General features: G+C 39.3%; 1 protein-coding gene across 1 annotated transcript; it reads right to left on the bottom strand.

Moving 5' to 3' along the window:
• Window positions 1-11,383: 11,383 nt before the first annotated feature.
• LOC118800627 (deleted in malignant brain tumors 1 protein-like) lies at window positions 11,384-59,928 on the bottom strand. The gene is made up of 18 exons (XM_036560891.1): window positions 59,718-59,928; window positions 56,966-57,031; window positions 56,356-56,670; window positions 51,213-51,530; window positions 49,483-49,788; window positions 49,015-49,323; window positions 41,016-41,086; window positions 40,171-40,468; window positions 25,355-25,661; window positions 24,888-25,196; window positions 21,922-22,247; window positions 20,768-21,082; window positions 20,592-20,656; window positions 17,592-17,682; window positions 17,032-17,337; window positions 14,810-15,124; window positions 11,608-11,766; window positions 11,384-11,481 (listed from the first exon to the last, which is right to left on the bottom strand). Exons 1-18 carry the CDS (start codon window positions 59,926-59,928, stop codon window positions 11,384-11,386), a joined length of 4,185 nt encoding a protein of 1,394 aa, XP_036416784.1.
• Window positions 59,929-61,917: the final 1,989 nt, after the last annotated feature.

Here is a 61,917-nt window from a genome sequence, read left to right as displayed (position 1 = left end):
TTTTCCTTCTTTTACCCCGATCTGACTGTATTTAGCATTGCTACCAGTACTACGCTCACATTTATCAAACAGTGATTTTAAAGTTGGATCCTGCCTTTGTAAGTGACCTATGGCTGCTGGAAGTTCTGGTACTTGATCTGCTGGAGTTTGTACACATTCAACTATTTTAGTGCCTTTAACCTTCTCTTGTCTTTTCTCTGTCCTTGTTTTCTTCCTCTTAGTTTTGTCGGAATAAGGTAGTTCCTTTAAGAGGTCAACTACCTCATCAGAACTTTGCTTAAATTTATACTGTTACGTAGTCACGACTATAGCCTTGGCTGCTGCTGGCTCGACATCATGAAGATCTATTAAAATTGGAATGTCTCTGCCGAAAATCACAGCGTAGGGACAATTCTGAATTAAACCTACCTTAAGTAAGTAAGCTTGACCTTTAATTTCTATATTACCTTCACCTGTAGGGTAGACTTGCTCGTCACTGTGTATACATTTGACTCACAGCCTGGCCATATGACTGAGTTGCTGAACTGGCAAACAGTGCTCAGTTACAAGTGTTTGGTTAGCCCCAGTATCAACAAGAGCCTTGTAAGTTCTGTTGGCTATTTTTACAGTGATTACCGTCTCACAGTTTCCTTAAATTATTTATTCAGGTTTGATTTTTTATATAATGTTTTTGGCTGAAATGCTGATTATGTAAAATAGTCTCTGTGGAAGTGACAAGGGAAAGGCTGTTTAACTGCAACATCTAAAAACAATGATGGAAAAACAGCAAAAGAACAGAACTTTAAAATATTTTTTGCATACAAAAGACCCATATGTGCTTTTTTAAGGTGAAGTTTGTCTCCTCTGAAAGTGTTGGAATGACAAGGTAAATTTTTTTTTGTTTTTGGTATACACTGAAGACATTTGGGTTTGAGGTGAAATGATGAATATGAGATGATAGAGCTGTGTTTAACAACTTAGGACATGGCACCTTTGTTGGCAGACCACCAAATTTTTAGGTGACCAAAAGTATAGAAACATGACATTAGCTGTTTTCCAGTTTAAAACAGTTTTTCATCAAAGACAGGTTTTGCCAATACTTTTTCTCAAATATATAGATTAAAACAGGAAACACAGGAAATATTTTAATGACAAAAATCACACTTTGTTATCAGACTTGCTATATTCTGTTCTGCACATTATACCACTGCTTGTGATAGTCATGTTAAACAAGAGGATCCCACCTCACAATAAGTACAACACCTTGGTTTAGAATCACATTTACTGTTTATCAACATGTGCTCAGAAAATTCAGAATTTAGTCCCAGTAATAACCAAATCCTGTATTAATTTTACATAAAAATACATTATTTTTATGTAAAATTAATTTATTTTATTTTTAATCCTACTCTGTTCAATTACTATACAAATATGTTATTACACCACACAAACCAAGCAGAGCTGCTTTGTTGCTGTATGACTGACTGATTTTGCATGGCAAATATTACACAATAGAAACACACTTATTAATTTTTCTGAAGTTTGTCCAGCAGAAATGACATCATTATAGTCCTCTGTAGTGTCCTCTGTTCCCACCTCACCTAAATCAAATAGAAAACAGTTTTACAATGAATTCAGAGAATTTTCCTAAAATCTTTCAGTGAAGTGATCTCTATAAAGGCACCCACTTTTCAGGCCACTGGTGGTGACATCATTATAATATTCAGCTTTTTCCTCATTCACAGCCTTTTCTGGAAAAGAAAGAAGAAGGTTCATTTCTCCATCACTCTTTTAAAATAAAGGTTAATTCCAAAGGAAGCTTCTGGTTAAAAATAATCTCAGAAGTCTGATGGTGGTGCAGAAGCTAATTTCCAGAGTACTAAAGAACTGAATCTTTTAAACTGTAAAAAACAAAAATATTTCACACTGGTAAGTCCAAGACCAACATGGTGGCCAGGAAGTACTGACTAATTAATTAATTTGAATATTGGAGTATTTCTATAATTTTACTTCTAATATTTCTCTGTTGAATGGATTTTTACACACACACACACACACACAAACACAGATGAACTACACACACAGTGTATAATGTACTAACATATACACATGCACACACCCTGATAAATTACTTTCTCATTATTATCATTTCATTATTATTTAAGAATTTCACTCCAAACTGCTGTATATTTAAAGAGTTTTTGAATAGAATAATTCAAACTGGTCTATAATGAGTTTTGCTATGAAATTCTTCATTTCTGTATATTTAATATTTATGTACTTACTGTTTATTACTGTTGTGTATTTATGGTGCTGTGCAGGTGTGTAGTTCTGTGTAATGTGCTGCTGTTTGTGTTGTAAAATGGACCTGAAGGCCGACATTTGTTCCAATGTACAAACATGCAGCAATACATAAAGATAAGTAAAGACCACTCAACTTGATTCTCTTCTCTACCCCCTTCTACTCCCTCACCACATCCCCAGCTCTCTCTCTCTCCTGCTCCCCTACACACACCTGTTGTTATGCAGCTTCCTGTTCCTCCACTAAACCAAAAACTTCATCGGATAAACAGCTTCAGCTGCCAAACAGATTCTTATCAGCAGATCACATATTTACCACATCAGATACAGAATTACCACAGTGATATAAATATGCTGTGATATAGGACAGAGTTTAGCTTCACGCTATTACAGTAAAGTGTATTTCACTGTTGATGCCGAGGAGAGAGAAGGACCATGGTTTAAAAAAAGGAGATTAAAGGAAGAAGGAGACTCTAGTGGGGGACAGAATAGAGTTTTGTAGGGACGTGTGAGTCATTTAAGGCAGGGCTTCTCATATCTGGTTCTGGAGACCCACTGCCCTAAATATTTTAGTACTTTTCGTAACGTTGCCACTTTAAGTCTATAATGAGCTGTAAATGAGCTGATTAGTTGGATCAGGTGTGTTGGGTGCAGGGTAAACACTAAACATGCAGACCAGTAGGCCTCCAGGACCAGGACAGAGAAACACTGATTTAAGTCATTACTGTGGTTTGGGGATACAGTGGGTGTGCTCTGCTCTGAGGGATGTATTTCAGGAGGATGTTGATTTTTGGGAATTTTGAGTGGAAAAATTCTCAAAATGACTGCATCAGTGAGATGTTGTTTGTTATCAGGTGACAGTGATGAGAAGACAGATTCAACATCATTTCTTCACAGATGCATTGCAGACAGTCAGTCTGTGGTAGTTTTACATTTAGATCATTTTCGTATGCAGGGGTACACAGAGAGGGGCAGCCTATTAATAACTGACTGAGTAGTGGGTTTTGGGTTTGATGGTTAAGCACAGCATGTTAAATGTGGTGTGTCCACTCTTACCTGCAAAGGTTGATGTGGTTGAACATTTTATTTACTACAAAGCAGGAGATCACATGATCAATTGACTGAGACTAACTGACTAATCCACTGAAATCATGTGTGGTTCTGCTCGCTTGTAATGAAAACCTTCAGCTACAGCAGCCCTTTGTGAATAAAATTGAACATCCCTGTTTTTTTTTTGGTTTTTTTTTTGAGATTTTAGTGGCAGTAAATTAATAATAAATACATTTTAAAAATGAGCATAAAAAAAGACATTGATGTTTTTCTTTCCTTCTTGTCACTTTCACTGACTCACATGGTCTTGGAAGGCCTTTGGCTTAAATTGTAATCAAACCTATGTCACCATGACATTCACTCACTGGTTAAACTGTATGACACAGTGTTGGCTTTTTCAGTAGACCTCAAATCACTTAACGTTTGACAAGTGTATCTGCCATCAAATAGCACACATACAAAGAAACATGACATACATTATAAACCTCCTGCCAAAAATGTCAGTGTTATTAATAAAATATTACTTTGCAACAATACTTTGGAAATCATACATACACGTACAGTTGTATGCTGAGGTTTGGTGAAACATGTTGATTTTTGAAAGGAAAATAAGTCAATTATATAAACTATTTTAAAAATCAGCACATTTTTATGCACAGCTACTTTATGTTTGACTGATTTCAAAAAAAGAAAAAAATCAACAATCCTGGACACTCGTCCAGTTATAAAGTCCTACACTTGCTGTCTGTACAAAACTGAAAGCTCTACTGAATAATACGGTTTAGCTTGATCTGCCTAATGACTGATACACGTATTATCAGCAGTGCTGGCTCTGCCTATTAAGTCCATGAGCCCCATTTTAACTTTGAGCACCTGCCCCTCTAAGGGTCTCTGCATGGCCTTGCATAATGAAGCTTATAATTACATTCAACATTCTGCTTGGGTAATAAATGAGAGGCCCGGCCGTAAGTGTCAGTCCTTCTTTGATTCTCCTGGGTATCGCAGAAAGGATCAGTGCACTTTTCCAATCCAGAAAGTCTGCAGATTCTTATCTCTGGACAAGCTCAGGCTAAGTTTGATGTGGGATCAGATGAACCTCACCTAACCCTCCCTCACAGGCTTGTCCAGTGAGAACTGGACATAAAGGTCATTTTATGACCTTATCAAATATATAAGTCTTTAACATAAAACAAGTAGGTAAAGGGCTGAAAACTGAAACAGAAACAGTTTATCTTTAGGATACCTTGGAAAATCCTAAGGCTGAATCTGAAATGGCTCACGCTCCCTGTGTAGTGCGCTGAGTGAGTTGTGCACACATGGCTGAATCCAAAGTGGTTCTTTGTTAGACAGACTCTGCACTGTTCAGATGCAGTAGTCATTTTTTAAGACCTACGTTCTGCACTTTGTAGGGAGAAGGAAGAGATTTGAGATTCTGCCTAAAATAGTTTGCAGTAGTGTTGCGTCACCTGACTCGAATACTGCACACTGATTTGCTGAACTGATTTATCGGGTTCTCCTTGAGAACATCACTGACATTTGATTTTTTCTGCTGTGAAACATGAATTTGCAATGCCTTTATACTGGGCAATAACAGCTTTTGTAACAAAATATATTTAAGGTTCAGAACTCATTATGTGTTAAGGATGACTAAGGATAGCTTGTTTTTTAAACTATGCCGTTAATCATTTTTTGCAAATGAATTCTTCATGAGCTGTCCAGTATTTTGTATGTCCAGCTTTTGCCTTTAAAACCTCCTCCAACCACTTTGGGTATCCTCTGAACAACTTTTGTGTCCTCTCAGGTGTAATTTTAGTCCATTCTTGCTGGCATATTTTCTGAAAAGGCCATGGCAAAACTTTCACATTCTTCTTTTTAAACCACATCTCAGTTAACTTTGCTTTATGCTTTCGATCAGTATCTTAATGCAGGATCCATCTGCACCTCTTTTTTTTACTTTTTGACTGATGGTAGGAGGCTTTGCTCTAAAATCTATTGGCATTGACCCACATTCATTCTTCCTTCCACCTTCTGACTCTCTCTCTCTCTCTCTCTCTCTCTCTCTCTCTCTCTCTCTATATATATATATATATATATATAGTTAAAAGGTTAAAGAATTTGAAAATCCTTTCTTTGCTATCAATACTTTTTAATTATGTGAAGAGCTTGTCAGTGTAGGATTTTAGCTGTATTTCCTCTCTAAAAGTCTCCATATTTTTCCAGTTTATTAAAAAAATAATTTTTCTTACTTTTTTTTCTACAGAGATAAAACAAAAAAGACAAACATTTTATGACAAAAAAAAAAATCATACTTTATTATCAGACTTGCTATAATGTTCTGCATATTATACCACTGTTTGTGACAGTCATGGTGAACAAGAGGATTCCACCCTGGCGTATGTGTTCACTTTGTAGAACACTTTGTAGTTCAAGATCACTTTTACTGTTTCATTAAAAACATTCACTAATTCTGTTCAGCTATAATAAATTCAACTGTTTAACACAATTCAGTCTCAGCAATGACCATATTTTGTATTAATTTACAATAAAAATAATTTTCAATAATTAAATTACATATTTAGATTAAAAAGATTCTTAATAGTTTAAGCCTTTCATGACAGCTGACAAAATTTTTTTTTGACTAAACATTAATAAAATCTAATTCCAGTAAGATGCAGTTGTCATAAACTGACAGGTTTTTGCTGACATTAGGTGTCACAACACTTTCTGGGGTGAAAGGACATTAAACAAATTGACTCTGTAGCTCAGTGTATTTTTGGTATGTCAAACACTTGATGGTGATTATATTACACAGCTTCACAAGTGAGACTGCTTGCAAAATCAAACAAACCTGAGCACTGTTATAAAGATGCTTTGACACTTTGTGGTAACACTGAATGAAAATCTATTGTATTATGTTTATAATGTGAGGGTTTTGACACTGATACTCTGTAATGATGGAGTTCTGTATATTTTCTCTGCCCTTTAAGTAAAGTGAGCTTCATTGTGCTGATATAAGATGTTATGAATAGTAATTGTGGAAATCTAGCATGAGTTATGTAGATTTTATTCTATTTGGCTCTTAAGTAAATGAGCAGTTTGTGATCTATTTTTTTGTTGAACATTCTGTCACTCAAACTGCAGCTTCATGGAGTCATGTTTTTCCTTTCTCTCCAGGTGGTGGTGCTGTAGGACATACACAATATTCAATAATCATTGAAGATCTACCATGATGTAGAATAGTTTCAGGCCATTTTGTGTCATTTCTGGCAACAAAATGGGTTTGAAGTGTTGTCAGGATTAAAATGTCCAGAATATTATTTTATTTTGCATGTGAAGTGGACACTATTAGAAACAGGAAACAAACTGTGAAATGGACAAAATGCTACTAAAAAATCAGCTGTTATAACATCTGTCATTTCATGCCTCACAAAGGCATCATGTCAATTTGATAATGAATCTGACAAAAGCAGCCTTTATGCCAATAACTGCTTATTGGAATAAGCCTTTATAAATGTGTTTGTAGGTTTATGTCAGCTATCATGAAAGGCTTATGTGATTGTCATGTCTCCTTATGAACATGATGAGCAAAGTATTAGCTTTTATTTTTAATTTCATATCAATCACTGAAATGCTAATCATGCTAAATGTGCTCTGAAGCAAGGATGTGGGAAGGAGGAGTGCTGAGTGGGATCCAGCACCTCCAGATTTCAGGAGAAATAAAATAACAAAAGAACACTTTAAAATATTTTGTGCTCATAAAATATAAGCAAGAGAAGCAAAATAATATTGTTTTAAAAACTTCACATTTTCAGCTAACATAATTATCTCCCATCCAAACATTGTAATAATCTCTCTGTAGATGTTGATATGTAGTTTGACTACAGCTGCATTGCTCTTTAAATCAACAATCTGATTGGTCAGTGCACAGCAAAGTGAGAATCACCTGTGAGTGCTGCTCTGGCTTTATGAGTACAGCTGCATCTTGTATCTTCTCAATACAATTCAAATGGAAAAAGAAAAAAAAAACACTATTTAGCATGACATCATGATATTTATCACTTATGTGCTGCTAAAAATGTCAGCACCTCTAACTTAAAACACCTTCCTATGTCTCTGCTCTGTAGAGTGAAATGTGGAGAGCTGTTCATTCACTTATTACTCCATACAGTTAAGACTGAACTGAATAAACATTTGCATAATACAGAATGTGTAGCCTGACTGATGAGCAGCTACAAAAAGCAACAAAGCAAATGAATAAAGCAAGAAATTAAATGTGAATAAATTTCTCAGGCCATGAAATTAAAGCGAATGTATGTAAAGTAAGCAGTTTTTCTTTATAATTTTTAATGAAAAAGAAAGCAAAGTGGTTAAGAATGCAATTAGTTAAAGAGAACATTGTGCACTTCACTATTAAAAAGTAGCACATGTAACAAAGAATACAAACTTTCATCTTCAAAAACAATATAAAAGCATCTGGTGTTGTTTAATCTTCAGCTGAGTTTAAGAAGCTCAAATTTCATTTCCTGAGTAGATGGATTATTTGGGTCTCTGTCAGATGATCTGTCCCTCTTTCTCAGACACCTCTACCACATCAACATAGCCTGAAAGTAAAAGTTGTGGAATAAGTGACAAATATCTTAAAAACAGGCATGATATCACTCCACATATACATCATTATCATTGCAGTGTAGTTCATCATGTATGTAACGTTACAGTGATGCAAATCCATGTTTAACTAACAGCACTCTGCAATGAAGTGTGTAAGAAAAAAAGCAAGAAAAAATAAAGTAGAAAGGAGACTCACCTGCTGAATCTCCAAAATCCTGTCCAGGAGTGATGACATCATCATAGTTCTCTGGTGTGTACACTGTACAAACATATGTGGAAAAATTATGATACCATGAAGAATAAATATGGTTTTGTTATTGAACTGATGCTGGTTCACGATATGTTCAAATTAATTTTCAATTTTTAGAGAAACAAACCTGCTGTAATGTGTAGATTTTCTCCAGCAGGAATGGCGTCATCATAAATCTCCACCTTGTTCTCTGTAAAAATGTGGAAATAAATGTTTTAGTGCCACTTAGCTTGATTTTTTAGCTTAATTTTTACAGTTTCGTCACATGATAAGGTGTAACTGTCACAGTGTCTGAGTTCAGTATACAGTAAACAATGGTGAATTGAAGTCATCTAAATCCAAACTACTCTACAATATCCACAATATAGAGAAGGGAAGGAGTAGCTTCCACTGCAACTCACTGTTAACACAATATTTTAGGACATGCATGGAGGAGAGCGTTAACTGCTTTATTGTGTATGTGACTTAACAGATGTCTCCAACTGGCTATCACTGTTTTGTAATAGCAGAGAGAGATTAATCCTGATTTATCCTGGTTTCTGATCATTTTCTCTATGTGTAAATCCTACTCTATCAGTCGTAATACCAGCATTTGTTTATTCTACTCAAACCAAACCAAAGCTGCTTTGCTGCAGTACAGACGAGTGACTTTTCAATGCAAGAATTATAAAACAGGAACACACTTGCTCCTCTAGCCGTTGTCTGTCCAGCAGAAATGACATCATCATAGTTCTCTGGAGTGTCTCTAGTTCCCACCTCACCTAAATCAAATACAAAACATGTTTCACAAAGAGTTAATTAATCTCGTCATAAAGTCTTTGAATGAAGTGATCTCTATAAAGGCACCCAGTAATGCAATGACTAATGCGAGAGTGTCAGATTTAATCAGCTACAGAAGAGAAATCAACAATCTATACAAGCCTGGAAGTCCTGGCTAAAGAATTCATTTGATTATTTGAGCATTTTTACAATTAATTACAGTTCTAATATTTATCAGTTGAATGGAGTTTAACACACATGTGTTCTGGTCCTCTTACCTGAGAGAAGCTCCTCATCTCCTGAATGCTGTTCTTCAGAGAGGATACTTCCTGTTAGAAATGCGCTCAGAATGTCAATGTCAAACAAAAGCACATAAAAGCTCCTATTAATCACAGTGAACTGTGCCGTAGCCAAAGTACAAGCTATATATAGAGAGAGCAATAAGAAAACAAGCTTTAGGTGAGCCGTTAGCCATTAAAACTCAGGAAAGAGTGACCTCTACAGACGGGGAGGGGAATCTCCAGCCAAGAATGTGAGGCTCTCTCTCTGTCCAGTCACTTATTTCTGAAAACTAGCTAATAGCTAATGTATTGCTAACTAACAGCAAAGATGGCAAGTTAACTGCTGTGTTAAAGTCTCACCATTTTCATCATCTTTGTTGACATTGTTATCTTCTCTTGTAGCAACTAAGCTGGTCAGCTATTACAAAATAATACCAGTTATTATGCTTCATACTAATGCAAAATAAAGTTTCTGCGAGTATTTGGCACAGCCCTCCTCATCATATATATATATATATATATATATATATATATATATATATATATATATATATATATGATGAGGTGGAGGAGTTTAAGTATCTCGGGGTCTTGTTCACGAATGATGGGAAGAGGGATCGTGAGATCGACCGCAGGCTGGTACAGGTGGCAGCAGTAATGCGGTCGCTGTACCGGACTGTAGTGGTGAAAAGGGAGCTGAGCTGTAAGGCGAAGCTCTCTGTTTACCGGTCGGTCTACATCCCGACCCTCACCTATGGTCATGAGCTATGGGTAATGACCGAAAGAATGAGGTCGCGAATACAAGCGGCGGAAATGAGCTTTCTTCGCAGGGTGGCAGGCTACACTCTATTGGATGGGGTGAGAAGCTCGGCCATCCGGGAGGAGCTCAGAGTAGAGTCGCTACTCCTCCGCATTGAGAGGAGCCAGCTGAGGTGGTTCGGGCATCTGATCCGGATGCCCCCTGGACGCCTCCCGGTGGGGGTGTACCAGGCACGACCTACCGGGACAAGACCCCACGGTCGTCCTAGGACGCACTGGAGGGATATTATATCTCCAGGTTGGCCTGGGAGCGGCTTGGGGTCCCCGGTTATGAGCTGGAGGAAGCTGCGGGGGACAGGGTTGTCTGGGATTCTCTGCTCTCCCACCTGCTACCGTGACCCTAGCTGGACTAAGCGGTTAAAGACAATGATGATGATATATATATATATATTTACTGATCAGGCATAACATTATGAGCACCTCCTTGTTTCTGCGCTCATTGTCCAATTTATCAGCTCCACTTACTATACAGGTGCACTTTGTTGTTCTACAATTACAGACTGTAGTCCATCTGTTTCTCTGCATACTTTGTTAGCCCCCTTTTACCCTGTTCTTCAGTGGTCAGGACCCCCATGGATCCTCACACAGCAGGTACTATTTGGGTGGTGGATCATTCTCAGCACTGCAGTAACACTGACGTGGTGGTGGTGTGTTAGTGTATGTTGTGCTGGTACGAGTGGATCAGACACAGCAGGGCTGCTGGAGTTTTTAAACACTGTGCCCACTCACTGTCCACTCTATTAGACACCCCTACCTTGTCAGTCCACCTTGTAGATGTAAAGTCAGAGATGATAGCTCATCTGCTGCTGCACAGTTTGTGTTGGTCATCCACTAGTCCTTCTGCAGTGGTCACAGGACGCCGCCCACAGGACGCTGTTGGCTAGATATTTTTGGTTGGTGGACTATTCTCAGTCCAGCAGTGACACTGAGGTGTTTAAAAACTACAGCAGCACTGCTGTGTCTGATCCACTCAGACCAGCGCAACACACACTAACACACCACCACCACGTCAGTGTTACTGCAGTGCTGAGAATGATCCACCATCTTACATGTTTCCAGGAACTGCATATTATCAGCTAATTGTACTGACAATGATGTTTATTCATGTTATCTATGTAGGAACTTTAGGAAGCTCTTAACCTTCAACATTCTTGCTACTTGTTACATAAAATCATCCCAGCCTGCAGCAACCAGCTCAACCAATGTTAGGCAGGAATTCTCACAACCTTCATGATTACAAACTCCAGTATTTTTAAGGAGACATAAAAAGGAACAAATAAACGTTTCTCTAATCATTGGGAGCTCATTAGGATTGCCTCCAGTAGAATACTTTACATCATTTACCCTTTTTAGTCATTCTCTTAGCAATGAGTCTCTGATCAATCTCTTCATAGACTGCCTCAGTCAGAGTCTTACACTTCCTCTTAGAGAGCACTGTGAGGGAGACAGAGAGAAACATGGAGCCAGTTCAGTAGAAGAGAAGACTGATGACAGATTGAAGGAGTAATGATTAGAGAATGTACAGAAAGTGGATTGTAGATGATCTCTGAATCTCTCTACCTCTCCTGAGCACTCTGTTCTGGTAAAACAGCACAACCAGAAGCACTAAGGCCAGGAAGAGCAGCACTCCCAGAACCAGGAGAGACACTGCATAGATGGATGAAACAGCTGGTGATGGAGTTTGTGGAGGAGTAACTGCTTCATTCTCTGTCTGACCAGCTGGAAATAAAAATACAGCATGGAAACTTCATGAAACATTAAACTTAGAAAAGGTTAAAAAATTCACAGAAAAGTATAAAAATAGTACCTGTGATGGTAATGGTAGTTACTCTGGATGTAACAGTGGGGGATACAGATAAGTCTGGAAAAAAAAAGGTAAAATTCACTTTCTATTATTTGAAATTTCACTTTCAACATTACCATTGTGGTCACTCATGGGAGAGTTAATCTCACTTCAGCCACTCTGGCCAGAGACCTTTTTAGACAGAGAGATGCATTTTGCTGAATGGAAATAATTGCAGTTTCAGTGGTCCCGTTGTCTTGCAGCCTGTGGCCGCTGAGCTCAGTACTACAACCAGAATGACACACTGTACCAGCTGAGAAGCTGAGTAACAGCACGCTGAGCTGCTTCCAGGATGGTCCTCCTCAGGTTAGGATGGGCTTGCAGCCTGAAAAGACCCTAAATCTCCAGCCCCACTCTCTATAGCTCGTCCAGGACTGAGCTCAACTCAGCCTGTATGTTGCCCTCACCTCTGCTTATCATGATAAGAAACACAAAGACAACTAAACAAACATAAAAGAACATTAAAACTATTATGGTGATCAATAAAGATACAGTTGTAGTTTGTAATTAGCCTTTAGATATACAACTCATAAACTCTTTAGACGTTATACAGGTTACCTATAAGAGCTGTATTGGAACAAGAGGGTTACAACCTCAGACTCTCTTACAATGACATACAGCATGGGAACATTCACAACTGCAGCACCATGATGGCAGCATTCTAAGCACAGTATGGCATGTTACCATTATAACACACTGAGACAAAGTAATAGCAAAATTATTCACACATTAACGTGAGCACAGTTTAACAAAAACAATGTAACTCTTCTCTTTAAAGCATATTTCCCCACTTGGCAAGAAAAGTGTTCAGCTCAATAAATATGACAAAAATGAAAATCAGACTGTTGAAATATACATAATAAAGGCAGAAAAAACAGAAAACTTAAAAATTAAAACCACTTAAAATACCCAAACCATCAAACCGCCTAAGCTAAAGTATACTGAAAATGCAGGCATCTATTTTTTTCTTTTCTTTTTTTTTTTTTTTACATCTGATGACTTTATATGTGGAAGCAGACAGTTTACAGATCACCACCTAAAAGGATGATGCAACTTTTATCTTTAACTTGGGTGGCTTTGGAAATTGGCACATTTTACTCTGTCTCAGTATCAGGTTTCGCTTTACTAGTGGCTCAAGCCCTCTACTGGCTCAGGGCCCTGGGCTTGTATCCATAATACCCATAGAATTATCCAGGTCTGACTCCACATTTCCTTAATTTCAAACAAATAGCAGAAATATTGACAAATACACTTAAACACACTTCTTAACTCATATTATCCATTAATTTATCTTTACTTCTGTCACATTATCTGGCCCAGTACTTTCCAAAGCAACATCAGCTGTTTACATGTTGCTCAGAATGTTCTGTTTGAATGGTCACTTCAGCTAATTATTACATAAGCTCTTGTCTACTCTTTCAAAACCCTCAAATACTCAAAGTGTATGAAGTTAACCACTTTCAAATATATCACTGTTGTCATCAAAATGATAACTTTACAGGAAAAGGAAAAACCTACTTTACTTTTAATGTAAGCCAGACCTTTTTCCAAGTCATTTTACGTCATTTATTTTGGTCCATTCATCACAAAATTTACAAACAATGTAAAGAGCAGCAGGCATTTTAAAATTATTTCAAAAACTGAAAAATGCCAAAATGGAGATACAAGGTTTTCTTGATATGCTGGTTTATATATATTTTTTCCTTTGGACTCCTTTCTAACTGCTTTCAAAACAACTTTCAATGTGCATTTCAAGTCCAATATTATTCCATGGGATCTTTTAATAACCTCCACCTAGATGTTTAAGGACATCACACTAGTTCACAAGACAGTTCACACCAGAGGTGCCCAATCCTAGTCCTAGAGATCTACCACCCTGCAGAGTTTAGCTCCAACTCTAATTCATCACACCTGATCCTGGTATGTTGAATGTGAACTCTGAAGGGAGGCAGATCTCCAGGACTGAGCCCCTCTGGTTAACACTCTTTCATCACAGACCTTCAATGTGGAGCTGCCTAATACCTCGTGTAAAAAACTGCAACTCTCTTAACTTCAAAAATGAGTTAAAACTCATTTGTTTTTACACCAACAAACTTTTTGTCTCTCTAATATGTATGTATTTACATTAACAATACATGCAACAACAATGTAATTAATGATGTATTCACTGTTAAAGAAACGATTGCAGATTGTGTAATTACACAAGGGAGTCTTAATAGTTGTAACAGTACATTTTCTTTTATGTAATTACACATGCATAATAGGGTCAACTTTTTTGTCTGTACCAGCAATTGTGTAATAACCTATACTATGAGAGTACTGACACTGCATCTGCACAGGAAATGACAACTTTACTAACATTTATGCTTGTGTCATCATTCGGTAATGTAACCAAGCAAGAACACATGACAGAAGTAAAATTGTTGTTGCATGTATTGTTAATGTGTAACTACACAGTAATTAGAAACGGCGTATGCAAAACATGCATATCACTGTTGTCAGAAGAAAACCTTGTATCTCCAAAATGATAACTTTACAGAAAAGGAAAAAACATACTTTACTTTTAACGTAAGTCAATGGAACCAGACTTTTTTCCAAGTTATTTAGGGTCATTTCTTTTGGTACTTTCATTATGAAATTTACATACAATGTAAAGGGTAACAAGTATTTTCAAATTATGTCAAAAAGTGAAATATGATACTTAATAATGTGATACGCCTACCACTGTGTTTTTTTATGTTTGTTTTGTCTGGGGTTTTTTTTAAATCATTTTGATTTTAACTTCCTTTGTTTTGCTTTGTACATGCCCTTTCTAGGCTTTTTAACATTATTTGAACATTATTTTCTATAGATAATAAATTGCAGTAGAAAAAATGTTAATGAGATAAACAATACTGAAAGTTAACAGACTCCTCTGACCTGCACAGGTGACTCCAGCGTCCTGACTGTGGGAGCAGTCAGTGTGGTTCTTCAGGGAATGAGGACAGTCCCACAGGTGAATCTCATTCCCTCTACACTTCACCCTGTTCAGCCAGATAGGCCCTTCACCAGCACCAAAGACAGCACTCCCATCAGCACTCAGCGCCGGACCACAGTCCAGCTGCCTGCAGACCACCTGAGCTTCCCTGATGTCCCACTCATTATCACAGACAGACCCCCACTCAGCATTATGATACACCTCCAGCCTCCCAGAGCAGCTTCCATTTCCTCCTCTCAGCCTGAGAGGCAGGTGCTCTACATCACACAAATCACAAATGAAGAGACACAGTAACAGTGATAAATACTGCATTTTCAAAATTCACAACAATATATGGTACAGAAAACTTCAGTATGTATGTATTGCTACTGTGGGAAAAAATATTTGGGGTCAACAATCACAAAATTGAAGCTTTGATGAATTTGAAAAACAGTTAAGAATGTACAGTCACATCTATAAATATTTGGATATCAGCATTATTTTAAGCTGTCTATCACAGCATATTGGAGTTGAAATAAATTAATGAAATAATTTGACAGACGTTCAGCTTTAATTTGAGGGTATTTAACTCACATCAGGTGAACTGTGTAGGAATTACAACCATTCTCATACATCACTCTTATATTTTGGGGCTCAAAAATATAAAAAAAAAAAATTATACCTGGTTGCTAATCCTTATGCAGTAAATGACTGTCTGAAACCTCAAACCGTAGACATCACCAGGTGCTAAATTTCTTCCCTGGGATACTCTGCCAGGCCTTAACTGCAGCTGTCATTATTTTCTATGTGTTCTTGGAATGTTGTATCTTTAGTTCTGTCTCCAGTAGGTGAAATGCATGCTCAATTGGACTGAATTCAGATGGCTGACTTAGCCACTGCAGAACTTTCCACTTTTTGCCTAAAAAAGTCTTGGGTTGCTTTTCGCAGTATGCTTTGGGTCATTGTCCATCTGCACTGTGAAGTACTGTCCAATGAGTTTTGAAGCATTTGGCTAAACCTGAGCTGATATTATAGCCCCATACTCTTCAGAATGCTGCATTTCTAAGTAGTCAAATCTGCAATAAATACAAATAAACCAATTCCATCAGCAGTCATACATGCCCACGTCATAACACTACCTCCACCAGGCTTGACAGATAAGGTAATATGCTTTGGATCATTTGCAGTTCTCTCCTTTCTCCATATGTATCTCTTCCCATCTGTCCATAAGATGTACAAGGTACTGTACTGTACCTAAACTAAGTCTTCTGTTTTTTGAGTCTTACCAGTGGTTTACATCTTGTGGTAATCCTCTGCATCCTCTCTTGATTGTGGACATAGAAATGCCTACCACTTGGATGGTGCTCTTAATATGGTCATCTGTTGTGAAAGAATTCTTCGGTCATCCTCCACAGTTATTTTCAATGGTCTTTCAGGCCCTTTGGTATTTTTTGAGCTCACCAGTGTGTTTTTTTTCTTTTTAAGAATATACTAAATTGTTAATTTTGCCACAAATCAGATGGCACACTTGAAATAAACTCTATATATTTTCTCTGCTTACATGTGTGAAATATTGTGGTATAACATACATCTGGCCACTGATCAGAAGAACAGCCTTTTGTTTAGGTTTTGTTTTTGTTTTTTAGGCCCTAAAAATGAGGGGTATGTATGAAAATGGTTGTAATTCCTACATCGTTTACTGGACTTGAATATAAGTATGCTCAAATTAAAGTTAAATATCTAATTTCAACTCCAATTCAATGTATTAAAAAGCTAAAATAACAATAACTTTGTTGGTGTTCAAATATTAGGGACCTGACTGCACTGAGCATTAGACTGCAGGAACACTTGTCCTTAGCACATCATCTCATTTTTCAAACTCTGAACTCTGTTGTGTTTGAGTGTTCTTACTTGAGCATTGACTCTGGTTAGGAAATGAGGAGCATTTCTGACGGTTTTGCAGCAAAGAATGTTTTTTCTTTCCTGTTAGTACAGAAAACAATGTATTTACTAACCAACACAAAGTTCTCACATATAACTTTAAAGAGCACAAAATCATACAGATTACCTACCAATTTCATTTCACAAATCTCAGATCTTCACTTCTGCTGTAGTTTTTATGTCTACAGTCAGACACAAATAATTCTACTAATGGTAATATCAACTAGAGAGAGAAACTGCCTACCTGAGCAGGTAATGCGGGCCACCTCATTTAGATTATCACAGTTGTTCTCTCCCCAGGATGAAGATGGACACTGCCACAGAGTGGAGTCATGTTTCCTACATTTCAGATCATCCAGCCAGTTAGGAGCTGATTCCACTCTTGCTTTAGTTTGGCTCAAACTGCCAGATCTTCCACAGTTCAGCTCTTGACAGATCAAACTTATTGTTTCTTCATCTATATCATTAACACACACATTACCCCAGGTTCCATTGTAGAACACTTCCAGATTCCCCTCACAGCCCTCAGTGAGTCTGATCTCTTTATACTCTGGTGGGAGAAGGATGCTTACTATTAAGTCTTGGAGGTATTTCAGAATCAACTTTGTGTTACATATTATATACGAACTAAGCTGAACAGAATCTTTTTAGCGATAAGTCAAAAAATAAATTCATCTTTGCTTTTATGAACTTTCTTCGTCAGTTTACACATTGTGAGCAATCCTGTTTTTTCTTTTCTTTTAATGACAGCTGCGATAAGCTACGTCTTTACACTATCTATAAGAATGTCAGTCAGCATTTTACCAGAACACACAACTCCTACATCCTCCATGTGTCCACATTCATCCTCTCCACACAGCTGAAATCTGCAGTTCCACAGTGACGTCTCGTTCACCTCACACTCCACCTCATTCAGCCATATGGGTCCAATTCCAGGTCCAAACCGGGCTGGTACCGGGGCACTGAGGGCCACTCCACACTGCAGCTGTCTGCACACCACCTGCGCATCCTCAATATCCCACAAGTCATCACACACTGTCCCCCATGAGCCGCTGTGGAAAACCTCCAGCCTTCCTGCACAGTCTCCCCCAGAACCAACCAGCCTGATGGAGCTGTGAGCTAAAATTACACATATAGAAAAGTGATAAATAAAAGTCATAAAGAGAAGAGACTTTCAGGTTCTGTCCTAAGAGTAACTTGTTTGTTCCAGTTTCATAATGCATTTATTCCACATGATAATTTCCTGCATTGAGAAAATAATGGAGAATTTTCTTTGAAATGTAGGAGCCAATAACTTGACTTTTTCTCAGAAACTTGACTTTCCTTTGCATCAGGATACACCCTTTACATTAGGTTACATAATGGAACTTTCACTGCAACTACTGAATAGGTTTTTCATCAAATGTTGTCAAACTAACCTGAATTTCAACATTACATATTGCCCATACAATATACATTTTGCTCATATATGATGTGATCTAATCAGCCTGAATTTCAAAAATGCTGGCCTAGCCAAAAAGAACAGCACAGGCAGAAAACAAACAGTGGCTATGGTGTGGTGAACATCTATATCAGACTTCTGCCACATTGAACGAGATCCATGAACTGCTTTGGTGGACATGGGGTCAACAGTCACAGTGGCCCAGCCAGAAGTGGTACCTGCTAGATACCCAGGTAGGCTGTCTGGATAGCTGAAGTCCAAGGCATATGAATTCTGGGTCTAGACTTTTTTAGAAATCATGAGTGCCCAATGGACCTTGAGCCTGCCATGCAGTACAGATGTATGGATGATTCCCCAGCCTAAGTAGTCCCCCACCCCAATGCACCCCAGGAGGAGGGGGAAACTCCCAGTTTGGTTCAAAGACTTTGTAGTCCTTAGGGAGTTTTGTAATGGGGTAGTGTAGCATGTTCAAGAAATGTATGTCATTTTACTTCCTGGTTATTTTTCTAAGGACTCTTATTATGAAGAGTGAAGAGCCACCCACAGCATTGTGGTGTTTGTAGGTACAGGATCTCTGGTGTGAATGGACATCTCCACCACATCCCATAATTGCTGGACTGGGGCAAACATGCAGGCCACATCATTCGTCAAATGCTCCAGAATGCTCCTCAAAACAATTGTGGACAACTTGGGCCTGATGGCACGGTGCATTATCATGCTGAAATATCCCGTCATTGCGGGGGGTACATGAAGTCCATGAAGGGCTGCAAATGATCACCAAGGAGTGAAACAATCAATGACGTGTTCAGGCGGACCAGTGGACCCAACCCATGTCATGAGAACACACCCCACACCAGTATGGAACCACCACCAGCCTGCACAGTTCCTTTTTGACAACAGGGGTTCATAGCTTCATGGGGTCTGCGCCCCACACAAACCCTACCCATCCGAAACAGAAAACAGTTAGTACCATGACACATCGGACTACGCCACATGTTGCCAGTCCTCTAGTGTCCAGTTAGCAACCTCACAAGCCCAGGTGAGGTGCTGTGTCCAGTGTTAACAGAGGCACTCTGGTGGATCGTCTGCTCCAATAACCCATGGAAGTTAAAGAATGCTTTACTGACCTATAGGATATGCATGTGGGGCCTCCTGAAGTGAATGTGGAGGTGATTTCTAAGTTGTTTGTCTGTTCGCCTGGACAATTCTAGCTAGATGCTGCCCGTACTCATGGGTGGCCACTGCGCTGTCCATTGTGGGTGGTAATGCCTTCTATGATGTATTCCTGGTACACACGTGGCACTGTGGATCGAGGAATGTTAAATGCCCGTGCAAAACTTTGAAAATGCAACTTTCCATCCGTCTGGCACCCACTATGATGCCTCCTTCAACGTCAATAATCACGTCGCCTTGCCATGAGCACGCTAGCCAGTGTTCAACCTCACTCACAAGATAACACTTCACAACTTAAACCAGTGTGGGTGTTTCCAAGCCACCCCCTGAGGTAACACCACTACATAATCAATTTAAATACTGCTATCCTATGACTTTTCGCCTGTCAGTGTAGTTACTTATTACACACAGTGAATTGCTAACATTAGTAGGCTAATTAGTGCAGTATCAATCATTACTTTCCCTTCAGGTTGTGCTTATTTAATGTGGCTGTCTTAAAATGAGCTTACCTAAATGTTCAAGAAACATATGAATCATCAAAAATGTTAATTACATACAGTAAACTAGACATTAAAATAATAAGCTAAAGGTTTTAGGATACTAGAAAGCAAACAACTTTTATTAATGATTGTGGAGTTTTCTTAGCTGCTTTTACCATACTTTCTAAACATGCAGACACTGCTGCACAGAGACAGGATGGATGCCCCCCCCACTGTACCTCAACCTTTCATTAGCTGAACGGGCTGGACTGGGGGCGTGTTTAATACCATTTCATTTCAGAATCAGTGTAACACAACTATATGTGGTTTTCACTGTGAAGACAATTGCACAAATTTTGAAATCTGAGCTAGAACACTTTAGTTTTAATCCAAAATGCCAATTTCTACACCTGGTTTTATTAATGTGTTCCAAATAATTCCAAAATACATACTTGAGCAGGTGATGTACAGCTGCTCTCTGGAGCTGCAGTTGACTGCTTGTGTGCTGCTGCAGTTCCCCAGATGAGCTTCAGTCCCAGAACAATTGAAACCTGTCACACACATGTGTCTGTGTTCAGAACTGGGTGTAGAGGAGCTGGAGAAACTGAACACAGAGCCACAGCCCAGCTGTCTGCAGACCACAGAGGCCTCAGACTCACTCCAGGAGTCCAGCAGAACTCTCCTCCAGTCCTGCCTGAAGTACACTTCCACCTCCCCCTCACACTCCATCCCTCCAGACAACCGCACTCGCCCCTCATTAAACGCCAGAGAGGAACCTGAAAGGATTTTTAATTTTACTAATTTCATGAGATGCTTTGCTTTTTAGATTCCCACATGAAAAACTCTGTATATGCACTTATACTTTTGACATGACTCAACAAACTCACCACTGCAGATGACTCCAGCATCCTGTTTATGAGAGCATGCAGTTCGACTCCATGATGAAATGGGACATTTTGACAGGTGTTTTTCGTTCCCCTGACAATCAAACACTTCAGCCCAGATCTGGCCACTGCCCTCCCCAAACCAGTCTGACCCCAACACAGCCACAGCACTCCCACACTTCAGCTGACCACAGAGGACACTGGCAGCTCTCATATCCCAGTTTACATCACACACTGTGCCCCACTCACTGAGGTACTGAAGCTCCACTCGACCAGAACAGGAGTCAGAGCCGTTCACCAGCTGAGCCCCAGTTTGACCTGAAAACGCAAAGAGTTTATTAAAACAGCAAGTAAACAGAAATGCAGGTACAGTAATAACCATGGCAAAACATGACGTAAGTAATTAACAGGGCCAGGTACATAAAACTGTTGATCATGTAGTGATGGTGTTATGAAAGTATTGACGTACAAACAAAAATTTTATTTAGATAAAAAACTACATAAAATAATATAAGTATAAATGATAACAAATATAGAACAGTTGTCATTTTAACTGTGAGTAAAACAGATCATACTCTAAAATTTTGTATTTTTATTTATTTATTAATTTACTTTTTTGTTTTGTATTTTTAATTTTTGTATTTGATTCCAGAGACCTTTTTTCAGCAGGGAAACTGAAAATCCTAAATTGTTACTGTCTCTAAGTATAACATTAAAACCCCACACTAAATTACTTCTACATCACAAGCCCCCTTGTTTACAAACATCTGCATATGTTTTCTATGGTTTGATTTATCTGATGGACTACAACTACCATAAACATTAAACCCCTACCTGCATTACAGCTTTTGCAACTACACTGAGCAGATCACTCAGGCAGTCAGAAAATGTTGCTCAATATTGATCAAATCACAAAGTTAAAATAGCTCATGAATAACTGACCTAGTAAATGACTACAATTTCCATGAGCGCTTTGACACAACAAAACATGATCAAAGATATACACACATGTACACATGAAGGTCTAACACACGTGTGACTGTTATCTTGTTTACATTCACACAGGATTAATTTTTCCTAGCATGTGTGACAATATTGCTGCGTTGTACAGCCCTGATTAATATCCAACATTGAAAAGCTCAAAAATTATACTTAACCAGAACATATTAGTCCCACATCACTGTCATGGGTGCAGTTGAGTCTAAGAGAAGATGATATTGGACAAAAGGTAATCTCAAATTCATTTCCTCTGCACTGAAGCTCCTCTGACCACACCTGACCCTCCCCTCTGCCAAAAGCAGCTGCTCCCAGCACCTCCACAGGAAGCCCACAGCCCAGCTCTCGACACACAACCTCTGCATCCTGCTGGTCAAAGTTAGCATCACACACCGTGGACCAGGTCTCTCCATGAAGCACCTCCACTCTCCCAGAGCACTGATGAGGACCACCTGTAAGCCTGGACTTTCTGTGACCTGTGTGTGATGTAACCACAAAACAAATGTGCATAACACACACAAAAGTTAGAAGTTCACAAGGAGATAGTTGCTTACACAGTTTTTGTTCCACACAAATCTACTTAAAGTTTACAGGTTGTGCCCAGTAGATTTTGAAATAGTGGATATTCAGATTCTAAATAGGCATTGACTTCATGTGCCAAAAAACAAGGGCAGTAATGAACAATTATTTCATTTATTTTTAGGAAAAACTGTTCCTAGCAATAGTTATACATTGTAATTGTCATGTGACTCATATCTGTGTAACTTGAGGTTTTGATTTTATGTTGTCAGTCAGTTTGATCAGAAGTTATCAGGAGGGAGGGAAATTTTCATTTCCATGTTTGTTCAAAATTGGGCTTGAATGTTACCATTTTTGTCAATTGCACTTCCCAAAAGTCTGAACTCAGTTTCAAAATACTGCCTCAAAACCCTACATTAATGTGTCTGGAAAGAGTTGATAGAGCACAATTAGCAAAACATTGGACACACAACATCGCATAGACGCAGTCCTTATTCAACTATGAAATGCAAATCATAGGTTATATTTTTGTCAGTCGGCAATGTTCATTCCACATTCACACTGGCACAGTTGTTCATTATGTAAATGTTTGCATGAAAAATATTACATATAACAAGAATTATGTTTGTATTAATAGAAATCTGAGTAGTAGTGAAAGTATGGGGTAGTGATATGGTAAGGGGGAGAGGAGTGTGCAGAGAATAGGGAAGAGGCAGGGGACAGAGATTTTCCCCTAAATTCAGGGAAATTATTTAGACTTCTTACTTGTCTATGTTGAGTTTATTTCAGTTTGTATTTTTAAAATCAAAGCAATATTCCAATTTTGCAGTTGGGTCATTCAGTATCAACTCATCTAGTACATAGCAGGTCATATCATGTGTTTCCATTAAACACTTCAACCAAAACATTTTAAGAAAATTTCACAGCTGCTAGGCTTGTTTAATTTAATGTTTCTTTAATTTGCTCAATTTAGTTCTAAATCACATTTTAAATATTGAATATAACTGCTTACAGAATGACTGAAGTGAACTGAAATATTCAATGGGTATAAACGTCACAATAATAATATTGCAATAAGAATAATAATTTACTAGATTCATGATACTAAACTCCCACAGCAGGTTAATGGATTCATATCAGAGCATATTTCCTCTGTTAAGTGTAATCTTATAATGTGAACATTTTTGATGAATTTGTGCACTATTTATTTTGTATTTCCTCATTTCTGAGTCTTCTGAATTGTTAAATTGTGCATGCAGCATTTGTTCAGAAACTAAAATCCATTTCACCCATTTACTGCATATTTTCTTAAAAGTGACAAATCCTATTTCATTCAAACATTTTTTTCTAAATTAAGAAAATTATGTCTCAATGACAAATAAATTAAAAAAGTAGCTATGACTTCTTTAAGGTTAATTTTTAGCGTTTGAGTAAGACACATCATTCCATGGCAACTTTTGAGAAAAGGAAAGTACTCAGGAGAGACTACTGTAAATATTACTTTTCTATCTTTTATGTATGATACCATAATTGTCATTATTATAAGTTTACTAATAGTCTCATTATAATGACAATTATTATACTAAAAATACACTATACACTATTGTTAGTTATTTGCTTTATTGTATTTATTGTATTTAGGGGCCTGATGTTTAAATGAATTTCATTTTTATAGATTATGGAAAAAAAATATGTATAAAAATGTGTTAATGGGTTTTATGCGTGTCATTACTCATGCCTGCACATAATGACTTTGATAAACATTATATAAAATACTTGTGTAATTCTGTGTAAATAATTTTTAAAATTGGTAATAAATGCATTTATTCTGTTTTAAATGAGACTTTATGCTTCATGCTACTTTAAGCTACTTTTAAATGTTCATTTGAATTTCTATTCATTCCTATTTCTGTTTTGCATAGTTAATCATCATATAAGTAATATCAGCATTATATTTTATCTGCTTTTAGAAGGAAGTAGCAAGACACAGATGGAAATTTACTGCATGAAAAGCTCTACACAGGAAGTAGGCAGTAGGTTGAATAAGGATGGCTGGGATGCATAAGAGGGTATTGGGATATTGGGGAAGGGGCAAGATAAAGAAAGAGTGGAGGGATGAAAGTTCACTGAGGATGAGATAGGAGAAAAGGGAAATGGGAGATGTGAGGAGAATAGTGATGCAACACATTTTCCACAATTCAATACAATCTGTGTCAGTATTTCTATTGGAAATATTACCAGGTTAACAACAAGTTAGGTGTGTCTAATAGAGTGGACAGTGAGTGGACACAGTGCAGTTTACAGAGAAACAGATGGACTACAGTCTATAATTGTAGAACCTATATGGTAAGTGGAGCTGATAAAAGGAATAATGAGGGTAGATACAAGGAGGTGCACTTGATGAAGTGGCCAGTCAGTGTATGTCAAATGTTCCAAACTACTGAATATTAGTCAGTTAATTCCCTTCATTTGCATTATCTTACATTTACTTCTAGGGACTAAATAATTTCTTCCTATGTTTGTGCATTATTAATTATTTGGTAAGATATTTAGTTGTTTAAGCTTCTGTGTAGCTTTTCTTCAAGCAGTAGGATTTTGTATTAAAAATGATTGAAACATACCTGAACAGTGAATTCCAATATCTATAAGATGAACACAGCTATGTTTGCCCCAACCCAGTGATCCACAGTTTTTCAGTGTAGACTCTGATCCACTGCAGTCCACATGACTCATCCAGATTGGTCCAGATCCTGGTGCAGCAATTTCCACACTCAGTGGCTCCCCACAGTCTAACTGTCTACACACCACTGCAGCGTTAATTACGTGCCAGATAAAAGCACACACTGTTCCCCACTGTCCTCTATGAAAAACTTCCACTCTCCCAGCACAGCGACTGCCACCATCCACCAACCTCACACTGTCTGTGACAGAAAGAGTTAGAGAGAATATAGGAGTATATTCATGACAAGACCAAATCAGAGTCATAATACAACTTGGTTTCAACATGAAATGTGTTTAATGTGTTTAAATCTGATACCACTCTACATGCATTAAATAAATTAATTAATAAATCACATACCAGAACAAACTAGTGCCACATCACTGTCATGGGAGCAGCTGAGTTTGAGTGAAGATGATGTTGGGCAAAAGTGAATCTGAGATTCGTTGCCTCTACACTGAAGCTCCTTTGACCACACCTGACCCTCCCCTCTGCCAAAAGCAGCTGCTCCCCGCACCTCCACAGGAAGCCCACAGCCCAGCTCTCGACACACAACCTCTGCATCCTGCTGGTCAAAGTCAGCATCACACACTGTGGACCAGGTCTCTCCATGAAGCACCTCCACTCTCCCAGAGCAGCGAGAACCACCAACCAGCCTGACTCCTGAAATATTGCAAGAAAAGATAATTCAAGGAGGTCTAAAAGTACAAAAGTTTAAATTTTAGGAATTATACTAATGTTTTTAGGAGAACATTGTCACTGTCTGATTTAATGTAATTAATACTGTACAACACAGCAAGTGTACACAGCAAGTAGTGCACAAGATCCATAAATGCATTTCTAGAGCAGTTTATAAAGACAGCACTTAAACTAGTGCAATGACTCCTTTCTCTGTTTGTAAATGGATATAGTTTTTCTTAGACCTCTACTTAGACCTCCACTACATAAACCCCCTTAGCTTGTTTACACTTTGCGAGGTATTGCCTTTGCTTACAGAGGCTTACTGAGCCTTCCAGTCTGTAAGTTTGCTTCTCCATGTATGACCATTGCTTTGTTTGTTTTTTGACCTTGTCTTTTGCCTAGCCCTCTTAGTATTGTTGGTATTTCTGGTTTGACCTTCTTTTCTGGATTTTGCTTTTGACTTTGGACTGGTTTACCTTGATTTTGGATACACCTTTTTCCAATAAACCCATTTTATTTCAGTTTGGTCTGCAAGCATCTGAATTCTGTCTGAACCTGACAATTAGCATTATCATGGTATTAGTGATAAATGTGAGGTCTGGCCATATTGAACGTGTAAATGTAAAAATACACATACACTTCCAAACAGCTTTAAAATATATTCCTTGTGCTAATTTGATGTTAATAGTATGACAGAATTTTTATATCAAATGTAGATCTAACAGTAAAAAAAACTCATGTCAACAGGATGTCAGAATACTTAAATTAAAGAGAATTCCTCTGTAATGTGTTGTTATTCAAGGTAATAGATTTTACACTACATGAAAAATTATAACATGACTTTCCTTTGTGATAAAAGGATACTTAAGTAGTGCTTAATTGATTATATACTGAAGTTAAGTTATTTTTAAATCACTAATTTGTATTAAATCACTACTAATGAGTACTTGATACATATTCATAGATTATCTATTCTAGGTATATTAGTTATGTTATTTTTGCCAATCTTATGATATAATTTATATAGTATACTACTCTGTGCTGCTAAACTGAACTCTAAAAATACATTAAAATTGTTCTAAAATTATTCCTGTAGTACTGCCTAAGTGCTCTTTAATCACATAATTAGTATATCAGTTTATATAGTCCTGGTACATAATTAGTATATTTACAAATACTGTACAATTTTTGCAGGACCATGTTTGTCTGTACTCGTACTACAGTGTACTCAAATACATGCTTATAGAATACCTACTAATCATACACTGTACTACACTCAGCCTTTTAATAAATGCACATTAATGACTATGACATTAATGACCAATAACATGATTGGATTAACTTAGTGGTTCCCAGCCTTAGTCCTGGAGAACACCTGCCCTGCACATTTTAGTGCTTTCCTGCTCCCAACTCATCAAAACAATAATCTCTGTATTCTCTATAAGGAATTCCAATACATTTGTGTTGGCTCAACAAGTGTCACTCATCAAAATCAGCAGCTCCTACTGGAACTGTTTTAGCTTTTCATAAACTTTAGTGGTGTGTGCAACACAATAAAAGCACAATGGAAAAAATGCATAAAAGGAAAGAATAATCATGATTGATGCCAACATTCACTTAAATGTAAGTGAAGTCCCTACACAATATTCAGAGTGTCTGTGGTGATCACATGATCTAACATTGCAGGAATTCAAAGGACACTGTGAGGGAGTTTCTGTTTTCTGACCACTGAAGACGAAAGACTTTAATGATAATCTTAAAATGAAGTACATGTGTAATGTGACAGCTGTTTTGTGATGATAAATCTCTAAAATTGCTGTATTGTGATTCATTTAAAATTGTTCTAAAATTATTTCTGTTCCCACCCAACCGTTCCCAACATCCTAACACCATCTCCACCCCATCCCTACATGCTTCAACACAGCAGATCAAATGACACAGGTCTGGTGTCTGTATTGAGCTGTTAACATTTACCACAGACAAATCCAACATTGGGTCTTTGAAATGGTAAGAAAACAACATCCATTCTGTCAGGTGCTCCCTATATATACGTTAAAAAGATTATGGTTATGTTGAAATCAGCAAACCAATGTAGCCCCATAATTTTTAAAAGAATACATACTCAAATCATAAATAATGATAGAAACATGTATGTGATTAATGAATCCAGGATCTAGGCTAAGTTATGTAAGAGTTATGTAAATGTACTGGAGAAAGTAAATAGTTAAACTAGCTAAAGGCCAAATGGAAAGTAATTGATTTTGTCACTAAGATAATGGAATCCTCAGAAGCAGAATATGCATGTAACTGATAGTTAATAGCCAGAGGTGAATACAATAATTGGGAGGGGCGAGGTGTTTAGCTCCTCCCCACCACTCCCCCTCCTGGGACACAACTGTATTGGATGCAAGCTGTTTTTCCATGACCCTTTATGTTTACATTATACATATATAAACACTATGGCCGAAATGATGCTGACATCAGTTCAGGGTTTCTGCCACACCCATTGCTGAAAGATATAAAAATTATTTTAAAAAGTATAAAACCATATAACAATGCATTCTTCTCCATAGACAAATATTGGCAATAGAATAGGTTATACTGAAGAGACCAGTGACTTTAAATGTGGCACTGTCATAAGATGTACTTATTACCCTTCAGTCCTTGAAATTTCTGCCCTGGTCAAATGTAAGTGCTATTATTATGAAGTGGTAGACCACACAAATTCACAGAATGGAGCTGAAGCATGTAGGACTCACTATAGAGCGGTGCATCACTACAGAGATAAAAACTGCCTCTGAAAGCAACATTAGTACAAGAACTGTGCATCAGAACTTCATGAAATGCGCTTCCATGGCCACACCAGCCTAAGATCACTACACACAATGCCAAGCATCAGCTGGAGTGGTGTAAAACACCTGAACTTGTACCAAACACCTTTGGGATTAATTGGACTGTTAATTGTAAGCCAGGCCTTTTTGTCCAACAACAGTGCCTGATCCACAAATTCTCTTTTTACTGAATGAGCACAGATTCTTAGAGACAGACCCCAAAATCTTGTGGAAAACATTCCCAGATCAGTAAAGGCAGTTATAGCTTTAAAGAGGAGGTCAACTTTACATTAATTCACATGGTTTTGGAATAGGATGTCCAACAAGCTCAAGATAGTCAGGTGTCTACATACTTTTGGCCACATGGTGTATAATGCAGGAAAATACTGCTTTAAAAATAATTGCCGTATTGCTTAGAAGGTGCATGAAATCACTGTGGTTCGTGCCATTGAGCCCTCCTGTAGCCAGTGGGCAGTCCTACCAGTCCTTGTCAAAAAGAAGAATGGCAGCTGTGATTCTGTGTGGACTACAGGTGGCTCACTGTGGTCAGCAAAACATATACATACCCTCTGCCTCGCACTGATAAAACCGTCAACACCACTGCTGGCTCACAGTGTTTCAGGTCCCTGGACCTGTGCAGTGGTCACTGTCAGTTTGGGCTCCAGAGGCCAAGGTGAGAGTGGTTGGCTACAGTGGTTCACTGACTAGCTATGAAGGCCTACCATTCCCAAATGGATAGCTTAACATTGTGAGGGAGTCTTCTCTATCAGCGCTAAGCGATGTCTTTTACCAAGGTTTGGTAGCATCTGGTAACCAAACCGTTACAATAGACTTGTAATGGACTTGTATGACTTCATATGATCATCGTTGTGTTTTGCCTTTGTCTTTTGGATTTGACCCATGGCTGTTTTTTGACCAAGCCTTTGCCTAACTCTATTAAAACAACTTTAGCCCTTTTTCTCCGCAAGCGTCTGGATTCTATTGATGTGTCACCTTGCCTATCATGCAGATGGCGGAACAGGAAGCCTTGCATAAGGCTCTGACAGAACAAGGGCAACTTCTGGTCGACACCAGCAGGTACTGTCCGGCGTGACGCACTCTCTAGAGTCACTGGCTCAACAGCAGGTAGAACAACAAAAACAGTTGGCCCAACTGGTCGTTAGTGTTAAAGGATTAACTGGACAACTACCGAGTATGAGCTTCACAGACCCATCAATAAGTCCAGTGCAGTCCAACACGGCAGCTGAAAATTCCGGAGCGGTTTTCCTGGTTAGTAAACCCGATAAGTTCGAGGGAGACCCGGAAAAATGTAGAGGATTTCTGCTACAATGCTCAGTCTTTTTGGAAAATTCCCCCCATAGCTCCGATCAAGCCAAGATATCTTTTGTTGTCTCCAGATTAGCTGGGAAAGCATTAGAATGGGCTACTGCTAGCTGGAATATGATTCATCGCTTGACCTATGCTCAATTCATTACGCAGTTTAAGACTGTTTTTGATCATCCTTATGAAGGGAAAGCCAGCGGGGAATTGTTGTGTAAGCTGCGCCAGGGAACGCGCTCTGTGGTCAAGTACTCGCTGGAATTTCGAACTCTCACTGCGAGCAGCGGGTGGAATGAGGCAGCGCTCTTGGTGATCTTTCGACAAGGTTTAAATACTGAAATCCTTAACGAACTAGCTAGTAAAGATGACGATTTGTCATTAGACCAACTCATCACTCTAGCTATTAAATTGGATCATCTATTGCATTCTCGTCCGAGATCTAAGATCGCTTGAGATCAGAGAAGGGGAAATCCTCGGGGGCGGGTTCTGCTGGAGAACACAGAGACCACAGAACCTATGCAGTGTGACTCTTCGCGATTATCTCCAGAAGAAAGGCAGCACAGATTGTAGAACCATCTTTGTTTATATTGTGGCAAGGCGGGACATCAAGTTTGCAAGTGCCGAACCCGGCCACAAAAAAGCAAAGCCCCGACCCCTGGACAGCACGTGGAGTTCACTTCACGTGCTAGTGTGGTGAGTGTGCCCACATGGGGGTTGGTTTCTAAGTCTTTAATGTTGCCAGCAACTATATACTGTCATCCACATTCTCTTGTAATTTCAGCTCGGACTGACTTGGGCGCCGAAGGAAACTTCATTCACTCCAGCCACGTAGAACAGCTGCAGATACCTGTGAAGCCGCTCAAGATGCATCTGAAAGTGGCCGCATTGGATGGAGGACCAGTGGGTTTGGGCACCATCGCCAAAGTCACGACGCCTCTGGGGTTACAAATCAGTGCACTCCATAAGGAGACTTTGGCCCTTCTAGTCTTAGAGCAATCTGAATTCGAAATAATTTTAGGACTTCCATGGTTAGAGAAACATAACCCTGTCATCTCATGGCCCGAACATACTATTACCAAATGGTCAGATTTTTGTATCCATTCTTGTATCACCACTCCTTCCATCGCCATTATGTCCACATCAATAGAAAGCCCCAACGCTGACACTATGGTTGAGATTCCCTCTGAGTATAATGATTTAAAGGACGTTTTCAACAAGAAAAATGCCACCAAATTGCCCCCTCATAGATCATATGACTGTGCAATAGAACTGGTAGAGAATCCCGTGTTCCCCAAAGCCCGAATTTACCCCTTAACACAGGAGGAACAAAAGGCCCTTGACATCTACATTCAGGAAGCCCTTGACCAGGGTTTCATCAGGCCCTCGACGTCCCCCATCGCCTCTAGTTTCTTTTTCATTAAAAAGAAAGATGGAGGACTCCGTCCCTGTATAGATTATCAGGCCCTCAAGCAGATTTCAAAAGCCTACCCCTATCCTCTTCCCTTGGTCCCTGTAGCATTGGAACAACTTAAGGGGGCCAAGTTCTTCACTTGATCCGAGTGCGGGAAGGTGATGAGTGGAAAATGGCCTTTTTGACCACCAGGGGGCACTACCAATACCAGGTGATGCCTTTCGGACTCTCTATCGCCCCCTCAGTGTTCCAAGCGTTCATTAACGACGTTCCCAGAGATATGTTAGGACATTTTGTTATAGCATACTTGGATGACATTCTCGTTTACTCACCTGACAAAGAGACCTATGTGACACATGTTCGTTTAGTCCTTCAGAAACTCCTAGAGAATAATTTATTTTTGAAAGCAGAGAAGTGTGAATTTCATCTGCAGTCAGTCTCTTTCCTAGGGTACTTCATTAGCCCCCAAGGAGTTACAATGGATGACCACAAGGTGGATGCGGTGGTTTAGTGGCCTACTCTCACCTCAGTGAAGGAAATTCAGAGGTTTTTAGGGTTTGCGAACTTCTATCGTTGTTTTATAAGAAACTTTAGCACCATTGCTTCCCTGCTCACATCCCTCTTAAAGGGTAGTCCCAAAAAGATCACTTGGACAGACTCCGCAGAATGTGCGTTCCAGAAACTCAAAGAAGCGTTCACCACAGCCCCCATACTAAAACACCCTGATCCTGAACAGCCCTTTATCGTAGAAGTAGATGCATCAGAGACTGGAGTAGGGGCTGTACTGTCTCAAAGAACTGGCTTACCTCAAAAACTACACCCTGTAGCCTTTTATTCGCATAAGTTGTCTGCCGCAGAGAGAGAAACTATGGCATAGGAGATTGTGAACTCTTAGCAGTTAAACTAGCCTTGGAAGAATGGCGTCATTGGCTAGAGGGGGCCAATTTTCCGATCACTGTTTTAACAGACCACAAGAATCTAGAATATCTCCATCCAGCGAAAAGAATCAATGCAGAACAAGCCAGATGGTCCCTTTTTTTGCCATATTCCATTTCAACATTACTTATAGACCCGGTTCTCATAACACCAAGGCGGATGCGTTATCATGAATTCACGAAGGACAGAAGTTCACCCTAGAAAAAGACACCTATAAGACCATTCTCCCGCCAGAAATCACCATCTCCTCCATTAGATGGCAGATTGATGAAGACATTGAAAAAGCTCTCTGGAACCATGAAATCCCCAGTCAGTGCCCTCCTGATAAACTGCATGTTCCTCAGGCCTTCCGCACACAGCTCATCACCTGGGCTCACTTGTCTCTCACATCTGGACACCCAGGACAAACCCGAACCCATAAACTTTTAGCGCAGCGGTATTGGTGGGAATCAATGCTTAAAGACATTCATTTCTTTGTTTCATCCTGTTCGACATGTTCCCATTGCAAAACCCCAAAGACACTCCCTGCCGGAAAGCTAATGCCTCTACCAGTGCCTAATAGACGCTGATCACACATAGCGGTCGATTTCGTCACTGATTTACCCCTTTCGCAAGGGTATACTACCATCTTGACAGTAGTAGATCGATTTTCCAGAGGAGTAAGATTTATCCCTTTTTCTGCCATTCCCAGTGCATTTCAGACCGCCCAGAGTTTGTTCCAGCATGTATTTCGCAGTTTTGGCATACCAGAGGACATAGTTTCAGTCGCATTTAGGGGTCCCCAATTCACGTCTCAGGTATGGGCCGCCTTCTTTGAGCAGATAGGAGTTTCCATTAGCCTTTCATCTGGTTACCACCCACAATCGAACAGACAATGTAAGCGGGTAAATCAAGAACTGGGGAAATTCTTGAGGATATTTTGTTATGAAAATCCCACGGATTGGGCTCAATATTTGATATGGGCAGAGATCGCTCAAAACTCATTGACCTGTTCTGCAACCGGCGTGACTCCTTTCCAGTGTGTCCTAGGCTATCAACCACCCTCCTGGACAGGAGCCCACACGGACGTACCAGCAGTGGACCAGTGGATGAGCAGGAGTGAACAGGTATGGGAGGAGACCCATCAACACATCAAGCACGCACTGCAGCGGACCAAGGAACAAGCAGATCGTCGCCGGGGTCCAACCCCAACGTTTCAGCCAGGAGATCAAGTGTGGTTAGCCACTAAGGACTTCCGTAGTTCAGAGGGAAGTTGCAAAAAACTTCAGCCTAAATACACAGGGCCCTTTAATATTGTCAAGAGGGTTAATGATGTGACTTATAGATTAGAATTATCCCCACGATTCTGAGTCTCACGTTCTTTTCATGTTTCTCTTTTAAAACCTGTTGGACGAGGCGATACCGGATGGCACACCCCCACCACCGGAGCAGATAGATGGCGCACCGGTCTACGCTGTCCGTAGGTTGCTGGACTCTCGAAGACGGGGTGGGCTCCTTCAATACCTGGTGGATTGGGAGGGGTATGGTCCAGAGGAGCAGTCGTGGGTATCAGCTCAGGATGTGCTTGACCCTGCGCTCATTGCCGATTTCCACAGTCGATTCCCAGCTAAGCCAGCTCCTCATCCCAGGGGTCGACCGCATAAGCAGTTCACCAGCTCTCTGCCGCCCCGTCTGCAGAATTCCCAGGAGGTGGAACCGCGGGTTCAGCACCGAGGCAGTTCCTGGTCTGCATCTGTTCCGAGATCCGGTGGGGTGCGTGGTGGTCGTCCAGGTCGTCCTCGTTCCAAGGCCCACCTTCGGGGGGGGTACTGTCACGGATTCACCAGCATCACAAGACGCTATGGACTTCATTTCCCAAAACCCTCAGCAAGATCACATGACTGAACAACTTCCTTCTGACTCGGAGACCTTAATGGACTACCCACAGTACCGTGGGGGATCACATGACTTCGGACAGACTATCGCGCTCCTATCAGCGCTTACGCTCCCCAGAGTACTAACTGTTTGCACCTGAGTCTTATGTCATATGATCTAGGTAGGATAGTTTTTAAGCCCGGGCTTTAGTGAGGTTCAGTGCGAGGTATTGTTTCGTTTTGAACTTGCTGAGCGTTTTTGTATGATCTATAGTTTGCCGTGTATTTGACCCTTTCTTCGTTTACTTGACTCTGCCTTTTTGCCTATCCCCTTCTGTACTTTTGCTTGTCATTTTGATCACTGTTTTTGACCTTTCTGCCTGTTTTTTCGACTTATTCTGTTGTCTAGCCCCTTGGTGTTTGTTCGCATGGTGATATGATCATCGTTGTGTTTTGCCTTTGTCTTTTGGATTTGACCCACGCCTGTTTTTTGACCAAGCCTTTGCCTAACTCTATTAAAACAACTTTAGCCCTTTTTCTCTGCAAGCGTCTGGATTCTGTTGACGTGTCACAGTGATGAGCTGGTGGAATAGTTCACTCATGTTGTTTTGTTGTGTAGCTTTGTAGTGGGATGAGCTGACCCTTTTGAGGGAGCAGTGTGGTGCCTTAATGCATGTTTGGCTCTGGGCTCTTAATTATTAATCCTAATGTGTACTGGGCTATCTACTGGAAAACTCTGACTGTTCATGTTCTGTTCAGCTCTGCTGATATTGTTCAAGCTTTCAAGCTGATTGAAGAGAATTGTTGCTATATATCCAGTCTATGAAAGTGTTTCTCCTTATGTCATCTTATCCCACTTTAACAATATCAACTGACCTTAGCTATTGTAATACATACATTACATATAGTTCCCCTTACAAATATTGGCATCCCTGCTAATCGTGAGCAAACCAACCTGTTAAATATATATATTTTTTATTATTTATTCTTTCTGATCTTTCATTCAAAACATTAGCTAAATCTAACCTTTATTTCAGGTGTAATAACTGAAATAAAAATTAATAATAAAAAAAATATTTTATGTTTTTAAGTTCACATGAGTGATTAGGTACACTTAAATAGGGATGGGAGAGTAGCTAAGTAGCATGCTACTTTTTGTAGCTAACTACAAATATTTGTAGCTAACAGCTGTAGCCGCTACAGTTTTATGAAATGTAGCTAATAGCTGTAGCACCTAAAATTTTTGTGTAGCTATAACAATAATTTTCGCTACAATTTCGCTACAGGCACCAGTCAATCTGCGCAAAATCTGAACCATAGAATGCGGTCGTTAACTGGACAAGTGGCAACTGTGCAAATCTGATTGAGCCATGGAGAGTTCAAGCAAACTGCTGATCACCCCTTACTAGAAGGCTTAGCTCAGGGGTCGGCAACCGAAATGTTAAGAGCCATTTTGTCCTTTCAACAAAAATGAAACCACCTGGGAGGCACAACATTTTATGTCTGTTTTACCATCTTGGCTGTAAGTATGTCTCAGTATGTGCTGATAGTACAGACTAAAAATATAACAAACGCAAATGCAGATTTACTCTGCTCTGCTTTAAGCTTTAGCTCAGCTATAGCTGCTTTTATCGCATCTCAGGAAACTTCTCCGCGAGTTTCTTGTAAAATGTCTTTCAGTGTTCGACTTTTTACAAGGCTGAATTCAGCTTCACATTCTCCAGCTTCTCGTTCAAAATTGTCCCTGAGGCGCCAGATTGTACTGCTGCGCCATTTAAGGTGGAACGGGACAATTCAAACAAGAAGCTGGCAAAAGAGAAGCAACTTCAGCTTCATGAGTTGTGTTCAGATTAAACGTATCAGGAAACCAGCTGAGTGATTATAAATGCAAATAAGTCCATTCGTTTCCAAATTATGGATGTCCGTATTAAATCTTTCTCTTTGCCTTTCCATTTCCAGACCATTTATTGTGAAAACTGTTGGAACTGTGTGTTATAACGATTTTACAGTAAAGGAGGATTATGTTATTTTACCTAAAAATCTAGTTCTGCTGTGGAACTGCAACAACTCTGCAGCAGTGGAGAGATTATTCAGGCCTGATTCTCACCCCAAACAGAGCCAGGGTCACTGATGAGAAAGTGTTGCTGAAGTTTAATAAAGGACTGAAAGTCATGTCTGTACAGATCATGCTGAAAAGTTTAAATTGGAGAAGTTTTATTTCATCAGTTGACAATGCTTTGCACAAAATTGTTTGGTTTGTATTCGGTTATTTTTGTTCATTTTTGATAGGAAAAACCTGGAATGATTGACTTTGCCTTTACTTAATCTACATTTTTGTTGGATATCACGCCTTTGGTAGTGTAAGTTTGATTGTTGGTTACACTTTTTGGTGATCTTTTTGTATATTTGCAGCTTTTCAACTGTACGTTTCTTTGTGGCACAGGATTAAATGCAGTGTCTTGTTCGCATTGTCAGTTGGGCTTGTTTGGTGTGTCAGGTGGAGATTCACAAACATTCTGACAGTTACACTTTGAAAGTAGCTAAAAAGTAGCGCACTACTTTTTCTGGAAAAGTAGCTAAATTGTAGCTAGCTACACATTTTGGGAAAGTAGCTACAAAGTACTACTAATTGTTCAGTAGCTATACCAACCCTGCACTTAAATCATCAGCTATGACTCCTTATTCACTGGGGAATATATATGTGATGAAACACAGACCAAATTCCCCTCAGTCATCCATCATTATGCGAAAGACCAGAGAAAACAGCAATGGTATATGATAAAGGGTTGTTGAGCTGCACAAAACAGTTAGTTACAAGAAAATAGCTAAACAGTTGAAAAAGCCCATTTCCACTATCAGAACAAAAATCAAGAAGCTTAATAAACTGGAGATGTTAAGAATCTGCCAGGAAGAGGACGTATGTCTACACTGAACCCCACACAGTGAGGAGAATGAGTGGACAAAGAATCTCCAAGGATCACAGATGGGGATTTGCAGAAATTAGTTAGGTCTTTGGGTCAGAATGTCTCCCAAACTACAAGCAAACACCACCTATATAACCACAAGTTGTTTGGGGGGGCTTACCAAAAGAAAGCCTGTGCTCAGGACCAACAAACTCAAACTCCTACAGCTTGTCAAACATCACTGGAACTTTCAGTGAGACTGTGTTCTATGGTCAGATGAGACCAAAGTAGAAGTTTTTGGCAACAAACACCAGAGGTGAATTTGGTGTGTACATGAAGACAGCTATGGAGAAAAGTACCCGATCGCCACTGTGAAGAATGGCGGTGGATCTGTGATGTTGTGGGGCAGGCCCTGGACAATTTATTCAAATACATGGTATCACAGGTATCAGCAGAAAAAAAATCAAAACCTGACTGCTTCAGCCAACTGGGCCATAGTTTGGATCTTTCAGCAGCACATTGGTCCAAAAACAACACAACAATAGCTCACTGACCACAGAATTAAGGTTTTGCCATGGCCACCCCAGTCCCCTTACCTAAACCCCATAGACAACCTGTGGAATGAGCTGAGAAGGAGAGTCCACAGTGTGGACCTCAGAATCTGAAGGATCTAGAGAGGCTCTCTATGGAGGAATGGTCTCAGATTACTTGCCATGTGTTCTCCAGTTTCATTAAGCATTATAGGAGAAGAGTAAGAGCTGCACAAAATATTAAGTGAGGGGGCGCCAATAATTGTGGCACAAACATATTTGAGAAAAAATATTTATTTCCTGAAAGATTTAGGTGTTCTTTTTTTCAATCATTGTACTTCAAAAGAGGGTTAGATTTTGGTTAATATTTTGAAAGAAAGATCAAAATAAGCAATAAAAATGTAAAATATGTTTTTTTTTTTAAATAAAAGGCGCACAAGGAAAATTAGCCCGACACTCTTTTTAAGCTGAGCTTCTGCTCACACAAGAGTTTAATTCGTTTTTGACAGTTGCGGGCGGGTCCCGACGTAGGATTGGTTATTAATGATTTCTGGAACTGTTCTGTGATTGGCTGGCTGTCAGTTGCTGCATATAAAAAACCAGGAACAGGACTTTCACTCTAGAAGACGACCTTCAGAGTCCGCCAGTACAATGGCGTTAGCCGAAGCACTGCCTGTGTTTACTTTGTCTTTGTTAATGTTCAGTAATCATAATTAATCACTCTCAGCCAGTCTGAAACCAAATCGTATTATTTTCTGAACTCCTTTCAGGTTAATGTGAGTTTGACAGGCCCAACGTGGTTTATCCCATTGTTTCATGGTTACTATATAGTCTCAAACAAGAAAGGTTTTATACAAAATATCATGGTCATTTTAAAGGTAAAAATCACATAATATTTTTTATTACACACACACACACACACACACACACACACACACACACACAACAATTTGTGCTTTTGAGTAAGTGGCAGTAATATGGCTACATATGGAGGTTAGGCTATTCATGTCACTCCTGAAAAAATGGGGTAAAATAGTTTATCTGTTCAGTTAGAAATTAGACTAGATTTTCTGTTGAGCTCGGGAGAAACATAGTAGTTACTTAAACACAGCTGTCGACCGAGCTGAAACTGGCTTCTTATTTGTAGCTTCTTATGCAAATTTTCAATAAAAGTTTCAAACTTTTATTTCATAGGTTAAACAATTTCACATTTTTACATGCCCTTTAAAAAAATTACAATATTCATTGTATTAGTTATAATGTAATATAATGTTAGAATAATGTAAGAAAAATGTCATAAAATGGTTTCAGACTGGCTGAGAGTGATTAATCATGATTACTGAACATTCACAAAGACAGAATAAAGTAATCATAGCCAGCGCTTCAGCTAACGCCATTGTACTGGTGGACTCTGAAGGACATCTTCTAAAGTAAAAGTCCTGTTCCTGGGTTTTATATGCAGCAGCAACTGACAGCCCGCCAATCATAACATAGTTCCAGAAATCAGTAATAACAAATAATATGCTGGGACCGCCCACAACTGTCAAAAATGAATTAAACTCTTGCGCGAGCAGAAGCTCAATAGCAAGCAGAAAAAACAGCTGAGTGTCAGGTTGATTTCCTCGCGCGCGAGCGCTTCTCCTTCTGCAGGGGTGCTTTTCCTCACGTTAGTAGTTCTCTTTATGCGCGTGAGTGTGCTTGTAGTTTTCCTCGCTTGCGAATTTCAGAAGAGCGAACAGTGGAAATAGTCTGTGTGGTGTTATATGCTGAGGACTTGACTCAACAGCTAACTATCAGCAGATAAGTTGAAAAGCCTACTTGCTGATCTTTACACTAAATGTATTTATGGTAAGACATCATTAAAATAAATATAAGATAAATTTACATTAAAGCCACTTGCGAAAGGTTTTTTACATTGTACGTACTTGTTGTCTGTATGGATAGTTTTATTCAAAACTTTTTGTCTTCGAAATTGTAACAAAAAATCACCACCTTTCAGATGATCAGGACTGCATATGTTTGAATGACGTGTTCCACAATATGACACCTGCTGCTGGTGAGTAGGCACTATTTAGTAGTTTGTTGAGTGTGAGTTTGGGTGGGACAGTACACAGTAATGGCTCACCTGGACTGCTTAGCCCCTTTTTCACCCTGAGAGTTGACCATGAGCCAACCATCTGCTGTGGTGCCTAGCAGCAGTAACATTGAGTTTCCCTTAGAGAAGGGGCATCAAAGACAAGCCGACAAAAGAGGGAGACTATTTTTGTATTCATGTATTCATGTGTTATGCACCATTTCCGGTTGGTGGACCCTTGGGAGGTGAGCAATGTGACTGTCTCCTTCTGCTGCTGCCTGTACTTGGACTATTTAACTGGGATGATCTGCTTTCCAATTCTGCTCAATAATGTGAGTTCACTGAAACTTTGATTGAAGCATTTCCAAGTAACCTTCTTTCACTGGCCTGTACTGTGTGTAGCGGCTACAGTTGCACCTTGTGATTTGCTGTTTCTGTATTGGTCATTACTCTCATCATTGCAAACAATACTGCAATGCTTTTCTGTAATAAAATATATATAAAAAACAAGTGTGTAATAAGTAAGAGTGATTAATAACTATAGTAACAAAGTTTAATAGGTAGAAAATGTGAATTTGATCATTTAAAATCTTCCCGTAGTTGGCTTATTTCTAATATGTGAATATAGTTTACCTGAGCAGATGACTCCAGCATCTGTGGAATGATCACAGTCATGTTTACTTGATTCTAATGATGAACAGTTCTTCAGTGTAGACTCTGATCCACTACAGTGAACATTATCCATCCAGATTGGTCCTGATCCTGGTCCAAAGTGACCATCACTCAGTGCATCTACAGCCTCTCCACAGCGCAGCTCTCTACACACCACTGCAGCATCTCTTATATCCCAACCATGACTACACACTGTTCCCCACTGTCTTCTATGAAGAACCTCCACTCTCCCAGCACAGCGACTGCCACCATCCACCAACCTCACACTGACTGTGCAACAGAGAAAGAGAAAGAGAGAGAGAGAGAGAGAGAGAGAGAGAGAGAGAGAGAGAGAGAGAGAGAGAGAGAGAGAGAGAGAGGGAGGGGGGGGGGGGGGGAGGGGGAGAGAGAGAGAGAGGGAGGGAGGGAGGGAGGGAGAGAGGGAGAGAGAGAGAGAGAGAGACACATGAAACATTAAAGACAGCTCCTCATTGCTGCAGTATCACTTTTAAATAATGCAAAGAAAAACTGCTTGTAGAAAAAATAAAGAAATAAAGTATTATTTATATAGATTAATTGTGAATGCAGTTCTTACCAGCACACACCAGTCCCACATCATTATCATGGGAGCAGCTGTGTTTGAGTGAAGATGATGTTGGACAGAAGTGAATCTGAGATTCGTTGCCTCTACACTGAAGCTCCTCTGACCACACCTGACCCTCCCCTCTGCCAAAAGCAGCTGCCTCCAGCACCTCCACAGGAAGCCCACAGCCCAGCTCTCGACACACAACCTCTGCATCCTGCTGGTCAAAGTCAGCGTCACACACTGTGGACCAGGACTCTCCATGAAGAACCTCCACTCTCCCAGAGCAGCGAGAACCTCCAACCAGCCTGACTCCTGAAATATTACCAAGGGAGAAAAGAGAACATTTTACAGTGATGATTAAAGGTGACTAATATAAAATTATTGACAAAAAATGTATTTAGTAGAAATTCTTGACCTTAAATATCTTGGGTAATAAACTTCAACAAAAATAGCAAATACTAGGACATACAGACAGATGACAACCTGAAGGAAAACCTAGATAAACTAGTGGAAAAACCATAACAATGTTATGTCCCATATCGGCTCTATAGCAATACCACCTGGGGCAAAAGGAGGTCTTGCCCAAGAGCACAAGGGCTGGAAACTGTAGTAAAAAGCAGCCATTCAATGACTGATGCTTTAGAAACAGAATCAAAATCTTTATCTGCTTTGTCACAGGTGTACAAGCAATATCTCTTGGTGCAGTTGTCAACATAAAATTAAATCCCATAAAGAGATATAATCTATACAAACCCAAAATAAGCAAAATGTAAATGAAAACTGAAAGCAGCATTTTGCAAATCCTTTTTGATTTGTATATTCAATTGAAAACAGCACAACCATGAGAAATTTAATCTTTCACCTGTTTAATTTTCTTTTTCTTCTCTTTTTAAGTTATTTTCTTTTTCTTCTTAGGTTGATCATTTGACTAGTCTGAGTGCTAATTTGAAGATGACTTAAAGCAAATGTTAAATAAATTGTGTTTGAAGAAATTCTTTATGAAACATGATGTAATCAACAAAGTAATGCTCCATTACAAATCTGCCTCTTATCAGTCCTCCAGGCTGAAGCTGCATTGCTTTATAAAGAGAAAAATTAGTTGCTGAACTAGGCTAATAGAAAGGAACAGAAACTGTACCCTGTCTTTTCAGATTTCAGGTGTGGAACAGAGGAGCAGTCTACCAGAATCTTCTTCTAGTGACAGTGAAGACAGTTCTGATTAAGCTGACTGTTATCAAACCAGCTCCAGTAATAGTCAAAGACTTAAAATTAATGAATTAAAATTAAGCATGATCTAAGCCCAGAGCAGGCATAACAGCCTAGTTTTAAAAGAGTCTAAAAATCCAAAGAGATGAGCAACAGTCAAGTTGTTGCTGCTCAAACAACAGAGATCTTCCCCTGTGCTCAGTAAAAGCCTCTACACTTTAAGTGCTGACCTCTTGTTCATCACCCCCCACACACACAAACACACTCTCCACAGTGTTGTTTGTCACATTGTTTTAGGAGGACTTCATCAGAGAGTCTAGCATACCAGACCATCAAAGGATTAAAGACTGACACCACACCGATCTTTATGACCATTTATGTTCCAGTTAATACACACTATAAACACCTAAGCTATAAAATGCACAAGTCTACATATTTATCATAGTTTATTTATATAGTATTATAACTATAGTTTGTGATGTAAATTCTACTTCTGCCTTCTTACCTACAGTTACTGCTCATACACATATCTGTACACACTGTCTATGCACCTTTTGTCTTTGCACTGTTGTCTTTGTCTATTTTGTTAATCACGGCACAGAGAAGTAGCCATTCAGTGTTTTGTTATACTGTACAATCCTGTATTTGCATAATGACAATAAAGCTGAAATTAATTAAAGCAAGTAAATTTACAGGCTTTTCCCTTTTATTAAGTAAGCTTCTCAAGGCTCTCTAAAAATGTAAGGAAAATCTCCCTTCTGAAACTACTAACTGCTACTAAATACAAGGATCTGTATGGCATTCAGAAGCTGAGACATGGATTCATAAGAGGGACACTTTCTGTCAAGGATCCTCAGTGCCACCCAGTGACTGGATTGGGAAGTGTTGCATGTCCAAAAATTTTACGAACTAACCCACTGTCATTCCAGATAACTCATATTTTGTTGGATATCAACTACTGAATGGTTTGACGCTGTGCTGGTCATTGGGTTTATTTGTTCCCAATTAGAAATTGGGTCAGGAGCTCAACTAAGGGCTAGTTAGTCTCATATAACTTCAAATTATATTTTTTTCCTGCTCATTAAGAAGATTTAATTCTTTTCTTCTTTTCTTCTTTTTTTCATATCAGTATTAATACTTGTATTCTTAGTGTCATGATATGGTGGTCAAGTAATGACTAATTTACATAATATTGTGTAATAACTTCTGATGAATGTGTATTTGAAATACAACGTATTTGAACAAGAGGATATGAGATGATTCAAACCTTAGTAGTATGATTATGGGAAATTGCATGTCCATAATGTCCTTTATTTTTTATGTTCTTATGTTTTATATAGACCAGATTCAAAAATCAAAGAATAAAAAATTTAGTTTGAGTACTTTATGGTGAATTTAGGAGAGACTGTGTCACTGACAAAACTTGACGCAGTTGAACCAAGAAATTAAATATTCATTAACATGATGCACGAGAACCTCTGTATCCCTGTTCTGTCTCCACCCAAAAGAGTTGCTTCAGGCAGATTTCAACTTAGAATCCAGAGTTTTACTTGGTTCAGAAGGAAGAGTACAAAAAGAAGTTTGGAAAAAGTCAAGAGAACTTCAGAGAAAGTCAAGAAGTTAAGAACAAAGAGACTGAGCGTTTCTTTTCCAGATCTGTGAAGCTGAAGTTGCCTGTTTTTGTTGAAAGTACTCAACATATTTTGCTCTATACTCTATCACAAGTTGATAGAGTTAAGAATTTTTATTGTTTGGCCAGAGGTAATTCAGGTGCAGAACCTTCTGTCTGGACAGTGAGAGAGAGAGGGAGTGGAAACAAACTGGTATTCACACTTCAGAGAAGTTTGCCTGTGGAGCAGAGTGAGTCTAAAATGGTCCTCTCAGAATCTGCTGAAACCATGTCTACTGCAGCTTCTTTCAGAGGCAGCTAAAAGGAGGGTGTCCTTCCCATTTGACCACCACAGGAAATAAGCAGGTTGTGTTGTGCTGTCTCACATTTGCTTTCACTGCGTAAAGGGTAGGAGTGACCTCCCAAAGTGCCATATGAGCAGATACTCCAAGCCCACACCAAGGACGGTGTTTCCAACTGACCACTCGCTGAGCAAGTAAGGCAAAGCACTTCTCACATATGCTCAGTTTGGTGCCTGGTTAGTTCTCTGCAGGGTTTTTGTTCCTCTTAGTAAATTCAGATCAGGTGACTCCCTCATATCTGTTCCCCATTTGGTTATCAGCTTCATTAATTCACCACTCAATTTTACAGTATTTTTGTGGATAAAGACATGTATCTGATCCATCAATCTAACATATAATTTAATGCATCATTTACCCTGTTTTTAAATGAATCAATAAATGAGCCATCTATTGCAAGCTAGCCTTTGTATGGATGGTATTTTATACCTTCTGGGCAAGCTGACTCCCTGACTATAGCTGAACTTGCGGCCCAGAACTGACACTGAAGTAAACTTTTTACTTTGAGCCCTTTTTTAACGAGTGCAAAAGTAGGTTAAATTACTCCTATCACTACACATGGTTGAAGATTTTGGCATTACTTTGATTAAAACAGCTGTTCGTCATTGATTGCATGTCTCACCTGCGCATGCATGTATGTGTAACTGTAAGAATGCAGGGCTAGGTTGGTTGGTAGGATCCATAAGCAGGCTTTGTTGTGACAGACAGTGGTACAAAAACACAGTCCAAAAGCAGAGTTGGGCAGAGCAGAAGGTCAGAGGCCAAAATTACATATAACGGATCCAAGACAGAAAAATCCAAGACAAAGCCCAAAAATCAGAGTCAAAAAAGGTTAGCCAAGATCAATAAACCTCAAAGACAAAAAGTTACAGAGAAAAGACTCAGGATTGCAGCAACACACTAACAATGCTTCACAAAGAGTGGCAATAGAGTGAGTATTTATAGGGGAGTTGATGAATGGAGATTGAGAACAGGTGTGGATGAGTGACAGTTAGAATCCAGGAGAGGATGACCTCTGGTGGCCAGTTTGGGAGTTGCACATGACAGTATCTTACTTGGTGAAATAAAGTGATTCTAATTCACGGATGTGAATTAGAAGTCATTCTTGCCACTGGCACTAATACACCCCCACACCATGACAGACACAGGTTTTTGAACTTTGCGTTGGTAACAGTAGGGATGGTGCTTTTCCTTTTTGGCCAAGAGAACACAACATCCATTATTTAAAAAAAATAAAAAATAAATAAATAAAAAAAATAAGGAAGGTGGACTTGTCAGACAACAACACACTTTGTATCAGTCCATCTCAGATATCCTAGCGCTTTAGCTCACTAGAACATAAAAAAATCTACATCAGATTTTTGACGTGTTCTTAAACCACAGAATTGTTTGCACTTTTGTGCTGTTGAGTGTGTGCAGATTTTGTTCTTATCTAAGAACAAATCCAAAATTAGAAAGCCTTGATGAATGTCAGAATCTTCATGAAAACTGCATAAGTGGGTTTGAAGAACGGTTGGTGAATGAGTCCCAGTGTTCTAAAACTGTTAACACATTTTTGGGCGAAGGGGTGGGCCTTGACCCATCCTCTGTCATAAAGAACTCTGCTTTTCTTGAATGCTCCTTTTATACCTAAACATGATTGCACCACCTGTTGAAGATGTATTTTTAGACCAATTTACAGTGTTTTAGACACTCAAAAGACAAAACATTAAATAATTTGTTTCTATACTGTTTTCATTTAATAACAGGTCAAAGTAAATTTAAGAATCGTTGCTTTCTTCACTGTTTTGATTTGCATTTTACCTACAGTCCCAACTATTTTTGGTGTTGTGTATATATACACCAACCAGCCACTTCATTAAGTACACCTCCTTGTTTCTGCATTCACTGTCTATTTTATAGGGTCCAGTTACTAATTAGGTGCACTTTGTAGTTCTACAATTACAAACTGTCCATCTGTTTCTCTTCATATTTTGTTAACCCCTTTTACCCTGTTCTTCAATAGTCAGACCTCAAAATGAATGGTGCCCTTTTTGGTGCCCTAAATGATTAATATGCCACTGTGCAAAACCTTTATAATACTTATAATTGTCTCAGGAGAGCAGGCACAGTTTGGTTGCGTAAGTAGTAATTGAGCCAGAAAATAACACCATAAAAAAAGAATAAAAAAGGCCTGTTATCATCAATTATGTTGCAACGGTTACAATCACCATGCAGTCTGAATCGTGCACAGTCCTGATCAGGCAGAGAAATTGAATTTTTATAGCTTTTGGCTCCATTTGAATATTTTTTTCAAATGTGACTAATAATCATCAACTGTGTTTAATAATCATCAAGTCACATATCTGAAGAATTAATAATTTTTGTGATATAATAATAATAATAATAATAATAGTAATAATAATAATAATTTTACTGAAACCTAAATATGATGATAAGTTTAATAAAATGTTGAATATTACTTTGGGACTGTGTTTACTTAATAGGACATTTATTCAGATTAGGTTTGTTACTTGGTTCTTGCAACAAGAAAAATGCACTTGAATATATAATGTATACTTGAATATAAGTTTGCATAATTAAAATTGGATCTGCATACAGAACACAACAACATTACAATAACTTTGTCAATAATGGTATTTTCATAGTCTAAAAATATCCGGATATGCACTATTCCAGAAGTGCCCCCCACAAAATGCCCTTTTGAAACACCTCAGCCCCTGCCCTCACCAAAGTCCAGGGATGGGAGTGTAGCTAAGTAGCGCGCTACTTTTTGTAGTTAACTACAAATTTTTGTAGCTAATAGCTGTAGCTCTTTTATGAAATGTAGCTAACAGCTGTGGCGCCTTCAAATGTTTGTGTAGCTATTGCGATAATTTTCGCTACAATTTTGCTACAGGCTTCAGGCAATCCGCGCAAAATCTGAACCATAGAACACGGCCGTTAACTGAACTAGCGGCGATTGTGCAATCCTGAGCAAACTGAGGCACGTACTGGCCCCTTACTACTAGGCTTGGCTCAGGGGTTGCAACTGCAATGTTAAGAAGAGCCATTTTGTCCTTTCAACAAAAATGAGACCACCTTGGGAGCCACAACATTTTATATTCGTTTTACCATCTTGGCTGTAAATATGTCTCAGTGTGTGCTAATGTACTAGAATAGGCTAAAAATATAATATAAACAAAAATGCAAGCTTACTTTGCTCTGCTTTAACCTTTAGCTCAGCTATAGCTGCTTTTCTCGCACCTCAGGAAACTTTGTGAGTTTCTTGTAAAATGTCTCTCAATGTTCGACTTTTTACGAGGCTGAAATCAGCTTTTCATTCTGCTTCAGGTTCGAATTGTCCCATTCCACCTTAAATGGTGCCTGAGGTGTCAGATTGTACTGCTGCGCTATTTAAGGTGGAACGGGAAAACTCGAACGAGAAGGAGGAGAATGAGAATCGACTTCAGCTTCGTGAGTTGTTGCAAATTAAATGTATGAGGAAACCAGCTAAGTATGAATGCAAATGTTTATAAATGCAAATAAGTCTATTCATCTCCAGATTATAGATGTTCATCTTAAATCTTTCTCTTTACTATTTCGTTATCTGCATTGCTGTGTGACCAGCAGTCTGTGCGTCAGTCTTCAGCATTAAAAGTTGGTGAATTAACAGTTATGCATTAACTCCAGCATTTAAGACCATTTATTGTGAAAACTGTCAGAACTGTGTGTTATAACAGCTTGTTTACGGCAAAGGAGGATTATATTATTTTACCTAAAAATCTAGTTCTGCTGTGGAGCTGCATCAGCTCTGCAGCAGTGGAGAGATTATTCAGCTGTGCAGGCCTGTTTCTCACCCCAAACAGAACCAGGGTCACTGATCAGGATTTTGAGGCTAAAGTGTTGCTGAAGTTTAATAAAGGACTCTGGATGTCATGTCTGTCCATATCCTGCTGAAATGTTTAAATTGGAGAAGTTTTATTTCATGAGTTGACAATTCTTTGCACAAAGTTGTTTGGTTTGTATTCAGTTATTTTTGTTGATTTTTGTTAGGAAAAACCTGGAATGATTGACTTTGTCTTTACTTAGTCTAAATCTTTGTTGGATATCACACCTTTGGTTGTGTAAGTTTGATTGTTGGTTACACTTAAACTTACTTTTTGGTGATCTTTTTTGTACATTTGCAGTTTTTCAATTCTGTTTCTTTCTGGCACATGATTAAATGCAGTGTCTTGTTCACATTACCAGTTGGGCTTGTTTGGTGTGTCAGGTGGAGAAACACAAACATTCTGACAGTCGCGCTTTGAAAGTAGCTAAAAAGTAGTGCACTACTTTTCAAAAAGTAACTAAAAAGTAGCCACTACTTTTTCTGGAAAAGTAGCTAAATTGTAGCTAGCTTCAAATTTTGGGAAAGTAGCTACAAAGTAGCTAACTACTAATTGTTCAGTAGCTATCCCAACCCTGCCAGAATCTGCACATGCCACTAAGTGAGGGGATTTGGTCACTCTATTATGCTGTTGGGGGGGACATTTTGCTTTGATGCTTTAAATCCAGTTGTCCCCACAGAGAGATGGGTCACTGAAAGTCAATACTAAGCTAATTGTCTTTATCCTATGAAGAATCATTTTAATCCTGATGGCAGTGGTCTCCACCAGGATGACAATGCTCCCATCCACAAGGCATTAGGGGTCACTAAATGGCTTGATGAGTGTGAAAATGATGAAAATGATATGCTATTATATGCTGAACGCTTATGGGAGATTTCAGACAGTGTTAAACAGGCTCCCAATCACCATCATCAAAACACCAAACAAGGTACATATCTTCTGAAAGAATGGTGTTCCATCCCTCCAGTACAGTTTCAGAGACGTACAATATATGCCAAGGTGCATTAAAGGTCTTCTGGTGTCGACTTACTTTGGTGTTTCCTTTACTTTTTTACATGTTTGTATGTATATTTACAAATGTTCACATATAGGATTTCAAAATAATTTTTAAATCAGAGACGCACAAAAGGGGTAAATTAATGCTGATCATAACTGTCTGACTGACTGATTTATGTATTAAGAAGTAGAGTAACTTACCTGAGCAGAAAACTCCAGCATCATTAGAGTGATTACAGGAATGTTTACCCCAAAGTGTTGAGTGGCAGTTCTTCAGTGTAGACTCTGACCCACTACAGTCCACATCAACCATCCAAATTTGTCCTGAACCTGGTCCAAAGTGAGCATCACTCAGTGCATCTACAGCCTCTCCACAGCCCAGCTCTCTACACACCACTGCAGCAGCTCTTATATCCCAGCCATCATCACACACTGTTCCCCACTGTCCTCTATGAAGAACTTCCACTCTCCCAGCACAGCGACTGCCCCCATCAACCAACCTCACACTGCCTGTACACAAGAGAAAAATGAATGCACAAGGCAGAGAAATACAGAAAGTTGCTATATTAATGCAGAATCAGTGAGATGCAAACAGAAAATTAACACTCTAACAATTTCAAACACTAATCAGAGGAATACAAGAGCAAGTATGAAAGATATATTTCTTACCAGCACACACCAGTCCCACATCATTATCATGGGAGCAGCTGTGTTTGAGTGAAGATGACGTTGGACAGAAGTAAATCTGAGATTCATTGCCTCTACACTGAAGCTCCTCTGACCACACCTGACCCTCCCCTCTGCCAAAAGCAGCTGCTCCCAGCACCTCCACAGGAAGCCCACAGCCCAGCTCTCGACACACAACCTCTGCATCCTGCTGGTCAAAGTCAGCATCACACACTGTGGACCAGGTCTCTCCATGAAGCACCTCCACTCTTCCAGAGCAGCGAGAACCACCAACCAGCCTGACTTCTGAAATGTTATGAGAGAACAGAGTCAGAGTATTCAAATTTTCAAGATGGACAAAGTTGTAATTAAGATTTATATTAATTAAAATGCACTGAAAATGTGATAATATTTTTTTATATTATATTTGTTTAATTATATACTGTGTTTTCCAAAAAGTATGACCACTGTAGGAACAACAAAACATCTTTCTGATCATGTCTGGATTCCAGCCTTGGAACCCCTACAACCAGGTGACCCGACTTCTCTACATGGTTTTCCCAGGGATAAGGAGGACATGGAAACCTTTCTGTAGGCAAGACCAGATTTCCTTTAAAGGCACTGTAAAAGTGGGTCTGTCTTATCTAAACCTTTTTTAAGAGTGACAGACCAAATGCCGTGAAACTGAAAAAATACCACATTAAGGACAGAGTATGTGGCATCTCTCTCTACGGTACAATGGATACAAAGAATTCAATAAGAAAAAAAGCAAGAGCAGCCCATTTTAACAAAAAAGATAATTTTCCATTAGCAACACCAAACTGAAAATTTCAAAGGATCATGTGACATATCATGTGATTGTGAAATAGTATCATTTCATAGGGTTGTGTAATTCATACTTTCCTCTTAAGTGTGTAAATTTTATACAAAACATGCCATGTTTTGTCCTGATTTGAAGGTAAAAGTAATCATGCCAGAAACATTGGAATGATCTTCAAAGTTGTGGGACACACCAGTTGCATAATATGGACATAATGTGGATTTTATGTCCAGTATTACAAAGTGGAGGCTTTTTGATTCAAGGTACCAGCCGGGCCAAAGTAATTGAACCCAAGGACACACTTTTGAGTGATAATATAAACTTCTGTCTGCTTCTCTTCCAATAGTAGAATGACGTTAAGTCTCAATAAGCTATAAACCATCAAGAATCTAATTTGGTGTAAATTCCAGAAAGATAGGTTTATCATTGTTGCTTGTGATTTTACATAAGGTGTTAATTTTACCTATTCTTGGTTTTCGCTTAGGCAACTTAATAATACAGCATATTTGACTTTACCTGTGTCTCTTCAGTTTCTCATATTACCTTCTCCAGCTTGTTTATATCACTGTGTACACTGTTGTCTTTCTCTATACTCTCTCTTTTTCTTTGTCCTACTTTTAAGCCTTTTTATATTATTAAACTTTGTAAATACTTTACCCATGTGTGCATATTTTGTATCATAGAATTTCTAAAAGCTAAGACAGAACTCAAGGTTTCTTTAGATAACAAAAAAATTATTCTACACCTCATTGTTATTAATGGTCTCTGTAGAGTTAACTATGAAGTACACCTGATTTAGAGACTATTTTGCCCTGTTGGATTAGTTATCCACTTATGAGAAATGATTATTACCTTAATTAATAGCAATAATTTAGCCACAACTCCCACACCATTAAAAATGTGTGAAAATATAGCAGATTACCTGAACAGATGACTCCAGCATCTTTAGAATGATCACAGTTATGTTTACCCCATCCCGGTGATTTACAGTTCTTCAGTGTTGACTCTGATCCTCTACAGTCCACATTAACCATCCAAACTGTCCCTGATCCTGGACCAAAGTGAGCATCACTCAGTGCATCTACAGCCTCTCCACAGCGCAGCTCTCTACACACCACTGCAGCATCTCTCATATCCCAGCCATCATCACACACTGTTCCCCACTGTCCTCTATGAAGAACTTCCACTCTCCCAGCACAGCGACTGTCTCCATCTACCAGCCGCACACCGGCTATACAACAGAGGGATAGAAAGAAAGAACTTTGCTGTTCATGTTTGTTGTCATCTGTAAATGAGTAGTATTTTGCATTAAGGGCAGACTACACACATAGTAAGCGGTTTGAACCCACACTGCCGATGACAAACCAGTGTCAGCTGACTGCAGTTAAGGGCAAGACAGAAGAGAGAAAGAGAACTTTTTGCTGCTTCCCCTGTTGCATCAGTCCTCAAGTCCCACAACAGTACCTCTGTGGTTTAACGAGAGGGTGGTTCAGTGGCCGCACCACTAAACATTAGCACTGGAAGTTAGTCCAAGCTTAGCGAGAAAGTCTAAACAACTTCACACCCAACCAAGCAAGTTCATTCTGGCTAACTGACATATCATTAACATTAGTTTAGAGAATAAAGACTCAAATCTGAGTGGGTTAATCTGTGTTTCATTTTGGATCTGTTAGCTTAAACTACTTTTGCAGGTTAACGTTGGCTTTGAGATGGGTTTCCAGAGTGGGTTTCCATGGTGTCGCTCCTAAAAAGAATACTGCCAGTATTTGCAAGCTTCAATCCAGCCCTGAATATTTAGAACAGTAAACACCTAAACATATAGAGCAGGAAAATTCCAGGAGCAGTTTTGGCCACTTCTGAATAATACATATCTTTATCAAGTGTTTCACTTGTTATCTCTGTTATCTATTAGTAATAATAATAATAATAATAATAATAATAATAAGAAGAAGAAGAAGAAGAAGAAGAAGAAGAAACTTAGTCAGTGAGACTTGGATCATCTGAACCTAAAAAGTTACCAAAGTAATACATGCCAGAAATGCGGTGATTCAGATGAAATTCAGATTTGCCCCTTCAGAAGAGAAAATAAGGAGGGGAGCATCTTACTCTGGGGACTTTTTTCCTCTAATTAAATTTAATATTTCATTAAAATCCTCTTCAGAACATTGTCATAAATCAAAACCTGATATTAAAAAAATCTTTTTGAGTGAAGAAAATAAGAGATATACACAAAGCCACAGAGAGTTAAATGTTACGTTTAACCATAGAGGAAAAATAAAATTAAGACATTTATTAAAGTAGATTCAGTGCTCACCAGCACACACCACACCCACAGCATTGTCACGAGTGCAGTTGTGTTTGAGTGAAGATGATGTTGGACAGAAGCGAATCTGAGATTCGTTGCCTCTACACTGAAGCTCCTCTGACCACACTTGACCCTCCCCTCTGCCAAAAGCAGCTGCTCCCAGCACCTCCACAGGAAGCCCACAGCCCAGCTCTCGACACACAACCTCTGCATCCTGCTGGTCAAAGTCAGCATCACACACTGTGGACCAGGTCTCTCCATGAAGCACCTCCACTCTTCCAGAGCAGCGAGAACCACCAACCAGCCTGACTTCTAAAATGAGAAAACAGAGAACATGGAATGCTCTTTTATTACTGATATTAATGTGTTCATTTACACTCTTTCATAGATTACTGTCACTCCTCTTATTAGAACTAGGCCATACAACACCACCCCCATAAGTAATTTTGATAATATAATTATATGGCAATAAAACATGACCAAAGGATTAGTTCCTACTGGCATAACAAATGCTATACTAAAAATATGTATTAATATTCTATATGTAATAAACATCAAAATAACTTGGCTGCCCCCCCCCCTCCTCTAAAATACTTGGTTGCTCCCAGAGTGGGAAAGAGAAGTTTAAACATTGACTATCTTCACCATGAAGTTCCACCATCTGGCATATCATACTAAGATAATGAGTTTCTGAAAGTAATGGTATGACACATATAATGGTTTAGCACAGATTTAGAAATGTTTTTAAAAATGCAAAATAATGGTGTACATTAACACCTAAAGATATTGTGTAGACTCGTGTGTATCACTCCATCTGAGGCTGAGTCTGACACACATTAAAGCTACAGTAACACTGTCTGTGTAGTAGATAATTTTGGAATTAAGGTACCCTTAACTCTAGCTGACCAGAGCAGCTGTAATATGTTTTTCCTCAATTCTGTCATTCATAAAGCAATTGCAAGAGACAAAAGTGACAAGATAGAGGACACAGTACTGAAACAAACACTGCCTAGAAACACGTTGCAAGCTTTTGTCATTAGTTTGTACTCTTTACCTTCTAAACTTCTATTACACAGTATTCACATCACACACTATGAGAGTATCAAATGTGAATAAATGTAATATTTAGGTGAAGAAAAAGAAACATGAACTTGTATGCTGTTCTTATTAGTAAAAAAACATCATCTAAAAGTTTGGATGTTTTTGATAATTAATGCATTTGAGAGTTAAAATACATCACATCACACTCAGCAGAGGCAAGATCGGACACAATTCCAGGGTGCTTTGCCTTATATAAGGTATACATTCAGAATGATAAACAGTCCAAGTCAAACACCATCAGACAGGTAAATGCAGAGCTGGGATGCCAGAGACTTCACAAACAGGGAGAGCAAACTGAGGATATTTAAAGAGTGAGAAATTAGCAACAGGTGTGAGAGAAGGCAGGAAGGGTGGGCATGGAGCAGGATGGTCACTATTTCTGGGTGCTCTACAAAAAAATGAATGCACTGCAGGAGCTCTGAGTCAAATCAGCAAACTTGTGTGGGTTTACTTTATATTACTGGATCTTTTTACACATACGGTGCTATCATACATTCAGTATGATAGCCAAACACTTTTAGAGCTATGATTGTGAGCCAGTTTAGACTTTAAGCCAAATTCTGACTTTTTCTGTGGGTCTTTTGCTTACGTTCATATTGTCAGAGAAAAACAAAGAGAAGGATGTGTGCTGGGGCTCTGTTCAGGACCCGCCAGAGAAAAAAAAACAAACCTCTTCTGTCCAGCATGTTGCTTGCTAATGTCCATTCATTGGACAACAAGCTACATGAGCTGCATGTACAGATTAAACATCAACAGGACGTTAGGAGCTGCTATCTGGTGTTCATTAAGACGTGGCTGGAGCCTAGTGTGCCAGACTGTGCCACCACCCCAAAGAATTTCTCCATCTACCGACAGGACAGAATGAAGGACTCAGGCAAGAAGAAGGGATGCATACGGTGTGAGTGAGCAGAGAGAGAGAGAGTGCGTGTTTCTGCTTGTGTGCATGTGTGCTCCATTATAAGGATGCTGGAGCAATATGGCTGCCACTTTGCATCAGTTTTTCGTTTGTTTTGTATTGTTTGTGTGAATGTTTTAATGTTTCCCTGCTGGCTGAAGAGCTTGCCAACATAACCACAGAGATAGTGGCCAAGAGTGATTTTCCAACCGTGGCTCAGAGGCTTCTTAGTTTGGGTGATGCTACATTATAACTATGATGCAGTCTGGACTGGCTACTTGAGTGATGTTGTGTCACGGCTCTGAGGCTGCCTGGACCGGGGGCCTGATCAACACTACATTGCGGCTATGTGGCTTCCTGGGCCAGCTGCTTGTACGACGCTGCACTGCAACTGTGGGGCTGCCTGGACTGGTAGTGTTCAGCTGCATGAACAGCACTATGCCACAGCTATGAGACCTCTCAGGCCAGCTACCATAACCGTGCCACATTGCAGCTACATGAATAAAACTGGATGCCTAGATTACATCACTGTTCCACATCTGCCTGCCACAGTAAACTGTAAAAAAGCTTATTTGTTCACATTAAAGAGAAGGTTGTTTATAATGAAGACCACAACGTCTTTAACAGCGGCTCTGAAAAATGCTATTAGGTAGAAGCTAATAAATAGGACCAAACAACCAAGTTTGTAACCAAAGGTATTATGTATACAACAATCAGATGATACCATATAACAAATAAACAAAATGCAAATGAAAATACATTTGTCAGATAGATTTGCTTCAAACATTAAACCTAACACAAGCTACAGAGAAACACCTAGACTAATGCTAATCTCATTGGAAACAGCAGGGCTGCCAACTTGATTTTTGTTAGAGATTTTAGCAGGCTTACCCCGCTAAAGACGTTTCTTTGCCATGTTCAAATATGATCTACATATATCAGTTTATTATAAAACCAGGATTAGACACCTATGAAAACTGTTTGTTTTAAGCATTAGGGAGCACAGCATGACTATGAATGGTTATTCAACATGGCACCATTATGTGTAAATGGTAAAAATCACAAGCATATTAAATTTATTTTGGTTGTTATTGCTCCTGTGTGCAAAGCAAGAGATACACGTTCTTATTCTTTTTTATTATGAGCTTTAATATTCTTATTCTTATTCTTCTGTACTCTCACTGGTTTACCGCTGCTTTAGGTTCCACACCCAATGATATAAAATGACTGAGAAAAGCACTGATGCACTTAGTGAAAAACAAGTAGGTGTCTTAGTAATTAATTTACAAAAAAAAGGTTCACATAGTTCTTCGGTTAGAAACATTTTCTGGAAACACTTGCTAATTAACAAACATTCTTAAGATGAAGTTTATGAATAATTAGTTGTGAATCTTTTGGGAAAAACACCAAATTGGACAGCAAACAAAAATCTTATGAAATGCTACTTTGAAGTATTTTCAACTCTGGAGCTCTCAGCTCTGCACATAAACCGTTTATTCTGGAAACTTCCTTTATCCATTGTTACTAATGGGAAAACAAGTAATTACTTCTATTTTTTAAATTAGTTATAAAGCATAACATTATTAATTTCAGAAAATTATTATATTCATTCTTGATTTGTTTGTGTATAGTTACTACATTACTGAGCACTCACATTGCAAAGTGTTGCCAAGATTTAAATAACATCAGATGCTTCATAGATAATCAAAAAATTGAAGTTCATTAAATTTCAAAATGAGAATTATTGCAGTTTACCTGAACAGATCATTCCAGCACCATGAGTATTATCACAGATACGCTCTCTCGCTTTAAAATCTCTTGCTCCACATTTGTTCACTGTAGATTCTGATCCGTTACACACCCGGGGATATTCCCACATTGCTCCTGGTCCTGGTCCAAAGTGAGCATCATTTAGTACATCTACAGCCTCTCCACAGCCCAGTTCTCTACACACCACTGCAGCACCTCTTATATCCCAGTAATCATCACACACTGTTCTCCACTGTCCCCAGAAAAACACATCCACTCTTCCAGCACAGTGACTCCCACCATCCGCCAGCTTTATAATATCTGTTTATCAGAGAGAGAATGTAAGAAACACAGACAGAAAGAAAACAAATAAATGTAAATAGCAGAGTCAGTAAAAGTTGTTTACGGCCACATTTGGTCAGCTGCTCATTTAGTACTCTGGTGCTGCTACAGCCAAAGAGATATGGATTAATAATTTACAATAATATTATTCTGATCTAAAAAAAATGTAGTTCTTTGTTGTATTAATATTCTGAGTAGTAGTTATTAATATTCTGTGTATTTAAGAGTTTTATTTATCAAATCTATTTTTTCATTTGTTGCAATTATTGCTTACCAGCTGTGGTGAGTGAGATCATGGACAGAAGAATGAGAGCCACACAGCTGTCCATCTCCCTCTGACCTGCACACAGTCAATTCAACCCAGCAGCAGAACAAGCTTCACCTCCACTCCCCCAGAGAAACTGAAGAAACTGAGAGAGAGAGGGAGAGAGAGGGAGAGAGAGGGAGAGAGAGAGAGAGAGAGAGAGAGAGAGAGAGAGAGAGAGGGAGAGAGAGAGAGAGAGAGGGAGAGAGAGAGAGAGAGAGAGAGAGAGAGTGAGAGGGAGAGAGAGAGGGAGAGAGAGAGCTCCCCACAGCCGCCAATCACACTCACTATGACCTTATTAGAAAGAGGAGAGGAAATCATCAAACATTTTCAGTGACAAATCAGAGGAGGCATTTTTTTCTTTCTCCATGTTCGTCAAAAGAGCGTCAGCACTGATGAACAGAACTCCACCTCCGTCTCTAGAGGTGTGTGTGTGAGGAGAGACGCTCGCAGCAGTGTGGTGAGAAACACACCGACATACAGGAGACTGACTTCAGAGAGGAAACACTCCAGTGTAATACAGCATTAATGCTGCACCTGCAGAGAGCTGATCCACACACTGATAACCATCTCATACACACACACACCACACACACACACACACACACACACACACACTGATAACTTACTCACACACATAAACACACATGCAAACACATTGATAAACTACACACAAATACACACTGATAAACTACCCCCACACACAATTAATTTATATCCATGCTTTTTTATATATTATTAAAAATTTGAGTATAAGAAGGTTTTGAATAGAAAAGGACTGGATAATTAAGGGAATCCCTTTATTTATTTCTCTAATAAAGGTAGTATTGATTATAATATGGCATTGGTATGTCTTGAATTCATAAAGCTCAAGACCGACAAGTAATTCCAATTATTGAGAATTGAGGAACGACAAATGAAGACCATCTGACTTGACTTTCTTCTGTACCCCCCTCACCACATCCCCAGCTCTCTCTCCCTCTCCTGCTCCTCTACACACACCTGCTGATACACAGCTTCCTGTTCCTCCACTAAACCAAAAACTTCAAAGGAGAGAGAGCTCCGCATAGCTGCCAATCACACTCACATTACCTTATAACTGATAACTCTCTCTCTCTCTCTCTCTCTCTCTCACACACACACACACACACACACACACACACACACATACACTGTTAAATTACTCTTACACACTCATTGATAAACTACTTACACACAATCAAACTGCTCACACATGCATGTTGTGCAGTCAGAACAAAACCTTGTATCTCCAAAATGATAACTTTACTTTAGTCTATTTTTAATGTTAGTCATTGGAGTTTTTCCAGGTAATTCTCGGCCGTTTCTTTTGGTCCATTGGTAAAATTTACACACAATTTAAAGAGCAACAGGCATTTTAAAACAATGTCAACAACTGAAAAACATCAAATATGGAGACACAGTGTTCTGTTATCTCTCTCTATCTCCCCCCCTCTCTCTCTCTCTCTCTCTCACACACACACACACACACACTGATAAACCTCTCTCTCTGTCTCTCTCTATCTCTCTTTCTCTATCTTTCTCAGTTCAGAATAACTTTATTAGCATGACTGTGAGGTACAGTATTGCTAAAGCATCACAACAGTAGAAGTGAACAACAAAAACAGTAAAGAAAACAGAATAAGATAAAAGAACCAACATAAATAATAACCATATTAATTATTATAATCACAATATTAGAGTATTATTATTGTCACTGTTTATAATTATAACCATACAAATTAGTAGACTAATGACATTTGCAATGTTGGGGCTCAGTGGAGTGGGGGTCAGTGGAGTGGGGGTCAGTGGAGGGTGGGGGTAAGTGGAGTGGGGGTATGGAGGGTGTGGGTAAGTGGAGTTGGGGTATGTGGGATGGGTGTCAGGAGGGTGGGGGTATGGGGGTCTGTTACCCACTGTCTCTCAGGTGGTGGCATGTTGTTACGTATTTAGCAGCCAGGGGGGCTGTGAGCCCCTCTCCAAGGAATATTCATAATTTCTCCAATTCTGTACATTTTTCAAAATTTGGGATTAATTTGTTTGTGTAAATTTCCCTTGTTTGTTTGTGTTTTTCACAGTGAAGAAGAAAGTGCATCTCTGTCTCAACCTCACCTGTTAGACAGTGACCACACCACCTCTCCTCTCTGGGCAGCCAGGACTTTTTATATCTGCCCCGTTCTATGGCTAGGCTGTGGTCACTGAGTCTGTACTTGGTCTGGATCTGTCTCTGCTTTGTATCTCTGACAGTCAGGAGATACTCATCCAATTCATATTATGTTTTTAGGGCCTGATAGCATTTTAATTTACTCTGAGTGTTAATTTCTTTTCCCCAGTGTTCCAGATAATCATTCTTACTGTTTTTGATGGCGTGATTGATGTTTAGTTTGGGCTGTAAAGCAGTGCTGGAGCGAGGCTGCTGTGTGTTAGGAGCTGTTAGTGGGTTAATAAGCCTCAGAACCTGCTTACTGAGGGAGCTCTACTCAGGGTTCAGGTCTTGGGTCTGTAGCGCCTTAAACTGCAGCGTTTCTCTGGGACTCGTCTTCAGGAGATCTTTTTTGAATGTTTATTAACAGAGGAAATCGGCCTAATTCTGCCCTGCATGCATTGGGTGGTGTTTTTCTTTGGACTGTCAGGATCGTTCTGCAGAATTCTGCATGCAGGGCTTCTGTTGGATGCTTGTCCCATCTAGTGTAGCCGTGCTCACTGAGTGGACCCCACACCTCACTCCCATACAGCGCAATGGGCTGGATTACACTATCAAACACTTTACACCAGATTGAGATGGGAATGTCAATATTGTAGAATCTCCTCCTGATTGCGTACAGCGCTCTGCGAGCTTTTTCCTTTAGTGCATTCACTGCCGGACTGAAACTCCCAGATGCAGTAACGATGAGGCTGAGGTACGTGTACTGCATCGTGTGCTCCAGGGCGGTGCTGCCCAGAGTGAACTGGTACCTGTGTTCCTGTGTTCTTTCTCTGTCTCTCTTTCTTTCTCTCTCTCTCTCACACACACACACACACACACATACTGATAAACCTCTCTCTCTCTCTCTCTCTCTCTCTCTCTATCTCTCTTTCTCTATCTTTCTCAGTTCAGAATAACTTTATTAGCATGACTGTGAGGTACAGTATTGCTAAAGCATCACAACAGTAGAAGTGAACAACAAAAACAGTAAAGAAAACAGAATAAGATAAAAGAACCAACATAAATAATAACCATATTAATTATTATAATCACAATATTAGAGTATTATTATTGTCACTGTTTATAATTATAACCATACAAATTAGTAGACTAATGACATTTGCAATGTTGGGGGTCAGTGGAGTGGGGGTGTGGAGTGGGGGTATGGAGGGTGTGGGTAAGTGGAGTTGGGGTATGTGGGATGGGTGTCAGGAGGGTGGGGGTATGGGGGGTCTGTTACTCACTGTGTCTCAGGCGGTGGCATGTTGTTACGTATTTAGCAGCCAGGGGGGCTGTGAGCCCCTCTCCAAGGAATATTCATAATTTCTCCAATTCTGTACATTTTTCAAAATTTGGGATTAATTTGTTGAATTTGTTTGTGTAAATTTCCCTTGTTTGTTTGTGTTTTTCACAGTGAAGAAGAAAGTGCATCTCTGTCTCAACCTCACCTGTTAGACAGTGACCACACCGCCTCTCCTCTCTGGGCAGCCAGGACTTTTTATACCTGCCCCGTTCTATGGCTAGGCTGTGGTCACTGAGTCTGTACTTGGTCTGGATCTGTCTCTGCTTTGTATCTCTGACAGTCAGGAGATACTCATCCAATTCATATTCTGTTTTTAGGGCCTGATAGCATTTTAATTTACTCTGAGTGTTAATTTCTTTTCCCCGGTGTTCCAGATAATCATTCTTACTGTTTTTGATGGCGTGATTGATGTTTAGTTTGGGCTGTAAAGCAGTGCTGGAGCGAGGCTGCTGTGTGTTAGGAGCTGTTAGTGGGTTAATAAGCCTCAGAACCTGCTTACTGAGGGAGCTCTTCTCAGGGTTCAGTTCTTGGGTCTGTAGCGCCTTAAACTGCAGCGTTTCTCTGGGACTCGTCTTCAGGAGATCTTTTTTGAATGTTTATTAACAGAGGAAATCGGCCTAATTCTGCCCTGCATGCATTGGGTGGTGTTTTTCTTTGGACTGTCAGGATCGTTCTGCAGAATTCTGCATGCAGGGCTTCTGTTGGATGCTTGTCCCATCTAGTGTAGCCGTGCTCACTGAGTGGACCCCACACCTCACTCCCATACAGCGCAATGGGCTGGATTACACTATCAAACACTTTACACCAGATTGAGATGGGAATGTCAATATTGTAGAATCTCCTCCTGATTGCGTACAGCGCTCTGCGAGCTTTTTCCTTTAGTGCATTCACTGCCGGACTGAAACTCCCAGATGCAGTAACGATGAGGCCGAGGTAAGTGTACTGCATCGTGTGCTCCAGGGCGGTGCTGCCCAGAGTGAACTGGTACCTGTGTTCCTGTGTTCTTTCTCTCTCTCTCTTTCTTTCTCTCTCTCTCTCACACACACACACATTCACAGATAAACTACACACACACACATACACACACACACATACACTGATAAACCTCTCTCTCTCTCTCTCTCACTCTCTCTATCTCTCTGTATCTTTCTCTCTCTCTCTCTCTCTTTCTCTCTCTCGCTCTCTCTCTCTCTCTCTCACACACACACACACACACACACACACACACACACACACACACACACACACACACACACACAGTGCCATGTGTATTGAAATCATTTTTCCATTTGTGAAAAAATGAATATGACAAGTTTTTCAATTGAAAATTTCAAAGTGGTCTAAAATGAGTTTTACAATGAAATGTGTATTTATGGTCCTGCTCAATTTTTTGTGGAGTATGTTTATTAACTGGTG

The sequence above is a fragment of the Colossoma macropomum genome, unplaced genomic scaffold (genome assembly GCF_904425465.1).
Source record: "Colossoma macropomum unplaced genomic scaffold, Colossoma_macropomum, whole genome shotgun sequence".
Classification (NCBI taxonomy): domain Eukaryota; kingdom Metazoa; phylum Chordata; class Actinopteri; order Characiformes; family Serrasalmidae; genus Colossoma; species Colossoma macropomum.
Note: the sequence above shows the minus strand (reverse complement) of the source record. Positions and strands in the feature narration are given on the sequence as shown.

What these genes read in the sequence shown, in the direction of transcription:
- LOC118800627 (XM_036560891.1), bottom strand. Translation starts at nt 59,928, where the DNA reads ATGCAGTACACGTACCTCAGCCTCATCGTTACTGCATCTGGGAGTTTC. An exon ending in TGTGGGACTAATATGTTCTG is followed by an intron (nt 21,083 to 21,921) that starts GTTAAGTATAAT and finishes TTGCGTTTTCAG; the next exon opens with GTCAAACTGGGGCTCAGCTG. An exon ending in TGTAGGAGTTGTGTGTTCTG is followed by an intron (nt 17,338 to 17,591) that starts GTAAAATGCTGA and finishes TTCTCCCACCAG; the next exon opens with AGTATAAAGAGATCAGACTC.